The following is a 71,580-nucleotide window of genomic DNA, read 5'->3' as shown; positions in this document are numbered from 1 at the left end:
TTCCAAACTGCTCTATCAAAAGGAAGGTTCAAGTCTGTGAGTTGAACGCACTAATCACACAGAAGTTTGTGAGAATGCTTCTGTCCAGTTTTTAGGTGAAGATATTTCTTTTCCCAGAATATAACTTAAAGCGTTCCAAGTATCCAGTTGCAGATTCTACAAAAAGAGTGTTTCAAAACTGCTCTTTCAAAAGGATGGCTCAAGTCTGTGAGTTGAATGCACTCATCACAAAGAAGTTTCTGAGAATGCTTCTGTGTAGTTGTTATGTGAAGATACTTCCTTTTCCAGCACAGGCCTCAGTGCGCTCGAAATAAACACTTGCAGATCCTACGAAAGGAGTGTTTCAAAACTGTCCTATCAAAATAAACGTTCAAGTCTGTGAGTTGAATGCACTCATCAAACAGAAGTTTCTGAGAATGCTTCTGTGTAGTTTTTAGGTGAAGATATTTCATTTCCCAGCACAGGCCTCAGAGCGCTCCAAATATGCATTTGCAGATTCTACAAAAAGAGAACTTGAAAACTCTTCCACCCAAAAGAGGCTTCAACTCTATGAGTAGAATTCACTCATCACAAAGAAGTTTCTGAGAATGCTTCTGTCTAGTTTTTCTGTGAAGATATTTCTTTTTCCATCATAGGCGTCAAAGCGCTCCAAATAAACACTTGCAGATTCTACTAAAGGAGTGTTTCCAAACTGCTCTATCAAAAGCAATGTTCAAGTCTGTGAGTTGAATGCACTCATCACAGAGAAGTTTCTGAGAATGCTTCTGTGTAGTTTTTAGGTGAAGATATTTCCTTTTCCAGCATAGGCGTCAAAGCGATCCAAATAATTGCAGATTCTACAAAAGGAGTGCATCCAAACTGCTCTATCAGAGCGAATGTTCAAGTCTGTGAGTTGAATGCAGTAATCACACCGAAGTTTGTGAGAATGCTTCTGTCTAGTTTTTAGGTGAAGATATTTCCTTTTCCAGCATAGGCGTCAAAGCGCTCCAAATAAACACTTGCAGATTCTACAAAAGGAGTGTTTCCAATCTGCTCTATCAAAAGGAAGGTTCAAGTCTGTGAGTTGAATGCACTAATCACACAGAAGTTTGTGAGAATGCTTCTGTCCAGTTTTTAGGTGAAGATATTTCTTTTCCCAGAATATAACTTAAAGCGTTCCAAGTATCCAGTTGCAGATTCTACAAAAAGAGTGTTTCAAAACTGCTCTTTCAAAAGAAAGGCTCAAGTCTGTGAGTTGAATGCACTCATCAGAAAGAAGTTTCTGAGAATGCTTCTGTGTAGTTGTTATGTGAAGATACTTCCTTTTCCAGCATAGGCCTCAAAGCGCTCGAAATAAACACTTGCAGATTCTACAAAAGGTGTGTTTCAAAACTGTCCTATCAAAAGAAACGTTCAAGCCTGTGAGTTGAATGCACTCATCACACAGAAGTTTCTGAGAATGCTTCTGTGTAGTTTTTAGGTGAAGATATTTCCTTTTCCAGCATAGGCGTCAAAGCGCTCCAAATAAACACTTGCAGATTCTACAAAAGGAGTGTTTCCAAACTGCTCTATCAAAAGGAAGGTTCAAGTCTGTGAGTTGAACGCACTAATCACACAGAAGTTTGTGAGAATGCTTCTGTCCAGTTTTTAGGTGAAGATATTTCTTTTCCCAGAATATAACTTAAAGCGTTCCAAGTATCCAGTTGCAGATTCTACAAAAAGAGTGTTTCAAAACTGCTCTTTCAAAAGGATGGCTCAAGTCTGTGAGTTGAATGCACTCATCACAAAGAAGTTTCTGAGAATGCTTCTGTGTAGTTGTTATGTGAAGATACTTCCTTTTCCAGCACAGGCCTCAGTGCGCTCGAAATAAACACTTGCAGATCCTACGAAAGGAGTGTTTCAAAACTGTCCTATCAAAATAAACGTTCAAGTCTGTGAGTTGAATGCACTCATCAAACAGAAGTTTCTGAGAATGCTTCTGTGTAGTTTTTAGGTGAAGATATTTCATTTCCCAGCACAGGCCTCAGAGCGCTCCAAATATGCATTTGCAGATTCTACAAAAAGAGAACTTGAAAACTCTTCCACCCAAAAGAGGCTTCAACTCTATGAGTAGAATTCACTCATCACAAAGAAGTTTCTGAGAATGCTTCTGTCTAGTTTTTATGTGAAGATATTTCTTTTTCCATCATAGGCGTCAAAGCGCTCCAAATAAACACTTGCAGATTCTACTAAAGGAGTGTTTCCAAACTGCTCTATCAAAAGCAATGTTCAAGTCTGTGAGTTGAATGCACTCATCACAGAGAAGTTTCTGAGAATGCTTCTGTGTAGTTTTTAGGTGAAGATATTTCCTTTTCCAGCATAGGCGTCAAAGCGATCCAAATAATTGCAGATTCTACAAAAGGAGTGCATCCAAACTGCTCTATCAGAGCGAATGTTCAAGTCTGTGAGTTGAATGCAGTAATCACACCGAAGTTTGTGAGAATGCTTCTGTCTAGTTTTTAGGTGAAGATATTTCCTTTTCCAGCATAGGCGTCAAAGCGCTCCAAATAAACACTTGCAGATTCTACAAAAGGAGTGTTTCCAATCTGCTCTATCAAAAGGAAGGTTCAAGTCTGTGAGTTGAATGCACTAATCACACAGAAGTTTGTGAGAATGCTTCTGTCCAGTTTTTAGGTGAAGATATTTCTTTTCCCAGAATATAACTTAAAGCGTTCCAAGTATCCAGTTGCAGATTCTACAAAAAGAGTGTTTCAAAACTGCTCTTTCAAAAGAAAGGCTCAAGTCTGTGAGTTGAATGCACTCATCAGAAAGAAGTTTCTGAGAATGCTTCTGTGTAGTTGTTATGTGAAGATACTTCCTTTTCCAGCATAGGCCTCAAAGCGCTCGAAATAAACACTTGCAGATTCTACAAAAGGTGTGTTTCAAAACTGTCCTATCAAAAGAAACGTTCAAGCCTGTGAGTTGAATGCACTCATCACACAGAAGTTTCTGAGAATGCTTCTGTGTAGTTTTTAGGTGAAGATATTTCCTTTTCCAGCATAGGCGTCAAAGCGCTCCAAATAAACACTTGCAGATTCTACAAAAGGAGTGTTTCCAAACTGCTCTATCAAAAGGAAGGTTCAAGTCTGTGAGTTGAACGCACTAATCACACAGAAGTTTGTGAGAATGCTTCTGTCCAGTTTTTAGGTGAAGATATTTCTTTTCCCAGAATATAACTTAAAGCGTTCCAAGTATCCAGTTGCAGATTCTACAAAAAGAGTGTTTCAAAACTGCTCTTTCAAAAGGATGGCTCAAGTCTGTGAGTTGAATGCACTCATCACAAAGAAGTTTCTGAGAATGCTTCTGTGTAGTTGTTATGTGAAGATACTTCCTTTTCCAGCACAGGCCTCAGTGCGCTCGAAATAAACACTTGCAGATCCTACGAAAGGAGTGTTTCAAAACTGTCCTATCAAAATAAACGTTCAAGTCTGTGAGTTGAATGCACTCATCAAACAGAAGTTTCTGAGAATGCTTCTGTGTAGTTTTTAGGTGAAGATATTTCATTTCCCAGCACAGGCCTCAGAGCGCTCCAAATATGCATTTGCAGATTCTACAAAAAGAGAACTTGAAAACTCTTCCACCCAAAAGAGGCTTCAACTCTATGAGTAGAATTCACTCATCACAAAGAAGTTTCTGAGAATGCTTCTGTCTAGTTTTTCTGTGAAGATATTTCTTTTTCCATCATAGGCGTCAAAGCGCTCCAAATAAACACTTGCAGATTCTACTAAAGGAGTGTTTCCAAACTGCTCTATCAAAAGCAATGTTCAAGTCTGTGAGTTGAATGCACTCATCACAGAGAAGTTTCTGAGAATGCTTCTGTGTAGTTTTTAGGTGAAGATATTTCCTTTTCCAGCATAGGCGTCAAAGCGATCCAAATAATTGCAGATTCTACAAAAGGAGTGCATCCAAACTGCTCTATCAGAGCGAATGTTCAAGTCTGTGAGTTGAATGCAGTAATCACACCGAAGTTTGTGAGAATGCTTCTGTCTAGTTTTTAGGTGAAGATATTTCCTTTTCCAGCATAGGCGTCAAAGCGCTCCAAATAAACACTTGCAGATTCTACAAAAGGAGTGTTTCCAATCTGCTCTATCAAAAGGAAGGTTCAAGTCTGTGAGTTGAATGCACTAATCACACAGAAGTTTGTGAGAATGCTTCTGTCCAGTTTTTAGGTGAAGATATTTCTTTTCCCAGAATATAACTTAAAGCGTTCCAAGTATCCAGTTGCAGATTCTACAAAAAGAGTGTTTCAAAACTGCTCTTTCAAAAGAAAGGCTCAAGTCTGTGAGTTGAATGCACTCATCAGAAAGAAGTTTCTGAGAATGCTTCTGTGTAGTTGTTATGTGAAGATACTTCCTTTTCCAGCATAGGCCTCAAAGCGCTCGAAATAAACACTTGCAGATTCTACAAAAGGTGTGTTTCAAAACTGTCCTATCAAAAGAAACGTTCAAGCCTGTGAGTTGAATGCACTCATCACACAGAAGTTTCTGAGAATGCTTCTGTGTAGTTTTTAGGTGAAGATATTTCCTTTTCCAGCATAGGCGTCAAAGCGCTCCAAATAAACACTTGCAGATTCTACAAAAGGAGTGTTTCCAAACTGCTCTATCAAAAGGAAGGTTCAAGTCTGTGAGTTGAACGCACTAATCACACAGAAGTTTGTGAGAATGCTTCTGTCCAGTTTTTAGGTGAAGATATTTCTTTTCCCAGAATATAACTTAAAGCGTTCCAAGTATCCAGTTGCAGATTCTACAAAAAGAGTGTTTCAAAACTGCTCTTTCAAAAGGATGGCTCAAGTCTGTGAGTTGAATGCACTCATCACAAAGAAGTTTCTGAGAATGCTTCTGTGTAGTTGTTATGTGAAGATACTTCCTTTTCCAGCACAGGCCTCAGTGCGCTCGAAATAAACACTTGCAGATCCTACGAAAGGAGTGTTTCAAAACTGTCCTATCAAAATAAACGTTCAAGTCTGTGAGTTGAATGCACTCATCAAACAGAAGTTTCTGAGAATGCTTCTGTGTAGTTTTTAGGTGAAGATATTTCATTTCCCAGCACAGGCCTCAGAGCGCTCCAAATATGCATTTGCAGATTCTACAAAAAGAGAACTTGAAAACTCTTCCACCCAAAAGAGGCTTCAACTCTATGAGTAGAATTCACTCATCACAAAGAAGTTTCTGAGAATGCTTCTGTCTAGTTTTTATGTGAAGATATTTCTTTTTCCATCATAGGCGTCAAAGCGCTCCAAATAAACACTTGCAGATTCTACTAAAGGAGTGTTTCCAAACTGCTCTATCAAAAGCAATGTTCAAGTCTGTGAGTTGAATGCACTCATCACAGAGAAGTTTCTGAGAATGCTTCTGTGTAGTTTTTAGGTGAAGATATTTCCTTTTCCAGCATAGGCGTCAAAGCGATCCAAATAATTGCAGATTCTACAAAAGGAGTGCATCCAAACTGCTCTATCAGAGCGAATGTTCAAGTCTGTGAGTTGAATGCAGTAATCACACCGAAGTTTGTGAGAATGCTTCTGTCTAGTTTTTAGGTGAAGATATTTCCTTTTCCAGCATAGGCGTCAAAGCGCTCCAAATAAACACTTGCAGATTCTACAAAAGGAGTGTTTCCAATCTGCTCTATCAAAAGGAAGGTTCAAGTCTGTGAGTTGAATGCACTAATCACACAGAAGTTTGTGAGAATGCTTCTGTCCAGTTTTTAGGTGAAGATATTTCTTTTCCCAGAATATAACTTAAAGCGTTCCAAGTATCCAGTTGCAGATTCTACAAAAAGAGTGTTTCAAAACTGCTCTTTCAAAAGAAAGGCTCAAGTCTGTGAGTTGAATGCACTCATCAGAAAGAAGTTTCTGAGAATGCTTCTGTGTAGTTGTTATGTGAAGATACTTCCTTTTCCAGCATAGGCCTCAAAGCGCTCGAAATAAACACTTGCAGATTCTACAAAAGGTGTGTTTCAAAACTGTCCTATCAAAAGAAACGTTCAAGCCTGTGAGTTGAATGCACTCATCACACAGAAGTTTCTGAGAATGCTTCTGTGTAGTTTTTAGGTGAAGATATTTCCTTTTCCAGCATAGGCGTCAAAGCGCTCCAAATAAACACTTGCAGATTCTACAAAAGGAGTGTTTCCAAACTGCTCTATCAAAAGGAAGGTTCAAGTCTGTGAGTTGAACGCACTAATCACACAGAAGTTTGTGAGAATGCTTCTGTCCAGTTTTTAGGTGAAGATATTTCTTTTCCCAGAATATAACTTAAAGCGTTCCAAGTATCCAGTTGCAGATTCTACAAAAAGAGTGTTTCAAAACTGCTCTTTCAAAAGGATGGCTCAAGTCTGTGAGTTGAATGCACTCATCACAAAGAAGTTTCTGAGAATGCTTCTGTGTAGTTGTTATGTGAAGATACTTCCTTTTCCAGCACAGGCCTCAGTGCGCTCGAAATAAACACTTGCAGATCCTACGAAAGGAGTGTTTCAAAACTGTCCTATCAAAATAAACGTTCAAGTCTGTGAGTTGAATGCACTCATCAAACAGAAGTTTCTGAGAATGCTTCTGTGTAGTTTTTAGGTGAAGATATTTCATTTCCCAGCACAGGCCTCAGAGCGCTCCAAATATGCATTTGCAGATTCTACAAAAAGAGAACTTGAAAACTCTTCCACCCAAAAGAGGCTTCAACTCTATGAGTAGAATTCACTCATCACAAAGAAGTTTCTGAGAATGCTTCTGTCTAGTTTTTATGTGAAGATATTTCTTTTTCCATCATAGGCGTCAAAGCGCTCCAAATAAACACTTGCAGATTCTACTAAAGGAGTGTTTCCAAACTGCTCTATCAAAAGCAATGTTCAAGTCTGTGAGTTGAATGCACTCATCACAGAGAAGTTTCTGAGAATGCTTCTGTGTAGTTTTTAGGTGAAGATATTTCCTTTTCCAGCATAGGCGTCAAAGCGATCCAAATAATTGCAGATTCTACAAAAGGAGTGCATCCAAACTGCTCTATCAGAGCGAATGTTCAAGTCTGTGAGTTGAATGCAGTAATCACACCGAAGTTTGTGAGAATGCTTCTGTCTAGTTTTTAGGTGAAGATATTTCCTTTTCCAGCATAGGCGTCAAAGCGCTCCAAATAAACACTTGCAGATTCTACAAAAGGAGTGTTTCCAATCTGCTCTATCAAAAGGAAGGTTCAAGTCTGTGAGTTGAATGCACTAATCACACAGAAGTTTGTGAGAATGCTTCTGTCCAGTTTTTAGGTGAAGATATTTCTTTTCCCAGAATATAACTTAAAGCGTTCCAAGTATCCAGTTGCAGATTCTACAAAAAGAGTGTTTCAAAACTGCTCTTTCAAAAGAAAGGCTCAAGTCTGTGAGTTGAATGCACTCATCAGAAAGAAGTTTCTGAGAATGCTTCTGTGTAGTTGTTATGTGAAGATACTTCCTTTTCCAGCATAGGCCTCAAAGCGCTCGAAATAAACACTTGCAGATTCTACAAAAGGTGTGTTTCAAAACTGTCCTATCAAAAGAAACGTTCAAGCCTGTGAGTTGAATGCACTCATCACACAGAAGTTTCTGAGAATGCTTCTGTGTAGTTTTTAGGTGAAGATATTTCCTTTTCCAGCATAGGCGTCAAAGCGCTCCAAATAAACACTTGCAGATTCTACAAAAGGAGTGTTTCCAAACTGCTCTATCAAAAGGAAGGTTCAAGTCTGTGAGTTGAACGCACTAATCACACAGAAGTTTGTGAGAATGCTTCTGTCCAGTTTTTAGGTGAAGATATTTCTTTTCCCAGAATATAACTTAAAGCGTTCCAAGTATCCAGTTGCAGATTCTACAAAAAGAGTGTTTCAAAACTGCTCTTTCAAAAGGATGGCTCAAGTCTGTGAGTTGAATGCACTCATCACAAAGAAGTTTCTGAGAATGCTTCTGTGTAGTTGTTATGTGAAGATACTTCCTTTTCCAGCACAGGCCTCAGTGCGCTCGAAATAAACACTTGCAGATCCTACGAAAGGAGTGTTTCAAAACTGTCCTATCAAAATAAACGTTCAAGTCTGTGAGTTGAATGCACTCATCAAACAGAAGTTTCTGAGAATGCTTCTGTGTAGTTTTTAGGTGAAGATATTTCATTTCCCAGCACAGGCCTCAGAGCGCTCCAAATATGCATTTGCAGATTCTACAAAAAGAGAACTTGAAAACTCTTCCACCCAAAAGAGGCTTCAACTCTATGAGTAGAATTCACTCATCACAAAGAAGTTTCTGAGAATGCTTCTGTCTAGTTTTTATGTGAAGATATTTCTTTTTCCATCATAGGCGTCAAAGCGCTCCAAGTAAACACTTGCAGATTCTACTAAAGGAGTGTTTCCAAACTGCTCTATCAAAAGCAATGTTCAAGTCTGTGAGTTGAATGCACTCATCACAGAGAAGTTTCTGAGAATGCTTCTGTGTAGTTTTTAGGTGAAGATATTTCCTTTTCCAGCATAGGCGTCAAAGCGATCCAAATAATTGCAGATTCTACAAAAGGAGTGCATCCAAACTGCTCTATCAGAGCGAATGTTCAAGTCTGTGAGTTGAATGCAGTAATCACACCGAAGTTTGTGAGAATGCTTCTGTCTAGTTTTTAGGTGAAGATATTTCCTTTTCCAGCATAGGCGTCAAAGCGCTCCAAATAAACACTTGCAGATTCTACAAAAGGAGTGTTTCCAATCTGCTCTATCAAAAGGAAGGTTCAAGTCTGTGAGTTGAATGCACTAATCACACAGAAGTTTGTGAGAATGCTTCTGTCCAGTTTTTAGGTGAAGATATTTCTTTTCCCAGAATATAACTTAAAGCGTTCCAAGTATCCAGTTGCAGATTCTACAAAAAGAGTGTTTCAAAACTGCTCTTTCAAAAGAAAGGCTCAAGTCTGTGAGTTGAATGCACTCATCAGAAAGAAGTTTCTGAGAATGCTTCTGTGTAGTTGTTATGTGAAGATACTTCCTTTTCCAGCATAGGCCTCAAAGCGCTCGAAATAAACACTTGCAGATTCTACAAAAGGTGTGTTTCAAAACTGTCCTATCAAAAGAAACGTTCAAGCCTGTGAGTTGAACGCACTAATCACACAGAAGTTTGTGAGAATGCTTCTGTCCAGTTTTTAGGTGAAGATATTTCTTTTCCCAGAATATAACTTAAAGCGTTCCAAGTATCCAGTTGCAGATTCTACAAAAAGAGTGTTTCAAAACTGCTCTTTCAAAAGGATGGCTCAAGTCTGTGAGTTGAATGCACTCATCACAAAGAAGTTTCTGAGAATGCTTCTGTGTAGTTGTTATGTGAAGATACTTCCTTTTCCAGCACAGGCCTCAGTGCGCTCGAAATAAACACTTGCAGATCCTACGAAAGGAGTGTTTCAAAACTGTCCTATCAAAATAAACGTTCAAGTCTGTGAGTTGAATGCACTCATCAAACAGAAGTTTCTGAGAATGCTTCTGTGTAGTTTTTAGGTGAAGATATTTCATTTCCCAGCACAGGCCTCAGAGCGCTCCAAATATGCATTTGCAGATTCTACAAAAAGAGAACTTGAAAACTCTTCCACCCAAAAGAGGCTTCAACTCTATGAGTAGAATTCACTCATCACAAAGAAGTTTCTGAGAATGCTTCTGTCTAGTTTTTATGTGAAGATATTTCTTTTTCCATCATAGGCGTCAAAGCGCTCCAAATAAACACTTGCAGATTCTACTAAAGGAGTGTTTCCAAACTGCTCTATCAAAAGCAATGTTCAAGTCTGTGAGTTGAATGCACTCATCACAGAGAAGTTTCTGAGAATGCTTCTGTGTAGTTTTTAGGTGAAGATATTTCCTTTTCCAGCATAGGCGTCAAAGCGATCCAAATAATTGCAGATTCTACAAAAGGAGTGCATCCAAACTGCTCTATCAGAGCGAATGTTCAAGTCTGTGAGTTGAATGCAGTAATCACACCGAAGTTTGTGAGAATGCTTCTGTCTAGTTTTTAGGTGAAGATATTTCCTTTTCCAGCATAGGCGTCAAAGCGCTCCAAATAAACACTTGCAGATTCTACAAAAGGAGTGTTTCCAATCTGCTCTATCAAAAGGAAGGTTCAAGTCTGTGAGTTGAATGCACTAATCACACAGAAGTTTGTGAGAATGCTTCTGTCCAGTTTTTAGGTGAAGATATTTCTTTTCCCAGAATATAACTTAAAGCGTTCCAAGTATCCAGTTGCAGATTCTACAAAAAGAGTGTTTCAAAACTGCTCTTTCAAAAGAAAGGCTCAAGTCTGTGAGTTGAATGCACTCATCAGAAAGAAGTTTCTGAGAATGCTTCTGTGTAGTTGTTATGTGAAGATACTTCCTTTTCCAGCATAGGCCTCAAAGCGCTCGAAATAAACACTTGCAGATTCTACAAAAGGTGTGTTTCAAAACTGTCCTATCAAAAGAAACGTTCAAGCCTGTGAGTTGAATGCACTCATCACACAGAAGTTTCTGAGAATGCTTCTGTGTAGTTTTTAGGTGAAGATATTTCCTTTTCCAGCATAGGCGTCAAAGCGCTCCAAATAAACACTTGCAGATTCTACAAAAGGAGTGTTTCCAAACTGCTCTATCAAAAGGAAGGTTCAAGTCTGTGAGTTGAACGCACTAATCACACAGAAGTTTGTGAGAATGCTTCTGTCCAGTTTTTAGGTGAAGATATTTCTTTTCCCAGAATATAACTTAAAGCGTTCCAAGTATCCAGTTGCAGATTCTACAAAAAGAGTGTTTCAAAACTGCTCTTTCAAAAGGATGGCTCAAGTCTGTGAGTTGAATGCACTCATCACAAAGAAGTTTCTGAGAATGCTTCTGTGTAGTTGTTATGTGAAGATACTTCCTTTTCCAGCACAGGCCTCAGTGCGCTCGAAATAAACACTTGCAGATCCTACGAAAGGAGTGTTTCAAAACTGTCCTATCAAAATAAACGTTCAAGTCTGTGAGTTGAATGCACTCATCAAACAGAAGTTTCTGAGAATGCTTCTGTGTAGTTTTTAGGTGAAGATATTTCATTTCCCAGCACAGGCCTCAGAGCGCTCCAAATATGCATTTGCAGATTCTACAAAAAGAGAACTTGAAAACTCTTCCACCCAAAAGAGGCTTCAACTCTATGAGTAGAATTCACTCATCACAAAGAAGTTTCTGAGAATGCTTCTGTCTAGTTTTTATGTGAAGATATTTCTTTTTCCATCATAGGCGTCAAAGCGCTCCAAATAAACACTTGCAGATTCTACTAAAGGAGTGTTTCCAAACTGCTCTATCAAAAGCAATGTTCAAGTCTGTGAGTTGAATGCACTCATCACAGAGAAGTTTCTGAGAATGCTTCTGTGTAGTTTTTAGGTGAAGATATTTCCTTTTCCAGCATAGGCGTCAAAGCGATCCAAATAATTGCAGATTCTACAAAAGGAGTGCATCCAAACTGCTCTATCAGAGCGAATGTTCAAGTCTGTGAGTTGAATGCAGTAATCACACCGAAGTTTGTGAGAATGCTTCTGTCTAGTTTTTAGGTGAAGATATTTCCTTTTCCAGCATAGGCGTCAAAGCGCTCCAAATAAACACTTGCAGATTCTACAAAAGGAGTGTTTCCAATCTGCTCTATCAAAAGGAAGGTTCAAGTCTGTGAGTTGAATGCACTAATCACACAGAAGTTTGTGAGAATGCTTCTGTCCAGTTTTTAGGTGAAGATATTTCTTTTCCCAGAATATAACTTAAAGCGTTCCAAGTATCCAGTTGCAGATTCTACAAAAAGAGTGTTTCAAAACTGCTCTTTCAAAAGAAAGGCTCAAGTCTGTGAGTTGAATGCACTCATCAGAAAGAAGTTTCTGAGAATGCTTCTGTGTAGTTGTTATGTGAAGATACTTCCTTTTCCAGCATAGGCCTCAAAGCGCTCGAAATAAACACTTGCAGATTCTACAAAAGGTGTGTTTCAAAACTGTCCTATCAAAAGAAACGTTCAAGCCTGTGAGTTGAATGCACTCATCACACAGAAGTTTCTGAGAATGCTTCTGTGTAGTTTTTAGGTGAAGATATTTCCTTTTCCAGCATAGGCGTCAAAGCGCTCCAAATAAACACTTGCAGATTCTACAAAAGGAGTGTTTCCAAACTGCTCTATCAAAAGGAAGGTTCAAGTCTGTGAGTTGAACGCACTAATCACACAGAAGTTTGTGAGAATGCTTCTGTCCAGTTTTTAGGTGAAGATATTTCTTTTCCCAGAATATAACTTAAAGCGTTCCAAGTATCCAGTTGCAGATTCTACAAAAAGAGTGTTTCAAAACTGCTCTTTCAAAAGGATGGCTCAAGTCTGTGAGTTGAATGCACTCATCACAAAGAAGTTTCTGAGAATGCTTCTGTGTAGTTGTTATGTGAAGATACTTCCTTTTCCAGCACAGGCCTCAGTGCGCTCGAAATAAACACTTGCAGATCCTACGAAAGGAGTGTTTCAAAACTGTCCTATCAAAATAAACGTTCAAGTCTGTGAGTTGAATGCACTCATCAAACAGAAGTTTCTGAGAATGCTTCTGTGTAGTTTTTAGGTGAAGATATTTCATTTCCCAGCACAGGCCTCAGAGCGCTCCAAATATGCATTTGCAGATTCTACAAAAAGAGAACTTGAAAACTCTTCCACCCAAAAGAGGCTTCAACTCTATGAGTAGAATTCACTCATCACAAAGAAGTTTCTGAGAATGCTTCTGTCTAGTTTTTATGTGAAGATATTTCTTTTTCCATCATAGGCGTCAAAGCGCTCCAAATAAACACTTGCAGATTCTACTAAAGGAGTGTTTCCAAACTGCTCTATCAAAAGCAATGTTCAAGTCTGTGAGTTGAATGCACTCATCACAGAGAAGTTTCTGAGAATGCTTCTGTGTAGTTTTTAGGTGAAGATATTTCCTTTTCCAGCATAGGCGTCAAAGCGATCCAAATAATTGCAGATTCTACAAAAGGAGTGCATCCAAACTGCTCTATCAGAGCGAATGTTCAAGTCTGTGAGTTGAATGCAGTAATCACACCGAAGTTTGTGAGAATGCTTCTGTCTAGTTTTTAGGTGAAGATATTTCCTTTTCCAGCATAGGCGTCAAAGCGCTCCAAATAAACACTTGCAGATTCTACAAAAGGAGTGTTTCCAATCTGCTCTATCAAAAGGAAGGTTCAAGTCTGTGAGTTGAATGCACTAATCACACAGAAGTTTGTGAGAATGCTTCTGTCCAGTTTTTAGGTGAAGATATTTCTTTTCCCAGAATATAACTTAAAGCGTTCCAAGTATCCAGTTGCAGATTCTACAAAAAGAGTGTTTCAAAACTGCTCTTTCAAAAGAAAGGCTCAAGTCTGTGAGTTGAATGCACTCATCAGAAAGAAGTTTCTGAGAATGCTTCTGTGTAGTTGTTATGTGAAGATACTTCCTTTTCCAGCATAGGCCTCAAAGCGCTCGAAATAAACACTTGCAGATTCTACAAAAGGTGTGTTTCAAAACTGTCCTATCAAAAGAAACGTTCAAGCCTGTGAGTTGAATGCACTCATCACACAGAAGTTTCTGAGAATGCTTCTGTGTAGTTTTTAGGTGAAGATATTTCCTTTTCCAGCATAGGCGTCAAAGCGCTCCAAATAAACACTTGCAGATTCTACAAAAGGAGTGTTTCCAATCTGCTCTATCAAAAGGAAGGTTCAAGTCTGTGAGTTGAACGCACTAATCACACAGAAGTTTGTGAGAATGCTTCTGTCCAGTTTTTAGGTGAAGATATTTCTTTTCCCAGAATATAACTTAAAGCGTTCCAAGTATCCAGTTGCAGATTCTACAAAAAGAGTGTTTCAAAACTGCTCTTTCAAAAGGATGGCTCAAGTCTGTGAGTTGAATGCACTCATCACAAAGAAGTTTCTGAGAATGCTTCTGTGTAGTTGTTATGTGAAGATACTTCCTTTTCCAGCACAGGCCTCAGTGCGCTCGAAATAAACACTTGCAGATCCTACGAAAGGAGTGTTTCAAAACTGTCCTATCAAAATAAACGTTCAAGTCTGTGAGTTGAATGCACTCATCAAACAGAAGTTTCTGAGAATGCTTCTGTGTAGTTTTTAGGTGAAGATATTTCATTTCCCAGCACAGGCCTCAGAGCGCTCCAAATATGCATTTGCAGATTCTACAAAAAGAGAACTTGAAAACTCTTCCACCCAAAAGAGGCTTCAACTCTATGAGTAGAATTCACTCATCACAAAGAAGTTTCTGAGAATGCTTCTGTCTAGTTTTTATGTGAAGATATTTCTTTTTCCATCATAGGCGTCAAAGCGCTCCAAATAAACACTTGCAGATTCTACTAAAGGAGTGTTTCCAAACTGCTCTATCAAAAGCAATGTTCAAGTCTGTGAGTTGAATGCACTCATCACAGAGAAGTTTCTGAGAATGCTTCTGTGTAGTTTTTAGGTGAAGATATTTCCTTTTCCAGCATAGGCGTCAAAGCGATCCAAATAATTGCAGATTCTACAAAAGGAGTGCATCCAAACTGCTCTATCAGAGCGAATGTTCAAGTCTGTGAGTTGAATGCAGTAATCACACCGAAGTTTGTGAGAATGCTTCTGTCTAGTTTTTAGGTGAAGATATTTCCTTTTCCAGCATAGGCGTCAAAGCGCTCCAAATAAACACTTGCAGATTCTACAAAAGGAGTGTTTCCAATCTGCTCTATCAAAAGGAAGGTTCAAGTCTGTGAGTTGAATGCACTAATCACACAGAAGTTTGTGAGAATGCTTCTGTCCAGTTTTTAGGTGAAGATATTTCTTTTCCCAGAATATAACTTAAAGCGTTCCAAGTATCCAGTTGCAGATTCTACAAAAAGAGTGTTTCAAAACTGCTCTTTCAAAAGAAAGGCTCAAGTCTGTGAGTTGAATGCACTCATCAGAAAGAAGTTTCTGAGAATGCTTCTGTGTAGTTGTTATGTGAAGATACTTCCTTTTCCAGCATAGGCCTCAAAGCGCTCGAAATAAACACTTGCAGATTCTACAAAAGGTGTGTTTCAAAACTGTCCTATCAAAAGAAACGTTCAAGCCTGTGAGTTGAATGCACTCATCACACAGAAGTTTCTGAGAATGCTTCTGTGTAGTTTTTAGGTGAAGATATTTCCTTTTCCAGCATAGGCGTCAAAGCGCTCCAAATAAACACTTGCAGATTCTACAAAAGGAGTGTTTCCAAACTGCTCTATCAAAAGGAAGGTTCAAGTCTGTGAGTTGAACGCACTAATCACACAGAAGTTTGTGAGAATGCTTCTGTCCAGTTTTTAGGTGAAGATATTTCTTTTCCCAGAATATAACTTAAAGCGTTCCAAGTATCCAGTTGCAGATTCTACAAAAAGAGTGTTTCAAAACTGCTCTTTCAAAAGGATGGCTCAAGTCTGTGAGTTGAATGCACTCATCACAAAGAAGTTTCTGAGAATGCTTCTGTGTAGTTGTTATGTGAAGATACTTCCTTTTCCAGCACAGGCCTCAGTGCGCTCGAAATAAACACTTGCAGATCCTACGAAAGGAGTGTTTCAAAACTGTCCTATCAAAATAAACGTTCAAGTCTGTGAGTTGAATGCACTCATCAAACAGAAGTTTCTGAGAATGCTTCTGTGTAGTTTTTAGGTGAAGATATTTCATTTCCCAGCACAGGCCTCAGAGCGCTCCAAATATGCATTTGCAGATTCTACAAAAAGAGAACTTGAAAACTCTTCCACCCAAAAGAGGCTTCAACTCTATGAGTAGAATTCACTCATCACAAAGAAGTTTCTGAGAATGCTTCTGTCTAGTTTTTATGTGAAGATATTTCTTTTTCCATCATAGGCGTCAAAGCGCTCCAAATAAACACTTGCAGATTCTACTAAAGGAGTGTTTCCAAACTGCTCTATCAAAAGCAATGTTCAAGTCTGTGAGTTGAATGCACTCATCACAGAGAAGTTTCTGAGAATGCTTCTGTGTAGTTTTTAGGTGAAGATATTTCCTTTTCCAGCATAGGCGTCAAAGCGATCCAAATAATTGCAGATTCTACAAAAGGAGTGCATCCAAACTGCTCTATCAGAGCGAATGTTCAAGTCTGTGAGTTGAATGCAGTAATCACACCGAAGTTTGTGAGAATGCTTCTGTCTAGTTTTTAGGTGAAGATATTTCCTTTTCCAGCATAGGCGTCAAAGCGCTCCAAATAAACACTTGCAGATTCTACAAAAGGAGTGTTTCCAATCTGCTCTATCAAAAGGAAGGTTCAAGTCTGTGAGTTGAATGCACTAATCACACAGAAGTTTGTGAGAATGCTTCTGTCCAGTTTTTAGGTGAAGATATTTCTTTTCCCAGAATATAACTTAAAGCGTTCCAAGTATCCAGTTGCAGATTCTACAAAAAGAGTGTTTCAAAACTGCTCTTTCAAAAGAAAGGCTCAAGTCTGTGAGTTGAATGCACTCATCAGAAAGAAGTTTCTGAGAATGCTTCTGTGTAGTTGTTATGTGAAGATACTTCCTTTTCCAGCATAGGCCTCAAAGCGCTCGAAATAAACACTTGCAGATTCTACAAAAGGTGTGTTTCAAAACTGTCCTATCAAAAGAAACGTTCAAGCCTGTGAGTTGAATGCACTCATCACACAGAAGTTTCTGAGAATGCTTCTGTGTAGTTTTTAGGTGAAGATATTTCCTTTTCCAGCATAGGCGTCAAAGCGCTCCAAATAAACACTTGCAGATTCTACAAAAGGAGTGTTTCCAAACTGCTCTATCAAAAGGAAGGTTCAAGTCTGTGAGTTGAACGCACTAATCACACAGAAGTTTGTGAGAATGCTTCTGTCCAGTTTTTAGGTGAAGATATTTCTTTTCCCAGAATATAACTTAAAGCGTTCCAAGTATCCAGTTGCAGATTCTACAAAAAGAGTGTTTCAAAACTGCTCTTTCAAAAGGATGGCTCAAGTCTGTGAGTTGAATGCACTCATCACAAAGAAGTTTCTGAGAATGCTTCTGTGTAGTTGTTATGTGAAGATACTTCCTTTTCCAGCACAGGCCTCAGTGCGCTCGAAATAAACACTTGCAGATCCTACGAAAGGAGTGTTTCAAAACTGTCCTATCAAAATAAACGTTCAAGTCTGTGAGTTGAATGCACTCATCAAACAGAAGTTTCTGAGAATGCTTCTGTGTAGTTTTTAGGTGAAGATATTTCATTTCCCAGCACAGGCCTCAGAGCGCTCCAAATATGCATTTGCAGGTTCTACAAAAAGAGAACTTGAAAACTCTTCCACCCAAAAGAGGCTTCAACTCTATGAGTAGAATTCACTCATCACAAAGAAGTTTCTGAGAATGCTTCTGTCTAGTTTTTATGTGAAGATATTTCTTTTTCCATCATAGGCGTCAAAGCGCTCCAAATAAACACTTGCAGATTCTACTAAAGGAGTGTTTCCAAACTGCTCTATGAAAAGCAATGTTCAAGACTGTGAGTTGAATGCACTCATCACAGAGAAGTTTCTGAGAATGCTTCTGTGTAGTTTTTAGGTGAAGATATTTCCTTTTCCAGCATAGGCGTCAAAGCGATCCAAATAAACACTTGCAGATTCTACAAAAGGAGTGTTTCCAAACTGCTCTATCAGAGGGAACGTTCAAGTCTGTGAGTTGAATGCAGTAATCACACCGAAGTTTGTGAGAATGCTTCTGTCTAGTTTTTAGGTGAAGATATTTCATTTCCCAGGATAGGCCTTAAAGCGCTCCAAGTTTCCACTTGCAGATTCTATAAAAAGAGTGTTTCAAAACTGCACTTTCAAAAGGAAGGCTCAAGTCTGTGAGTTGAATGCACTCATCACAAAGAAGTTTCTGAGAATGCTTCTGTGTAGTTGTTATGTGAAGATACTTCCTTTTCCAACATAGGCCTCAAAGCGCTCGAAATAAACACTTGCAGATTCTACAAAAGGTGTGTTTCAAAACTGTCCTATCAAAAGAAACGTTCAAGCCTGTGAGTTGAATGCACTCATCACACAGAAGTTTCTGAGAATGCTTCTGTGTAGTTTTTAGGTGAAGATATTTCCTTTTCCAGCATAGGCGTCAAAGCGCTCCAAATAAACACTTGCAGATTCTACAAAAGGAGTGTTTCCAAACTGCTCTATCAAAAGGAAGGTTCAAGTCTGTGAGTTGAACGCACTAATCACACAGAAGTTTGTGAGAATGCTTCTGTCCAGTTTTTAGGTGAAGATATTTCTTTTCCCAGAATATAACTTAAAGCGTTCCAAGTATCCAGTTGCAGATTCTACAAAAAGAGTGTTTCAAAACTGCTCTTTCAAAAGGATGGCTCAAGTCTGTGAGTTGAATGCACTCATCACAAAGAAGTTTCTGAGAATGCTTCTGTGTAGTTGTTATGTGAAGATACTTCCTTTTCCAGCACAGGCCTCAGTGCGCTCGAAATAAACACTTGCAGATCCTACGAAAGGAGTGTTTCAAAACTGTCCTATCAAAATAAACGTTCAAGTCTGTGAGTTGAATGCACTCATCAAACAGAAGTTTCTGAGAATGCTTCTGTGTAGTTTTTAGGTGAAGATATTTCATTTCCCAGCACAGGCCTCAGAGCGCTCCAAATATGCATTTGCAGATTCTACAAAAAGAGAACTTGAAAACTCTTCCACCCAAAAGAGGCTTCAACTCTATGAGTAGAATTTACTCATCACAAAGAAGTTTCTGAGAATGCTTCTGTCTAGTTTTTATGTGAAGATATTTCTTTTTCCATCATAGGCGTCAAAGCGCTCCAAATAAACACTTGCAGATTCTACTAAAGGAGTGTTTCCAAACTGCTCTATCAAAAGCAATGTTCAAGCCTGTGAGTTGAATGCACTCATCACAGAGAAGTTTCTGAGAATGCTTCTGTGTAGTTTTTAGGTGAAGATATTTCCTTTTCCAGCATAGGCGTCAAAGCGATCCAAATAATTGCAGATTCTACAAAAGGAGTGCATCCAAACTGCTCTATCAGAGCGAATGTTCAAGTCTGTGAGTTGAATGCAGTAATCACACCGAAGTTTGTGAGAATGCTTCTGTCTAGTTTTTAGGTGAAGATATTTCCTTTTCCAGCATAGGCGTCAAAGCGCTCCAAATAAACACTTGCAGATTCTACAAAAGGAGTGTTTCCAATCTGCTCTATCAAAAGGAAGGTTCAAGTCTGTGAGTTGAATGCACTAATCACACAGAAGTTTGTGAGAATGCTTCTGTCCAGTTTTTAGGTGAAGATATTTCTTTTCCCAGAATATAACTTAAAGCGTTCCAAGTATCCAGTTGCAGATTCTACAAAAAGAGTGTTTCAAAACTGCTCTTTCAAAAGAAAGGCTCAAGTCTGTGAGTTGAATGCACTCATCAGAAAGAAGTTTCTGAGAATGCTTCTGTGTAGTTGTTATGTGAAGATACTTCCTTTTCCAGCATAGGCCTCAAAGCGCTCGAAATAAACACTTGCAGATTCTACAAAAGGTGTGTTTCAAAACTGTCCTATCAAAAGAAACGTTCAAGCCTGTGAGTTGAATGCACTCATCACACAGAAGTTTCTGAGAATGCTTCTGTGTAGTTTTTAGGTGAAGATATTTCCTTTTCCAGCATAGGCGTCAAAGCGCTCCAAATAAACACTTGCAGATTCTACAAAAGGAGTGTTTCCAAACTGCTCTATCAAAAGGAAGGTTCAAGTCTGTGAGTTGAACGCACTAATCACACAGAAGTTTGTGAGAATGCTTCTGTCCAGTTTTTAGGTGAAGATATTTCTTTTCCCAGAATATAACTTAAAGCGTTCCAAGTATCCAGTTGCAGATTCTACAAAAAGAGTGTTTCAAAACTGCTCTTTCAAAAGGATGGCTCAAGTCTGTGAGTTGAATGCACTCATCACAAAGAAGTTTCTGAGAATGCTTCTGTGTAGTTGTTATGTGAAGATACTTCCTTTTCCAGCACAGGCCTCAGTGCGCTCGAAATAAACACTTGCAGATCCTACGAAAGGAGTGTTTCAAAACTGTCCTATCAAAATAAACGTTCAAGTCTGTGAGTTGAATGCACTCATCAAACAGAAGTTTCTGAGAATGCTTCTGTGTAGTTTTTAGGTGAAGATATTTCATTTCCCAGCACAGGCCTCAGAGCGCTCCAAATATGCATTTGCAGGTTCTACAAAAAGAGAACTTGAAAACTCTTCCACCCAAAAGAGGCTTCAACTCTATGAGTAGAATTCACTCATCACAAAGAAGTTTCTGAGAATGCTTCTGTCTAGTTTTTATGTGAAGATATTTCTTTTTCCATCATAGGCGTCAAAGCGCTCCAAATAAACACTTGCAGATTCTACTAAAGGAGTGTTTCCAAACTGCTCTATCAAAAGCAATGTTCAAGTCTGTGAGTTGAATGCACTCATCACAGAGAAGTTTCTGAGAATGCTTCTGTGTAGTTTTTAGGTGAAGATATTTCCTTTTCCAGCATAGGCGTCAAAGCGATCCAAATAAACACTTGCAGATTCTACAAAAGGAGTGTTTCCAAACTGATCTATCAGAGGGAATGTTCAAGTCTGTGAGTTGAATGCAGTAATCACACAGAAGTTTGTGAGAATGCTTCTGTCTAGTTTTTAGGTGAAGATATTTCATTTCCCAGGATAGGCCTTAAAGCGCTCCAAGTTTCCACTTGCAGATTCTATAAAAAGAGTGTCTCAAAACTGCTCTTTCAAAAGGAAGGCTCAAGTCTGTGAGTTGAATGCACTCATCACAAAGAAGTTTCTGAGAATGCTTCTGTGTAGTTGTTATGTGAAGATACTTCCTTTTCCAACATAGGCCCCAAAGCGCTCGAAATAAACACTTGCAGATTCTACGAAAGGAGTGTTTCAAAACTGTCCTATCAAAAGAAACGTTCAAGTCTGTGAGTTGAATGCACTCATCACAGAGAAGTTTCTGAGAATGCTTCTGTGTAGTTTTTAGGTGAAGATATTTCCTTTTCCAGCATAGGCGTCAAAGCGATCCAAATAAACACTTGCAGATTCTACAAAAGGAGTGTTTCCAAACTGCTCTATCAAGAGGAATGTTCAAGCCTGTGAGTAGAATGCACTCACCACAAAGAAGTTTCTGAGAATGCTTCTGTCTAGTTTTTATGTGAAGATATTTCCTTTTCCAGGATAGGCGTCAAAGCGCTCCAAATAAACACTTGCAGATTCTAACAAAGGAGTGTATCCAAACTGCTCTATCAGAGGGAATTTTCAAGTCTGTGAGTTGAATGCACTAGTCAGACAGAAGTTTGTGAGAATGCTTCTGTGTAGTTTTTAGGTGAAGATATTTCCTTTTCCAGCATAGGCGTCAAAGCGATCCAAATAAACACTTGCAGATTCTACAAAAGGAGTGTTTCCAAACTGCTCTATCAAGAGGAATGTTCAAGCCTGTGAGTAGAATGCACTCACCACAAAGAAGTTTCTGAGAATGCTTCTGTCTAGTTTTTAGGTGAAGATATTTCCTTTTCCAGCATAGGCGTCAAAGCGCTCCAAATAAACACTTGCAGATTCTACAAAAGGAGTGTTTCCAAACTGCTTTATCAAAAGGAAGGTTCAAGTCTGTGAGTTGAATGCACTAATCACACAGAAGTTTGTGAGAATGCCTCTGTCTAGTTTTTAGGTGAAGATATTTCTTTTCCCAGAATAGGCCTTAAAGCACTTCAAATTTCCAATTGCAGATTCTACAAAAAGAGTGTTTCAAAACTGCTCTTTCAAAAGAAAGGCTCAAGTCTGTGAGTTGAATGCACTCATCACAAAGAAGTTTCTGAGAATGCTTCTGTGTAGTTTTTAGGTGAAGATATTTCATTTCCCAGCACAGGCCTCAGAGCGCTCCAAATATGCATTTGCAGATTCTACAAAAAGAGAGCTTGAAAACTCTTCCACCAAAAAGAGGCTTCAACTCTATGAGTAGAATTCACTCATCACAAAGAAGTTTCTGAGAATGCTTCTGTCTAGTTTTTATGTGAAGATATTTCTTTTTCCAGAATAGGCGTCAAAGCGCTCCAAATAAACAGTTGCAGATTCTACTAAAGGAGTGTTTCCTAACTGCTGTATCAAGAGGAACGTTCAAGTCTGTGAGTAGAATGCACTCACCACAAAGAAGTTTCTGGGAATGCTTCTGTCTAGTTTTTATGTGAAGATATTTGCTTTTCCCGCATAGGCGTCAAAGCGCTCCAAATAAACAATTGCAAATTCTACTAAAGGAGTGTTTCCAAAGTGCTCTATCAAAAGGAAGGTTCAAGTCTGTGAGTTGAATGCACTAATCACCCAGAAGTTTGTGAGAATGCTTCTGTCTAGCTTTTAGGTGAAGATATTTCTTTTCCCAGAATAGGCCTTAAAAGCTCCATATATCCACTTGCAGATTCTACAAAAAGAGTGTTTCAAAACTGCTCTTTCAAAAGAAAGGCGCAAGTCTGTGAGTTGAATGCACTCATCACAAAAAAGTTTCTGAGAATGCTTCTGTGTAGTTGTTATGTGAAGATACTTCCTTTTCGAACATAGGCCTCAAAGCGCTCGAAACAAACACTTGCAGATTCTACAAAAGGAGTGTTTCAAAACTGTCCTCTCAAAAGAAACGTTCAAGTCTGTGAGTTGAATGCACTCATCACAGAGAAGTTTCTGAGAATTCTTCTGTGTAGTTTTTAGGTGAAGATATTTCCTTTTCCAGCATAGGCGTCAAAGCGATCCAAATAAACACTTGCAGATTCTACAAAAGGAGTGTTTCCAAACTGCTCTATCAAGAGGAATGTTCAAGTCTGTGAGTAGAATGCACTCACCCCAAAGAAGTTTCTGAGAATGCTTCTGTCTAGTTTTTATGTGAAGATATTTCCTTTTCCAGCATAGGTGTCAAAGCGCTCCAAATAAACACTTGCAGATTCTACAAAAGGGGTGTTTCCAAACTGCTCTATCAGAGGGAATGTTCAAGTCTGTGAGTTGAATGCACTAGTCAGACAGAAGTTTGTGAGAATGCTTCTGTGTAGTTTTTATGTGAAGATATTTCCTTTTCCAGCATAGGTCTCAAAGTGATCCAAATAAACACTTGCAGATTCTACAAAAGGAGTGTTTCCAAACTGCTCTATCAGAGGGAATGTTCAAGTCTGTGAGTTGAATGCAGTAATCACACAGAAGTTTGTGAGAATGCTTCTGTCTAGTTTCAGGTGGAGATATTTCTTTTCCCAGCATAGGCCTCAAAGCCCTCCAAATATCCCCTTGCAGACTCTACAAAAAGAGTGTTTCAAAACTGCTCTTTCAAAAGAAAGGCTCAAGTCTGTGAGTTGAATGCACTCATCACAAAGAAGTTTCTGAGAATGCTTCTGTGTAGTTGTTATGTGAAGATACTTCCTTTTCCAGCACAGGCCTCAGTGCGCTCGAAATAAACACTTGCAGATCCTACGAAAGGAGTGTTTCAAAACTGTCCTATCAAAAGAAACGTTCAAGTCTGTGAGTTGAATGCACTCATCACAGAGAAATTTCTGAGAATGCTTCTGTGTAGTTTTTAGGTGAAGATATTTCCTTTTCCAGCATAGGCGTCAAAGCGATCCAAATAAACACTTGCAGATTCTACAAAAGGAGTGTTTCCAAACTGCTCTATCAGAGGGAATGTTCAAGTCTGTGAGTTGAATGCAGTAATCACACAGAAGTTTGTGAGAATGCTTCTGTCTAGTTTTTAGGTGAAGATATTTCTTTTCCCAGAATAGGCCTTAAAGCTCTCCAAATTTCCACTTGCAGATTCTACAAAAACAGTGTTTAAAACTGCTCTTTCAAAAGAAAAGCTCAAGTCTGTGAGTTGAATGCACTCATCACAAAGAAGTTTCTGAGAATGCTTCTGTGTAGTTGTTATGTGAAGATACTTCCTTTTCCAGCATAGCCTTCAAAGCGCTCGAAATAAACACTTGCAGATTCTACAAAAGGAGTGTTTCAAAACTGTCCTATCAAAAGAAACGTTCAAGTCTGTGAGTTGAATGCACTCATCATAGAGAAGTTTCTGAGAATGCTTCTATGTAGCTTTTAGGTGAAGATATTTCCTTTTCCAGCATAGGCGTCAAAGCGATCCAAATAAACACTTGCAGATTCTACAAAAGGAGTGTTTCCAAACTGCTATATCGAGAGGAACGTTCAAGTCTGTGAGTAGAATCCACTCACCAGAAAGAAGTTTCTGAGAATGCTTCCGTCTAGTTTTTATGTGAAGATATTTCCTTTTCCAGCATAGGCGTCAAAGCGCTCCAAATAAACACTTGCAGATTCTACAAAAGGAGTGTTTCCAAACTGCTCTATCAAAAGGAAGGTTCAAGTCTGTGAGTTGAATGCACTAATCACACAGAAGTTTGTGAGAATGCCTCTGTCTACTTTTTAGGTGAAGATATTACTTTTCCCAGAATAGGTCTTAAAGCGCTCCAAATTTCCACTTGCAGATTCTACAAAAAGAGTGTTTCAAAACTGCTCTATCAGAGGGAATGTTCAAGTCGGTGAGTTGAATGCAGTAATCACACAGAAGTTTGTGACAATGCTTCTTTCTAGTTTCAGGTGGAGATATTTCTTTTCCCAGCATAGGCCTCAAAGCCCTCCATATATCCACTTGCAGACTCTACAAAAAGAGTGTTTCAAAACTGCTCTTTCAAAAGGATGGCTCAAGTCTGTGAGTTGAATGCACTCATCACGAAGAAGTTTCTGAGAATGCTTCTGTGTAGTTGTTATGTGAAGATACTTCCTTTTCCAGCACAGGCCTCAGTGCCCTCGAAATAAACACTTGCAGATCCTACGAAAGGAGTGTTTCAAAACTGTCCTATCAAAATAAACGTTCAAGTCTGTGAGTTGAATGCACTCATCACACAGAAGTTTCTGAGAATGCTTCTGTGTAGTTTTTAGGTGAAGATATTTCATTTCCCAGCACAGGCCTCAGAGCTCTCCAAATATGCATTTGCAGAGTCTACAAAAAGAGAGCTTGAAAACTCTTCCACCAAAAAGAGGCTTCAACTCTATGAGTAGAATGCACTCATCACAAAGAAGTTTCTGAGATACTTCTGTCTAGTTTTTATGTGAAGATATTTCCTTTTCCAGCATAGGCGTCAAAGCGCTCCAAATAACCACTTGCAGATTCTACTAAAGGAGTGTTTCAAAACTGCTCTATCAAAAGCAATGTTCAAGTCTGTGAGTTGAATGCAGTAATCACACAGAAGTTTGTGAGAATTCTTCTGTCTAGTTTTTAGGTGAAGATATTTCTTTTCCCAGAATAGGCCTTAAAGCGCTCCAAATTTCCACTTGCAGATTCTACAAAAAGAGTGTTTCAAAACTGCTCTTTCAAAAGGAAGGCTCACGTCTGTGAGTTGAATGCACTCATCACAAAGAACTTTCTGAGAATGCTTCTGTTTAGTCGTTATGTGAAGATACTTCCTTTTCCAGCATAGGCCTCAAAGCGCTCGAAACAAACACTTGCAGATTCTACAAAAGGAGTGTTTCAAAACTGTCCTATCAAAAGAAACGTTGTAGTCTGTGAGTTGAATGCCCTCATCACAGAGAAGTTTCTGAGAATGCTTCTGTGTAGTTTTTAGGTGAAGATATTTCCTTTTCCAGCATAGGCGTCAAAGCGATCCAAATAAACACTTGCAGATTCTACAAAAGGAGTGTATCCAAACTGCTCTATCAGAGGGAATGTTCAAGTCTGTGAGTTGAATGCAGTAATCACACAGAAGTTTGTGAGAATGCTTCTGTCTAGTTTTTAGGTGAAGATATTTCATTTCCCAGAAAAGGCCTTAAAGCACTCCAAATTTCCACTTGCAGATTCTACAAACAGAGTGTTTCAAAACTGCTCTTTCAAAAGGAAGGCTCAAGTCTGTGAGTTGAATGCACTCACCCCAAAGAAGTTTCTGAGAATGCTTCTGTGTAGTTGTTATGTGAAGATACTTCCTTTTAAAGCTTAGGCCCCAAAGCGATCGAAATAAACACTTGCAGATTCTACGAAAGGAGTGTTTCAAAACTGTCCTATCAAAAGAAACGTTCAAGTCTGTGAGTTGAATGCACTCATCACAGAGAAATTTCTGAGAATGCTTCTGTGTAGTTTTTCGGTGAAGATATTTCCTTTTCCAGCATAGGCGTCAAAGCGATCCAAATAAACACTTGCAGATTCTACAAAAGGAGTGTTTCCAAACTGCTCTATCAGAGGGAATGTTCAAGTCTGTGAGTTGAATGCAGTAATCACACAGAAGTTTGTGAGAATGCTTCTGTCTAGTTTTTAGGTGAAGATATTTCTTTTCCCAGAATAGGCCTTAAGGCGCTCCAAATTTCCACTTGCAGATTCTACAAAAAGAGTGTTTCAAAACTGTTCTTTCAAAAGAAAGGCTCAAGTCTGTGAGTTGAATGCACTCATCACAAAGAAGTTTCTGAGAATGCTTCTGTGTAGTCGTTATATGAAGATACTTCCTTTTCCAGCATAGGCCTCAAAGCGCTCGAAACAAACACTTGCAGATTCTACAAAAGGAGTGTTTCAAAACTGTCCTATCAAAAGAAACGTTGTAGTCTGTGAGTTGAATGCCCTCATCACAGAGAAGTTTCTGAGAATGCTTCTGTGTAGTTTTTAGGTGAAGATATTTCCTTTTCCAGCATAGGCGTCAAAGCGATCCAAATAAACACTTGCAGATTCTACAAAAGGAGTGTATCCAAACTGCTCTATCAGGGGGAATGTTCAAGTCTGTGAGTTGAATGCAGTAATCACACAGAAGTTTGTGAGAATGCTTCTGTCTAGTTTTTAGGTGAAGATATTTCATTTCCCAGAATAGGCCTTAAAGCGCTCCAAATTTCCACTTGCAGATTCTACAAACAGAGTGTTTCAAAACTGCTCTTTCAAAAGGAAGGCTCAAGTCTGTGAGTTGAATGCACTCACCCCAAAGAAGTTTCTGAGAATGCTTCTGTGTAGTTGTTATGTGAAGATACTTCCTTTTAAAGCTTAGGCCCCAAAGCGCTCGAAATAAACACTTGCAGATTCTACGAAAGGAGTGTTTCAAAACTGTGCTATCAAAAGAAACGTTCAAGTCTGTGAGTTGAATGCACTCATCACGGAGAAATTTCTGAGAATGCTTCTGTGTAGTTTTTAGGTGAAGATATTTCCTTTTCCAGCATAGGCGTCAAACCAATCCAAATAAACACTTGCAGATTCTACAAAAGGAGTGTTTCCAAACTGCTCTATCAGAGGGAATGTTCAAGTCTGTGAGTTGAATGCAGTAATCACACAGAAGTTTGTGAGAATGCTTCTGTCTAGTTTTTAGGTGAAGATATTTCTTTTCCCAGAATAGGCCTTAAAGCGCTCCAAATTTCCACTTGCAGATTCTACAAAAAGAGTGTTTCAAAACTGTTCTTTCAAAAGAAAGGCTCAAGTCTGTGAGTTGAATGCACTCATCACAAAGAAGTTTCTGAGAATGCTTCTATGTAGTTGTTATGTGAAGATACTTCCTTTTCCAGCATAGGCCTCAAAGCGCTCGAAATAAACACTTGCAGATTCTACGAAAGGAGTGTTTCAAAACTGTCCTATCAAAAGAAACGTTCAAGTCTGTGAGTTGAATGCACTCATCACAGAGAAGTTTCTGAGAATGCTTCTGTGTAGTTTTTAGGTGAAGATATTTCCTTTTCCAGCATAGGCGTCAAAGCGATCCAAATAAACACTTGCAGATTCTACAAAATTAGTGTTTCCAAACTGCTCTATCAAGAGGAATGTTCAAGTCTGTGAGTAGAATCCACTTACCACACAGAAGTTTCTGAGAATGCTTCTGTCTAGTTTTTAGGTGAAGATATTTCCTTTTCCAGCATAGGCGTCAAAGCGCCCCAAATAAACACTTGCAGATTCTACAAAAGGAGTGTTTCCAAACTGCTCTATCAAAAGGAAGGTTCAAGTCTGTGAGTTGAATGCACTAATCACACAGAAGTTTGTGAGAATGCTTCTGTCCAGTTTTTAGGTGAAGATATTTCATTTCCCAGAATAGGCCTTAAAGCGCTCCAAATTTCCACTTGCAGATTCTACAAAAAGAGTGTTTCAAAACTGCTCTTTCAAAAGGAAGGCTCAAGTCTGTGAGTTGAATGCACTCATCACAAAGAAGTTTCTGAGAATGCTTCTGTGTAGTTGTTATGTGAAGATACTTCCTTTTCCAGCATAGGCCCCAAAGCGCTCGAAATAAACACTTGCAGATTCTACGAAAGGAGTGTTTCAAAACTGTCCTATCAAAAGAAACGTTCAAGTCTGTGAGTTGAATGCACTCATCACAGAGAAGTTTCTGAGAATGCTTCTGTGTAGTTTTTAGGTGAAGATATTTCCTTTTCCAGCATAGGCGTCAAAGCGATCCAAATAAACACTTGCAGATTCTATAAAAGGAGTGTTTCCAAACTGCTCTATCAAGAGGAATGTTCAAGTCTGTGAGTAGAATGCACTCACCACAAAGAAGTTTCTGAGAATGCTTCTGTCTAGTTTTTATGTGAAGATATTTCCTTTTCCAGCATAGGCGTCAAAGCGATCCAAATAAACACTTGCAGATTCTACAAAAGGAGTGTTTCCAAACTGCTCTATCAGAGGAAATGTTCAAGTCTGTGAGTTGAATGCACTAGTCAGACAGAAGTTTGTGAGAATGCTTCTGTGTAGTTTTTAGGTGAAGATATTTCCTTTTCCAGCATAGGTCTCAAAGTGATCCAAATAAACACTTTCAGATTCTACAAAAGGAGTGTTTCCAAACTGCTCTATCAGAGGGAATGTTCAAGTCTGTGAGTTGAATGCAGTAATCACACAGAAGTTTGTGAGAATGCTTCTTTCTAGTTTCAAGTGGAGATATTTCTTTTCCCAGCATAGGCCTCAAAGCCCTCCATATATCCACTTGCAGAATCTACAAAAAGAGTGTTTCAAAACTGCTCTTTCAAAAGGATGGCTCAAGTCTGTGAGTTGAATGCACTCATCACGAAGAAGTTTCTGAGAATGCTTCTGTGTAGTTGTTATGTGAAGATACTTCCTTTTCCAGCACAGGCCTCAGTGCGCTCGAAATAAACACTTGCAGATCCTACGAAAGGAGTGTTTCAAAACTGTCCTATCAAAATAAACGTTCAAGTCTGTGAGTTGAATGCACTCAGCACACAGAAGTTTCTGAGAATGCTTCTGTGTAGTTTTTAGGTGAAGATATTTCATTTCCCAGCACAGGCCTCGGAGCGCTCCAAATATGCATTTGCAGAGTCTACAAAAAGAGAGCTTGAAAACTCTTCCACCAAAAAGAGGCTTCAACTCTATGAGTAGAATGCACTCATCACAAAGAAGTTTCTGAGAATGCTTCTGTCTAGTTTTTATGTGAAGATATTTCCTTTTCCAGCATAGGCGTCAAAGCGCTCCAAATAAACACTTGCAGATTCTACTAAAGGAGTGTTTCAAAACTGCTCTATCAAAAGCAACGTTCAAGTCTGTGAGTTGAATGCACTCATCACAGAGAAGTTTCTGAGAATGCTTCTGTGTAGTTTTTAGGTGAAGATATTTCCTTTTCCAGCATAGGCGTCAAAGCGATCCAAATAAACACTTGCAGATTCTACAAAAGGAGTGTATCCAAACTGCTCTATCAGAGGGAATGTTCAAGTCTGTGAGTTGAATGCAGTAATCACACAGAAGTTTTTGAGAATGCTTCTGTCTAGTTTTTAGGTGAAGATATTTCTTTTCCCAGAATAGGCCTTAAAGCGCTCCAAATTTCCACTTGCAGATTCTACAATAAGAGTGTTTCAAAACTGCTCTTTCAAAAGGAAGGCTCAAGTCTGTGAGTTGAATGCACTCATCACAAAGAAGTTTCTGAGAATGCTTCTGTGTAGTTGTTATGTGAAGATACTTCCTTTTCCAGCATAGGCCTCAAAGCGCTCGAAATAAACACTTGCAGATTCTACGAAAGGAGTGTTTCAAAACTGTCCTGTCAAAAGAAACTTTCAAGTCTGTGAGTTGAATGTAGTAATCACACAGAAGTTTCTGAGAATGCTTCTGTGTAGTTTTTAGGTGAAGATATTTCCTTTTCCAGCATAGGCGTCAAACCGATCCAAATAAACACTTGCAGATTCTACAAAAGGAGTGTTTCCAAACTGCTCTATCAAAGGGAAGGTTCAAGTCTGTGAGTTGAATGCACTAATCACACAGAAGTTTGTGAGAATGCTTCTGTCCAGTTTTTAGGTGAAGATATTTCTTTTCCCAGAATAGGCCTTAAAGCGCTCCAAATATCCACTTGCCGATTCTATAAAAAGAGTGTTTCAAAACTGCTCTTTCAAAAGAAAGGCTCAAGTCTGTGAGTTGAATGCACTCATCACAAAGAAGTTTCTGAGAATGCTTCTGTGTAGTTGTTATGTGAAGATACTTCCTTTTCCAGCATAGGCGTCAAAGCGCTCCAAATAAACACTTGCAGATTCTACAAAAGGAGTGTTTCAAAACTGTCCTATCAAAAGAAACGTTCAAGTCTGTGAGTTGAATGCACTCATCACAGAGAAGTTTCTGAGAATGCTTCTGTGTAGTTTTTGGGTGAAGATATTTCCTTTTCCAGCATAGGTGTCAAAGCGATCCAAATAAACACTTGCAGATTCTACAAAAGGAGTGTATCCAAACTGCTCTATCAGAGCGAATGTTCAAGTCTGTTAGTTGAATGCAGTAATCACACAGAAGTTTGTGAGAATGCTTCTGTCTCGTTTTTAGGTGAAGATATTTCCTTTTCCAGCATCGGCGTCAAAGCGCTCCAAATAAACACTTGCAGATTCTACAAAAGAAGTGTTTCCAAACTGCTCTATCAAAAGGAAGGTTGAAGTCTGTAAGTTGAATGCACTAATCACACAGAAGTTTGTGAGAATACTTCTGTCCAGTTTTTAGGTGAAGATATTTCTTTTCCCAGAATAGAACTTAAAGCGTTACAAACATCCACTTGCAGATTCTACAAAAAGAGTGTTTCAAAACTGTTCTTTCAAAAGAAAGGCTCAAGTCTGTGAGTTGAATGCACTCATCACAAAGAAGTTTCTGAGAATGCTTCTGTGTAGTTGTTATGTGAAGATACTTCCTTTTCCAGCATAGGCCTCAAAGCCCTAGAAACAAACACTTGCAGATTCTACAAAACGAGTGTTTCAAAACTGTCCTATCAAAAGAAACGTTCAAGTCTGTGAGTTGAATGCACTCATCACAGAGAGGTTTCTGAGAATGCTTCTGTGTAGTTTTTAGGTGAAGATAATTCCTTTTCCAGCATAGGCGTCAAAGCGATCCAAATAAACACTTGCAGATTCTACAAAAGGAGGTATCCAAACTGCTCTATCAGAGGGAATGTTCAAGTCTGTGAGTTGAATGCAGTAATCACACAGAAGTTTGTGAGAATGTTTCTGTCTAGTTTTTAGGTGAAGATATTTCATTTCCCAGAATAGGCCTTAAAGCGCTCCAAATTTCCACTTGCAGATTCTACAAAAAGAGTGTTTCAAAACTACTCTTTCAAAAGGAAGGCTCAAGTCTGTGAGTTGAATGCACTCATCACAAAGAAGTTTCTGAGAATGCTTCTGTGTAGTTGTTATGTGAAGATACTTCCTTTTCCAGCATAGGCCCCAAAGCGCTCGAAATAAACACTTGCAGATTCTACGAAAGGAGTGTTTCAAAACTGTCCTATCAAAAGAAACGTTCAAGTCTGTGAGTTGAATGCACTCATCACAGAGAAGTTTCTGAGAATGGTTCTGTGTAGTTTTTAGGTGAAGATATTTCCTTTTCCAGCGTAGGCGTCAAAGCGATCCAAATAAACACTTGCAGATTCTACAAAAGGAGTGTTTCCAAACTGCTCTATCAGAGGGAATGTTCAAGTCTGTGAGTTGAATGCAGTAATCACACAGAAGTTTGTGAGAATGCTTCTGTCTAGTTTCAGGTGGAGATATTTCTTTTCCCAGCATAGGCCTCAAAGCCCTCCAAATATCCCCTTGCAGACTCTACAAAAAGAGTGTTTCAAAACTGCTCTTTCAAAAGGATGGCTCAAGTCTATGAGTTGAATGCACTCATCACAAAGAAGTTTCTGAGAATGCTTCTGTGTAGTTGTTATGTGAAGATATTTCCTTTTCCAGCATAGGTCTCAAAGTGATCCAAATAAACACTTGCAGATTCTGCAAAAGGCGTGTATACAAACTGCTCTATCAGAGGGAATGTTCAAGTCTGTGAGTTGAATGCAGTAATCACACAGAAGTTTGTGAGAATGCTTCTATCTAGTTTTTAGGTGAAGATAATTCTTTTCCCAGAATAGGCCTTAAAGCGCTCCAAATTTCCATTTGCAGATTCTACAAAAAGAGTGTTTCAAAACTGCTCTTTCAAAAGGAAGGCTCAAGTCTGTGAGTTGAATGCACTCATCACAAAGAAGTTTCTGAGAATGCTTCTGTGTAGTTTTTATGTGAAGATACTTCCTTTTCCAGCATAGGCCTCAAAGCGCTCGAAATAAACACTTGCAGATTCTACGAAAGGAGTGTTTCAAAACTGTCCTATCAAAAGAAACGTTCAAGTCTGTGAGTTGAATGCACTCATCACAGAGAAGTTTCTGAGAATGCTTCCGTGTAGTTTTTAGGTGAAGATATTTCCTTTTCCAGCATAGGCGTCAATCCGATCCAAATAAACACTTGCAGATTCTACAAAAGGAGTGTTTCCAAACTGCTGTATCAAGAGGAACGTTCAAGTCTGTGAGTAGAATCCACTTACCACACAGAAGTTTGTGAGAATGCTTCTGTCTAGTTTTTAGGTGAAGATATTTCCTTTTCCAGCATAGGCGTCAAAGCGCTCCAAATAAACACTTGCAGATTCTACAAAAGGAGTGTTTCCAAACTGCTCTATCAAAAGGAAGGTTCAAGTCTGTGAGTTGAATGCACTAATCACACAGAAGTTTGTGAGAATGCTTCTGTCTAGTTTCAGGTGGAGATATTTCTTTTCCCAACATAGGCCTCAAAGCCCTCCAAATATCCACTTGCAGACTCTACAAAAAGAGTGTTTCAAAACTGCTCTTTCAAAAGGATGGCTCAAGTCTGTGAGTTGAAAGCACTCATCACAAAGAAGTTTCTGAGAATGCTTCTGTGTAGTTGTTATGTGAAGATACTTCCTTTTCCAGCACAGGCCTCAGTGCGCTCGAAATAAACACTTGCAGATCCTACGAAAGGAGTCTTTCAAAACTGTCCTATCAAAATAAACGTTCAAGTCTGTGAGTTGAATGCACTCATCACACAGAAGTTTCTGAGAATGCTTCTGTGTAGTTTTTAGGTGAAGATATTTCCTTTTCCAACATAGGCGTCAAACCGATCCAAATAAACACTTGCAGATTCTACAAAAGGAGTGTTTCCAAACTGCTCTATCAAAAGGAAGGTTCAAGTCTGTGAGTTGAATGCAGTAATCACACAGAAGTTTGTGAGAATGCCTCTGTCTAGTTTTTAGGTGAAGATATTTCTTTTCCCAGAATAGGCCTTAAAGCGCTCCAAATTTCCACTTGCAGATTCTACAAAAAGAGTGTTTCCAATCTGCTCTTTCAAAAGAAAGGCTCAAGTCGGTGAGTTGAATGCACTCATCACAAAGAAGTTTCTGAGAATACTTCTGTGTAGTTGTTATGTGAAGATACTTCCTTTTCCAGCATAGGCCTCAAAGCACTCGAAATAAACACTTGCAGATTCTACAAAAGGAGTGTTTCCAAACAGCTGTATCAAGAGGAACGTTCAAGTCTGTGAGTAGAATCCAATCACCACAAAGAAGTTTCCGAGAATGCTTCTGTCTAGTTTTTATGTGAAGATATTTCCTTTTCCAGCATAGGCGTCAAAGCGCTCCAAATAAACACTTGCAGATTCTACAAAAGGAGTGTTTCCAAACTGCTCTATCAAACGGAAGGTTCAAGTCTGTGAGTTGAATGCACTAATCACACAGAAGTTTGTGAGAATGCTTCTGTCCAGTTTTTAGGTGAAGATATTTCTTTTCCCAGAATAGGCCTTAAAGCGCTCCAAATATCCACTTGCAGATTCTATAAAAAGAGTGTTTCAAAACTGCTCTTTCAGAAGAAAGGCTCAAGTCTGTGAGTTGAATGCAGTCATCACAAAGAAGTTTCTGAGAATGCTTCTGTGTAGTTGTTATGTGAAGATACTTCCTTTTCCAGCATAGGCCTCAAAGCGCTCGAAATAAACACTTGCAGATTCTACAAAAGGAGTGTTTCAAAACTATCCTATGAAAAGAAACGTTCAAGTCTGTGAGTTGAATGCACTCATCACAGAGAAGTTTCTGAGAATGCTTCTGTGTAGTTTTTAGGTGAAGATATTTCCTTTTCCAGCATAGGCGTCAAAGCGATCCAAATAAACACTTGCAGATTCTACAAAAGGAGTGTTTCCAAACTGCTGTATCAAGAGGAACGTTCAAGTATGTGAGTAGAATGCACTCACCACAAAGAAGTTTCTGAGAATGCTTCTGTCTAGTTTTTATGTGAAGATATTTCCTTTTCCCGCATAGGCGTCAAATCGCTCCAAATAAACAATTGCAGATTCTACTAAAGGAGTGTTTCCAAACTGCTCTATCAAAAGGAAGGTTCAAGTCTGTGAGTTGAATGCACTAATCACACAGAAGTTTGTGAGAATGCTTCTGTCTAGTTTCAGGTGGAGATATTTCTTTTCCCAACATAGGCCTCAAAGCCCTCCAAATATCCACTTGCAGACTCTACAAAAAGAGTGTTTCAAAACTGCTCTTTCAAAAGGATGGCTCAAGTCTGTGAGTTGAATGCACTCATCACAAAGAAGTTTCTGAGAATGCTTCTGTGTAGTTGTTATGTGAAGATACTTCCTTTTCCAGCACAGGCCTCAGTGCGCTCGAAATAAACACTTGCAGATCCTACGAAAGGAGTCTTTCAAAACTGTCCTATACAAATAAACGTTCATGTCTGTGAGTTGAATGCACTCATCACACAGAAGTTTCTGAGAATGCTTCTGTGTAGTTTTTAGGTGAAGATATTTCCTTTTCCAAAATAGGCGTCAAACCGATCCAAATAAACACTTGCAGATTCTACAAAAGGAGTGTTTCCAAACTGCTCTATCAAAAGGAAGGTTCAAGTCTGTGAGTTGAATGCACTAATCACACAGAAGTTTGTGAGAATGCCTCTGTCTAGTTTTTAGTTGAAGATATTTCTTTTCCCAGAATAGGCCTTAAAGCGCTCCAAATTTCCACTTGCAGATTCTACAAAAAGAGTGTTTCCAATCTGCTCTTTCAAAAGAAAGGCTCAAGTCTGTGAGTTGAATGCACTCATCACAAAGAAGTTTCTGAGAATACTTCTGTGTAGTTGTTATGTGAAGATACTTCCTTTTCCAGCATAGGCCTCAAAGCACTCGAAATAAACAGTTGCAGATTCTACAAAAGGAGTGTTTCAAAACTGTCCTGTCAAAAGAAACGTTCAAGTCTGTGAGTTGAATGTAGTAATCACACAGAAGTTTCTGAGAATACTTCTGTGTAGTTTTTAGGTGAAGATATTTCCTTTTCCAACATAGGCGTCAAACCGATCCAAATAAACACTTGCAGATTCTACAAAAGGAGTGTTTCCAAACATCTGTATCAAGAGGAACGTTCAAGTCTGTGAGTAGAATCCAATCACCACAAAGAAGTTTCCGAGAATTCTTCTATCTAGTTTTTATGTGAAGATATTTCCTTTTCCAGCATAGGCGTCAAAGCGCTCCAAATAAACACTTGCAGATTCTACAAAAGGAGTGTTTCCAAACTGCTCTATCAAACGGAAGGTTCAAGTCTGTGAGTTGAATGCACTAATCACACAGAAGTTTGTGAGAATGCTTCTGTCCAGTTTTTAGGTGAAGATATTTCTTTTCCCAGAATAGGCCTTAAAGCGCTCCAAATATCCACTTGCAGATTCTATAAAAAGAGTGTTTCAAAACTGCTCTTTCAAAAGAAAGGCTCAAGTCTGTGAGTTGAATGCAGTCATCACAAAGAAGTTTCTGAGAATGCTTCTGTGTAGTTGTTATGTGAAGATACTTCCTTTTCCAGCATAGGCCTCAAAGCGCTCGAAATAAACACTTGCAGATTCTACAAAAGGAGTGTTTCAAAACTATCCTATGAAAAGAAACGTTCAAGTCTGTGAGTTGAATGCACTCATCACAGAGAAGTTTCTGAGAATGCTTCTGTGTAGTTTTTAGGTGAAGATATTTCCTTTTCCAGCATAGGCGTCAAAGCGATCCAAATAAACACTTGCAGATTCTACAAAAGGAGTGTTTCCAAACTGCTGTATCAAGACGAACGTTCAAGTATGTGAGTAGAATGCACTCACCACAAAGAAGTTTCTGAGAATGCTTCTGTCTAGTTTTTATGTGAAGATATTTCCTTTTCCCGCATAGGCGTCAAATCGCTCCAAATAAACAATTGCAGATTCTACTAAAGGAGTGTTTCCAAACTGCTCTATCAAAAGGAAGGTTCAAGTCTGTGAGTTGAATGCACTAATCACACAGAAGTTTGTGAGAATGCTTCTGTCTAGTTTCAGGTGGAGATATTTCTTTTCCCAACATAGGCCTCAAAGCCCTCCAAATATCCACTTGCAGACTCTACAAAAAGAGTGTTTCAAAACTGCTCTTTCAAAAGGATGGCTCAAGTCTGTGAGTTGAATGCACTCATCACAAAGAAGTTTCTGAGAATGCTTCTGTGTAGTTGTTATGTGAAGATACTTCCTTTTCCAGCACAGGCCTCAGTGCGCTCGAAATAAACACTTGCAGATCCTACGAAAGGAGTCTTTCAAAACTGTCCTATCCAAATAAACGTTCAAGTCTGTGAGTTGAATGCACTCATCACACAGAAGTTTCTGAGAATGCTTCTGTGTAGTTTTTAGGTGAAGATATTTCCTTTTCCAACATAGGCGTCAAACCGATCCAAATAAACACTTGCAGATTCTACAAAAGGAGTGTTTCCAAACTGCTCTATCAAAACGAAGGTTCAAGTCTGTGAGTTCAATGCACTAATCACACAGAAGTTTGTGAGAATGCCTCTGTCTAGTTTTTAGGTGAAGATATTTCTTTTCCCAGAATAGGCCTCAAAGCGCTCCAAATTTCCACTTGCAGATTCTACAAAAAGAGTGTTTCCAATCTGCTCTTTCAAAAGAAAGGCTCAAGTCTGTGAGTTGAATGCACTCATCACAAAGAAGTTTCTGAGAATACTTCTGTGTAGTTGTTATGTGAAGATACTTCCTTTTCCAGCATAGGCCTCAAAGCACTCGAAATAAACACTTGCAGATTCTACAAAAGGAGTGTTTCAAAACTGTCCTGTCAAAAGAAACGTTCAAGTCTGTGAGTTGAATGAAGTAATCACACAGAAGTTTCTGAGAATACTTCTGTGTAGTTTTTAGGTGAAGATATTTCCTTTTCCAACATAGGCGTCAAACCGATCCAAATAAACACTTGCAGATTCTACAAAAGGAGTGTTTCCAAACAGCTGTATCAAGAGGAACGTTCAAGTCTGTGAGTAGAATCCAATCACCACAAAGAAGTTTCCGAGAATGCTTCTGTCTAGTTTTTATGTGAAGATATTTCCTTTTCCAGCATAGGCGTCAAAGCGCTCCAAATAAACACTTGCAGATTCTACAAAAGGAGTGTTTCCAAACTGCTCTATCAAACGGAAGGTTCAAGTCTGTGAGTTGAATGCACTAATCACACAGAAGTTTGTGAGAATGCTTCTGTCCAGTTTTTAGGTGAAGATATTTCTTTTCCCAGAATAGGCCTTAAAGCGCTCCAAATATCCACTTGCAGATTCTATAAAAAGAGTGTTTCAAAACTGCTCTTTCAAAAGAAAGGCTCAAGTCTGTGAGTTGAATGCAGTCATCACAAAGAAGTTTCTGAGAATGCTTCTGTGTAGTTGTTATGTGAAGATACTTCCTTTTCCAGCATAGGTCTCAAAGCGCTCGAAATAAACACTTGCAGATTCTACAAAAGGAGTGTTTCAAAACTATCCTATGAAAAGAAACGTTCAAGTCTGTGAGTTGAATGCACTCATCACAGAGAAGTTTCTGAGAATGCTTCTGTGTAGTTTTTAGGTGAAGATATTTCCTTTTCCAGCATAGGCGTCAAAGCGATCCAAATAAACACTTGCAGATTCTACAAAAGGAGTGTTTCCAAACTGCTGTATCAAGAGGAACGTTCAAGTATGTGAGTAGAATGCACTCACCACAAAGAAGTTTCTGAGAATGCTTCTGTCTAGTTTTTATGTGAAGATATTTCCTTTTCCCGCATAGGCGTCAAATCGCTCCAAATAAACAATTGCAGATTCTACTAAAGGAGTGTTTCAAAACTGCTCTATCAAAAGGAAGGTTCAAGTCTGTGAGATGAATGCACTAATCACACAGAAGTTTGTGAGAATGCTTCTGTCTAGTTTCAGGTGGAGATATTTCTTTTCCCAACATAGGCCTCAAAGCCCTCCAAATATCCACTTGCAGACTCTACAAAAAGAGTGTTTCAAAACTGCTCTTTCAAAAGGATGGCTCAAGTCTGTGAGTTGAATGCACTCATCACAAAGAAGTTTCTGAGAATGCTTCTGTGTAGTTGTTATGTGAAGATACTTCCTTTTCCAGCACAGGCATCAGGTGCGCTCGAAATAAACACTTGCAGATCCTACGAAAGGAGTCTTTCAAAACTGTCCTATCAAAATAAACGTTCAAGTCTGTGAGTTGAATGCACTCATCACACAGAAGTTTCTGAGAATGCTTCTGTGTAGTTTTTAGGTGAAGATATTTCATTTCCCAGCACAGGCCTCAGAGCGCTCCAAATATGCACTTGCAGATTCTACAAAAAGAGAGCTTGAAAACTCTTCCACCAAAAAGAGGCTTCAACTCTATGAGTAGAATGCACTCATCACAAAGAAGTTTCTGAGAATGCTTCTGTGTAGTTGTTATGTGAAGATACTTCCTTTTCCAGCATAGGCGTCAAAGCGATCCAAATAAACACTTGCAGATTCTACAAAAGGTGTGTATACAAACTGCTCTATCAGAGGGAATGTTCAAGTCTGTGAGTTGAATGCAGTAATCACACAGAAGTTTGTGAGAATGCTTCTGTCTCGTTTTTAGGTGAAGATATTACATTCCCCAGAATAGGCCTTAAAGCGCTCCAAATTTCCACTTGCAGATTCTACAAAAAGAGTGTTTCAAAACTGCTGTTTCAAAAGGAAGGCTCAAGTCTGTGAGTTGAATGCACTCATCACAAAGAAGTTTCTGAGAATGCTTCTGTGTAGTTGTTATGTGAAGATACTTCCTTTTCCAGCATAGGCTTCAAAGCGCTCGAAATAAACACTTGCAGATTCTACAAAAGGAGTGTTTCAAAACTGTCCTGTCAAAAGAAACGTTCCAGTCTGTGAGTTGAATGCACTCATCACGGAGAAGTTTCTGAGAATGCTTCTGTGTAGTTTTTAGGTGAAGATATTTCCTTTTCCAGCATAGGCGTCAAACCGATCCAAATAAACACTTGCAGATTCTACAAAAGGAGTGTTTCCAAACTGCTGTATCAAGAGGAACGTTCAAGTCTGTGAGTAGAATGCACTCACCACAAAGAAGTTTCTGAGAATGCTTCTGTCTAGTTTTTAGGTGAAGATATTTCCTTTTCCAGCATAGGCGTCAAAGCGCTCCAAATAAACACCTGCAGATTCTACAAAAGGAGTGTTTCCAAACTGCTGTATCAAGAGGAACGTTCAAGTCTGTGAGTAGAATCCACTTTCCACACAGAGATTTGTGAGAATGCTTCTGTGTAGTTTTTAGGTGAAGATATTTCCTTTTCCAGCATAGGCGTCAAAGCGCTCCAAATAAACACTTGCAGATTCTACAAAAGGAGTGTTTCCAAACTGCTCTATCAAAAGGAAGGTTCAAGTCTGTGAGTTGAATGCACTAATCACACAGAAGTTTGTGAGAATGCTTCTGTCCAGTTTTTAGGTGAAGATATTTCATTTCCCAGAATAGGCCTTAAAGCGCTCCAAATTTCCACTTGCAGATTCTACAAAAAGAGTGTTTCAAAACTGCTCTTTCAAAAGGAAGGCTCAAGTCTGTGAGTTGAATGCACTCATCACAAAGAAGTTTCTGAGAATGCTTCTGTGTAGTTGTTATGTGAAGATACTTCCTTTTCCAGCATAGGCCCCAAAGCGCTCGAAATAAACACTTGCAGATTCTACGAAAGGAGTGTTTCAAAACTGTCCTATCAAAAGAAACGTTCAAGTCTGTGAGTTGAATGCACTCATCACAGAGAAGTTTCTGAGAATGCTTCTGTGTAGTTTTTAGGTGAAGATATTTCCTTTTCCAGCATAGGCGTCAAAGCGATCCAAATAAACACTTGCAGATTCTATAAAAGGAGTGTTTCCAAACTGCTCTATCAAGAGGAATGTTCAAGTCTGTGAGTAGAATGCACTCACCACAAAGAAGTTTCTGAGAATGCTTCTGTCTAGTTTTTATGTGAAGATATTTCCTTTTCCAGCATAGGCGTCAAAGCGATCCAAATAAACACTTGCAGATTCTACAAAAGGAGTGTTTCCAAACTGCTCTATCAGAGGAAATGTTCAAGTCTGTGAGTTGAATGCACTAGTCAGACAGAAGTTTGTGAGAATGCTTCTGTGTAGTTTTTAGGTGAAGATATTTCCTTTTCCAGCATAGGTCTCAAAGTGATCCAAATAAACACTTGCAGATTCTACAAAAGGAGTGTTTCCAAACTGCTCTATCAGAGGGAATGTTCAAGTCTGTGAGTTGAATGCAGTAATCACACAGAAGTTTGTGAGAATGCTTCTTTCTAGTTTCAAGTGGAGATATTTCTTTTCCCAGCATAGGCCTCAAAGCCCTCCATATATCCACTTGCAGAATCTACAAAAAGAGTGTTTCAAAACTGCTCTTTCAAAAGGATGGCTCAAGTCTGTCAGTTGAATGCACTCATCACGAAGAAGTTTCTGAGAATGCTTCTGTGTAGTTGTTATGTGAAGATACTTCCTTTTCCAGCACAGGCCTCAGTGCGCTCGAAATAAACACTTGCAGATCCTACGAAAGGAGTGTTTCAAAACTGTCCTATCAAAATAAACGTTCAAGTCTGTGAGTTGAATGCACTCATCACACAGAAGTTTCTGAGAATGCTTCTGTGTAGTTTTTAGGTGAAGATATTTCATTTCCCAGCACAGGCCTCGGAGCGCTCCAAATATGCATTTGCAGAGTCTACAAAAAGAGAGCTTGAAAACTCTTCCACCAAAAAGAGGCTTCAACTCTATGAGTAGAATGCACTCATCACAAAGAAGTTTCTGAGAATGCTTCTGTCTAGTTTTTATGTGAAGATATTTCCTTTTCCAGCATAGGCGTCAAAGCGCTCCAAATAAACACTTGCAGATTCTACTAAAGGAGTGTTTCAAAACTGCTCTATCAAAAGCAATGTTCAAGTCTGTGAGTTGAATGCACTCATCACAGAGAAGTTTCTGAGAATGCTTCTGTGTAGTTTTTAGGTGAAGATATTTCCTTTTCCAGCATAGGCGTCAAAGCGATCCAAATAAACACTTGCAGATTCTACAAAAGGAGTGTATACAAACTGCTCTATCAGAGGGAATGTTCAAGTCTGTGAGTTGAATGCAGTAATCACACAGAAGTTTGTGAGAATGCTTCTGTCTAGTTTTTAGGTGAAGATATTTCTTTTCCCAGAGTAGGCCTTAAAGCGCTCCAAATTTCCACTTGCAGATTCTACAAAAAGAGTGTTTCCAAACTGCTCTATCAAAAGGAAGGTTCAAGTCTGTGAGTTGAATGCACTAATCACACAGAAGTTTGGGAGAATGCTTCTGTCCAGTTTTTAGGTGAAGATATTTCTTTCCCAGAATAGAACTTAAAGCGCTCCAAATTTCCACTTGCAGATTCTACAAAAAGAGTGTTTCAAAACTGCTCTTTCAAAAGGAAGGCTCAAGTCTGTGAGTTGAATGCACTCATCACAAAGAAGTTTCTGAGAATGCTTCTGTGTAGTTGTTATGTGAAGATACTTCCTTTTCCAGCATAGGCCCCAAAGCGCTCGAAATAAACACTTGCAGATTCTACGAAAGGAGTGTTTCAAAACTGTCCTATCAAAAGAAACGTTCAAGTCTGTGAGTTGAATGCACTCATCACAGAGAAGTTTCTGAGAATGCTTCTGTGTAGTTTTTAGGTGAAGATATTTCCTTTTCCAGCATAGGCGTCAAAGCGATCCAAATAAACACTTGCAGATTCTATAAAAGGAGTGTTTCCAAACTGCTCTATCAAGAGGAATGTTCAAGTCTGTGAGTAGAATGCACTCACCACAAAGAAGTTTCTGAGAATGCTTCTGTCTAGTTTTTATGTGAAGATATTTCCTTTTCCAGCATAGGCGTCAAAGCGATCCAAATAAACACTTGCAGATTCTACAAAAGGAGTGTTTCCAAACTGCTCTATCAGAGGAAATGTTCAAGTCTGTGAGTTGAATGCACTAGTCAGACAGAAGTTTGTGAGAATGCTTCTGTGTAGTTTTTAGGTGAAGATATTTCCTTTTCCAGCATAGGTCTCAAAGTGATCCAAATAAACACTTGCAGATTCTACAAAAGGAGTGTTTCCAAACTGCTCTATCAGAGGGAATGTTCAAGTCTGTGAGTCGAATGCAGTAATCACACAGAAGTTTGTGAGAATGCTTCTTTCTAGTTTCAAGTGGAGATATTTCTTTTCCCAGCATAGGCCTCAAAGCCCTCCATATATCCACTTGCAGAATCTACAAAAAGAGTGTTTCAAAACTGCTCTTTCAAAAGGATGGCTCAAGTCTGTGAGTTGAATGCACTCATCACGAAGAAGTTTCTGAGAATGCTTCTGTGTAGTTGTTATGTGAAGATACTTCCTTTTCCAGCACAGGCCTCAGTGCGCTCGAAATAAACACTTGCAGATCCTACGAAAGGAGTGTTTCAAAACTGTCCTATCAAAATAAACGTTCAAGTCTGTGAGTTGAATGCACTCATCACACAGAAGTTTCTGAGAATGCCTCTGTGTAGTTTTTAGGTGAAGATATTTCATTTCCCAGCACAGGCCTCGGAGCGCTCCAAATATGCATTTGCAGAGTCTACAAAAAGAGAGCTTGAAAACTCTTCCACCAAAAAGAGGCTTCAACTCTATGAGCAGAATGCACTCATCACAAAGAAGTTTCTGAGAATGCTTCTGTCTAGTTTTTATGTGAAGATATTTCCTTTTCCATCATAGGCGTCAAAGCGCTCCAAATAAACACTTGCAGATTCTACTAAAGGAGTGTTTCAAAACTGCTCTATCAAAAGCAATGTTCAAGTCTGTGAGTTGAATGCACTCATCACAGAGAAGTTTCTGAGAATGCTTCTGTGTAGTTGTTATGTGAAGACACTTCCTTTTCCAGCATAGGCGTCAAAGCGATCCAAATAAACACTTGCAGATTCTACAAAAGGAGTGTATCCAAACTGCTCTATCAGAGGGAATGTTCAAGTCTGTGAGTTGAATGCAGTAATCACACAGAAGTTTGTGAGAATGCTTCTGTCTCGTTTTTAGGTGAAGATATTTCATTTCCCAGAATAGGCCTTAAAGCGCTCCAAATTTCCACTTGCAGATTCTACAAAAAGAGTGTTTCAAAACTACACTTTCAAAAGGAAGGCTCAAGTCTGTGACTTGAATGCACTCATCACAAAGAAGTTTCTGAGAATGCTTCTGTGTAGTTGTTATGTGAAGATACTTCCTTTTCCAGCATAGGCCCCAAAGCGCTCGAAATAAACACTTGCAGATTCTACGAAAGGAGTGTTTCAAAACTGTCCTATCAAAAGTAACGTTCAAGTCTGTGAGTTTAATGCACTCATCACAGAGAAGTTTCTGAGAATGCTTCTGTGTAGTTTTTAGGTGAAGATATTTCCTTTTCCAGCGTAGGCGTCAAAGCGATCCAAATAAACACTTGCAGATTCTACAAAAGGAGTGTTTCCAAACTGCTCTATCAGAGGGAATGTTCAAGTCTGTGAGTTGAATGCAGTAATCACACAGAAGTTTGTGAGAATGCTTCTGTCTAGTTTTTAGGTGAAGATATTTCTTTTCCCAGAGTAGGCCTTAAAGCGCTCCAAATTTCCACTTGCAGATTCTACAAAAAGAGTGTTTCCAAACTGCTCTATCAAAAGGAAGGTTCAAGTCTGTGAGTTGAATGCACTAATCACACAGAAGTTTGGGAGAATGCTTCTGTCCAGTTTTTAGGTGAAGATATTTCTTTCCCAGAATAGAACTTAAAGCGTTCCAAATATCAAATTGCAGATCCTACAAAAAGAGTGTTCCAAAACTGTTCTTTCAAAAGAAAGGCTCAAGTCTGTGAGTTGAATGCACTCATCACAAAGAAGTTTCTGAGAATGCTTCTGTGTAGTTGTTATGTGAAGATACTTACTTTTCCAGCATAGGCCCGAAAGCGCTCGAAATAAACACTTGCAGATTCTACAAAAGGAGTGTTTCCTAACTGCTGTATCAAGAGGAACGTTCAAGTCTGTGAGTAGAATGCACTCACCACAAAGAAGTTTCTGAGAATGCTTCTGTCTAGTTTTTATGTGAAGATATTTCCTTTTCCCGCATAGGCGTCAAAGCGCTCCAAATAAACAATTGCACATTCTACTAAAGGAGTGTTTCCAAACTGCTCTATCAAAAGGAAGTTTCAAGTCTGTGAGTTGAATGCACTAATCACACAGAAGTTTGTGAGAATGCTTCTGTCTAGCTTTTAGGTGAAGATATTTCTTTTCCCAGAATAGGCCTTAAAGCGCTCCATATATCCACTTGCAGATTCTACAAAAAGAGTGTTTCAAAACTGCTCTTTCAAAAGAAAGGCTCAAGTCTGTGAGTTGAATGCACTCATCACAAAAAAGTTTCTGAGAATGCTTCTGTGTAGTTGTTATGTGAAGGTACTTCCTTTTCGAACATAGGCCTCAAAGCGCTCGAAACAAACCCTTGCAGATTCTACAAAAGGAGTGTTTCAAAACTGTCCTATCAAAAGAAACGTTCAAGTCTGTGAGTTGAATGCACTCATCACAGAGAAGTTTCTGAGAATTCTTCTGTGTAGTTTTTAGGTGAAGATATTTCCTTTTCCAGCATAGGCGTCAAAGCGATCCAAATAAACACTTGCAGATTCTAAAAAAGGAGTGTTTCCAAACTGCTCTATCAAGAGGAATGTTCAAGTCTGTGAGTAGAATGCACTCACCACAAAGAAGTTTCTGAGAATGCTTCTGTCTAGTTTTTATGTGAAGATATTTCCTTTTCCAGCATAGGCCCAAAAGCGCTCCAAATAAACACTTGCAGATTCTACAAAAGGGGTGATTCCAAACTGCTCTATCAGAGGGAATGTTCAAGTCTGTGAGTTGAATGCACTAGTCAGACAGAAGTTTGTGAGAATGCTTCTGTGTAGTTTTTATGTGAAGATATTTCCTTTTCCAGCATAGGTCTCAAAGTGATCCAAATAAACACTTGCAGATTCTACAGAAGGAGTGTTTCCAAACTGCTCTATCAGAGGGAATGTTCAAGTCTGTGAGTTGAATGCAGTAATCACACAGAAGTTTGTGAGAATGCTTCTGTCTAGTTTCAGGTGGAGATAATTTTTTTCCCAGCATAGGCCTCAAAGCCCTCCAAATATCCACTTGCAGACTCTACAAAAAGAGTGTTTCAAAACTGCTCTTTCAAAAGGATGGCTCAAGTCTGTGAGTTGAATGCACTCATCACAAAGAAGTTTCTGAGAATGCTTCTGTGTAGTTGTTATGTGAAGATACTTCCTTTTCCAGCACAGGCCTCAGTGCGCTCGAAATAAACACTTGCAGATCCTACGAAAGGAGTGTTTCAAAACTGTCCTATCAAAATAAACGTTCAAGTCTGTGAGTTGAATGCACTCAGCACACAGAAGTTTCTGAGAATGCTTCTGTGTAGTTTTTAGGTGAAGATATTTCATTTCCCAGCACAGGCCTCAGAGCGCTCCAAATATGCATTTGCAGATTCTACAAAAAGAGAGCTTGAAAACTCTTCCACCAAAAAGAGGCTTCAACTCTATGAGTAGAATGCACTCATCACAAAGAAGTTTCTGAGAATGCTTCTGTCTAGTTTTTATGTGAAGATATTTCCTTTTCCAGCATAGGCGTCAAAGCGCTCCAAATAAACACTTGCAGATTCTACTAAAGGAGTGTTTCCAAACTGCTCTATCAAAAGCAACGTTCAAGTCTGTGAGTTGAATGCACTCATCACAGAGAAGTTTCTGAGAATGCTTCTGTGTAGTTTTTAGGTGAAGATATTTCCTTTTCCAGCATAGGCGTCAAAGCGATCCAAATAAACACTTGCAGATTCTACAAAAGGAGTGTATCCAAACTGCTCTATCAGAGGGAATGTTCAAGTCTGTGAGCTGAATGCAGTAATCACACAGAAGTTTTTGAGAATGCTTCTGTCTAGTTTTTAGGTGAAGATATTTCTTTTCCCAGAATAGGCCTTAAAGCGCTCCAAATTTCCACTTGCAGATTCTACAATAAGAGTGTTTCAAAACTGCTCTTTCAAAAGGAAGGCTCAAGTCTGTGAGCTGAATGCACTCATCACAAAGAAGTTTCTGAGAATGCTTCTGTGTAGTTGTTATGTGAAGATACTTCCTTTTCCAGCATAGGCCTCAAAGCGCTCGAAATAAACACTTGCAGATTCTACAAAAGGAGTGTTTCAAAACTGTCCTGTCAAAAGAAACTTTCAAGTCTGTGAGTTGAATGTAGTAATCACACAGAAGTTTCTGAGAATGCTTCTGTGTAGTTTTTAGGTGAAGATATTTCCTTTTCCAGCATAGGCGTCAAACCGATCCAAATAAACACTTGCAGATTCTACAAAAGGAGTGTTTCCAAACTGCTCTATCAAAGGGAAGGTTCAAGTCTGTGAGTTGAATGCACTAATCACGCAGAAGTTTGTGAGAATGCTTCTGTCCAGTTTTTAGGTGAAGATATTTCTTTTCCCAGAATAGGCCTTAAAGCGCTCCAAATATCCACTTGCCGATTCTATAAAAAGAGTGTTTCAAAACTGCTCTTTCAAAAGAAAGGCTCAAGTCTGTGAGCTGAATGCACTCATCACAAAGAAGTTTCTGAGAATGCTTCTGTGTAGTTGTTATGTGAAGATACTTCCTTTTCCAGCATAGGCGTCAAAGCGCTCCAAATAAACACTTGCAGATTCTACAAAAGGAGTGTTTCAAAACTGTCCTATCAAAAGAAACGTTCAAGTCTGTGAGTTGAATGCACTCATCACAGAGAAGTTTCTGAGAATGCTTCTGTGTAGTTTTTATGTGAAGATATTTCCTTTTCCAGCATAGGCGTCAAAGCGATCCAAATAAACACTTGCAGATTCTACAAAAGGAGTGTATCCAAACTGCTCTATCAGAGCGAATGTTCAAGTCTGTTAGTTGAATGCAGTAATCACACAGAAGTTTGTGAGAATGCTTCTGTCTCGTTTTTAGGTGAAGATATTTCCTTTTCCAGCATAGGCGTCAAAGCGCTCCAAATAAACACTTGCAGATTCTACAAAAGAAGTGTTTCCAAACTGCTCTATCAAAAGGAAGGTTGAAGTCTGTAAGTTGAATGCACTAATCACACAGAAGTTTGTGAGAATACTTCTGTCCAGTTTTTAGGTGAAGATATTTCTTTTCCCAGAATAGAACTTAAAGCGTTACAAACATCCACTTGCAGATTCTACAAAAAGAGTGTTTCAAAACTGTTCTTTCAAAAGAAAGGCTCAAGTCTGTGAGTTGAATGCACTCATCACAAAGAAGTTTCTGAGAATGCTTCTGTGTAGTTGTTATGTGAAGATACTTCCTTTTCCAGCATAGGCCTCAAAGCCCTAGAAACAAACACTTGCAGATTCTACAAAAGGAGTGTTTCAAAACTGTCCTATCAAAAGAAACGTTCAAGTCTGTGAGTTGAATGCACTCATCACAGAGAGGTTTCTGAGAATGCTTCTGTGTAGTTTTTAGGTGAAGATAATTCCTTTTCCAGCATAGGCGTCAAAGCGATCCAAATAAACACTTGCAGATTCTACAAAAGGAGGTATCCAAACTGCTCTATCAGAGGGAATGTTCAAGTCTGTGAGTTGAATGCAGTAATCACACAGAAGTTTGTGAGAATGTTTCTGTCTAGTTTTTAGGTGAAGATATTTCATTTCCCAGAATAGGCCTTAAAGCGCTCCAAATTTCCACTTGCAGATTCTACAAAAAGAGTGTTTCAAAACTACTCTTTCAAAAGGAAGGCTCAAGTCTGTGAGTTGAATGCACTCATCACAAAGAAGTTTCTGAGAATGCTTCTGTGTAGTTGTTATGTGAAGATAGTTCCTTTTCCAGCATAGGCCCCAAAGCGCTCGAAATAAACACTTGCAGATTCTACGAAAGGAGTGTTTCAAAACTGTCCTATCAAAAGAAACGTTCAAGTCTGTGAGTTGAATGCACTCATCACAGAGAAGTTTCTGAGAATGGTTCTGTGTAGTTCTTAGGTGAAGATATTTCCTTTTCCAGCGTAGGCGTCAAAGCGATCCAAATAAACACTTGCAGATTCTACAAAAGGAGTGTTTCCAAACTGCTCTATCAGAGGGAATGTTCAAGTCTGTGAGTTGAATGCAGTAATCACACAGAAGTTTGTGAGAATGCTTCTGTCTAGTTTCAGGTGGAGATATTTCTTTTCCCAGCATAGGCCTCAAAGCCCTCCAAATATCCCCTTGCAGACTCTACAAAAAGAGTGTTTCAAAACTGCTCTTTCAAAAGGATGGCTCAAGTCTATGAGTTGAATGCACTCATCACAAAGAAGTTTCTGAGAATGCTTCTGTGTAGTTGTTATGTGAAGATATTTCCTTTTCCAGCATAGGTCTCAAAGTGATCCAAATAAACACTTGCAGATTCTACAAAAGGAGTGTATACAAACTGCTCTATCAGAGGGAATGTTCAAGTCTGTGAGTTGAATGCAGTAATCACACAGAAGTTTGTGAGAATGCTTCTATCTAGTTTTTAGGTGAAGATAATTCTTTTCCCAGAATAGGCCTTAAAGCGCTCCAAATTTCCACTTGCAGATTCTACAAAAAGAGTGTTTCAAAACTGCTCTTTCAAAAGGAAGGCTCAAGTCTGTGAGTTGAATGCACTCATCACAAAGAAGTTTCTGAGAATGCTTCTGTGTAGTTTTTATGTGAAGATACTTCCTTTTCCAGCATAGGCCTCAAAGCGCTCGAAATAAACACTTGCAGATTCTACGAAAGGAGTGTTTCAAAACTGTCCTATCAAAAGAAACGTTCAAGTCTGTGAGTTGAATGTACTCATCACAGAGAAGTTTCTGAGAATGCTTCCGTGTAGTTTTTAGGTGAAGATATTTCCTTTTCCAGCATAGGCGTCAATCCGATCCAAATAAACACTTGCAGATTCTACAAAAGGAGTGTTTCCAAACTGCTGTATCAAGAGGAACGTTCAAGTCTGTGAGTAGAATCCACTTACCACACAGAAGTTTGTGAGAATGCTTCTGTCTAGTTTTTAGGTGAAGATATTTCCTTTTCCAGCATAGGCGTCAAAGCGCTCCAAATAAACACTTGCAGATTCTACAAAAGGAGTGTTTCCAAACTGCTCTATCAAAAGGAAGGTTCAAGTCTGTGAGTTGAATGCACTAATCACACAGAAGTTTGTGAGAATGCTTCTGTCTAGTTTCAGGTGGAGATAATTCTTTTCCCAACATAGGCCTCAAAGCCCTCCAAATATCCACTTGCAGACTCTACAAAAAGAGTGTTTCAAAACTGCTCTTTCAAAAGGATGGCTCAAGTCTGTGAGTTGAATGCACTCATCACAAAGAAGTTTCTGAGAATGCTTCTGTGTAGTTGTTATGTGAAGATACTTCCTTTTCCAGCACAGGCCTCAGTGCACTCGAAATAAACACTTGCAGATCCTACGAAAGGAGTCTTTCAAAACTGTCCTATCAAAATAAACGTTCAAGTCTGTGAGTTGAATGCACTCATCACACAGAAGTTTCTGAGAATGCTTCTGTGTAGTTTTTAGGTGAAGATATTTCCTTTTCCAACATAGGCGTCAAACCGATCCAAATAAACACTTGCAGATTCTACAAAAGGAGTGTTTCCAAACTGCTCTATCAAAAGGAAGGTTCAAGTCTGTGAGTTGAATGCACTAATCACACAGAAGTTTGTGAGAATGCCTCTGTCTAGTTTTTAGGTGAAGATATTTCTTTTCCCAGAATAGGCCTTAAAGCGCTCCAAATTTCCACTTGCAGATTCTACAAAAAGAGTGTTTCCAATCTGCTCTTTCAAAAGAAAGGCTCAAGTCTGCGAGTTGAATGCACTCATCACAAAGAAGTTTCTGAGAATACTTCTGTGTAGTTGTTATGTGAAGATACTTCCTTTTCCAGCATAGGCCTCAAAGCACTCGAAATAAACACTTGCAGATTCTACAAAAGGAGTGTTTCAAAACTGTCCTGTCAAAAGAAACGTTCAAGTCTGTGAGTTGAATGTAGTAATCACACAGAAGTTTCTGAGAATACTTCTGTGTAGTTTTTAGGTGAAGATATTTCCTTTTCCAACATAGGCGTCAAACCGATCCAAATAAACACTTGCAGATTCTGCAAAAGGAGTGTTTCCAAACAGCTGTATCAAGAGGAACGTTCAAGTCTGTGAGTAGAATCCAATCACCACAAAGAAGTTTCCGAGAATGCTTCTGTCTAGTTTTTATGTGAAGATATTTCCTTTTCCAGCATAGGCGTCAAAGCGCTCCAAATAAACACTTGCAGATTCTACAAAAGGAGTGTTTCCAAACTGCTCTATCAAACGGAAGGTTCAAGTCTGTGAGTTGAATGCACTAATCACACAGAAGTTTGTGAGAATGCTTCTGTCCAGTTTTTAGGTGAAGATATTTCTTTTCCCAGAATAGGCCTTAAAGCGCTCCAAATATCCACTTGCAGATTCTATAAAAAGAGTGTTTCAAAACTCCTCTTTCAGAAGAAAGGCTCAAGTCTGTGAGTTGAATGCAGTCATCACAAAGAAGTTTCTGAGAATGCTTCTGTGTAGTTGTTATGTGAAGATACTTCCTTTTCCAGCATAGGCCTCAAAGCGCTCGAAATAAACACTTGCAGATTCTACAAAAGGAGTGTTTCAAAACTATCCTATGAAAAGAAACGTTCAAGTCTGTGAGTTGAATGCACTCATCACAGAGAAGTTTCTGAGAATGCTTCTGTGTAGTTTTTAGGTGAAGATATTTCCTTTTCCAGCATAGGCGTCAAAGCGATCCAAATAAACACTTGCAGATTCTACAAAAGGAGTGTTTCCAAACTGCTGTATCAAGAGGAACGTTCAAGTATGTGAGTAGAATGCACTCACCACAAAGAAGTTTCTGAGAATGCTTCTGTCTAGTTTTTATGTGAAGATATTTCCTTTTCCCGCATAGGCGTCAAAGCGCTCCAAATAAACAATTGCAGATTCTACTAAAGGAGTGTTTCCAAACTGCTCTATCAAAAGGAAGGTTCAAGTCTGTGAGTTGAATGCACTAATCACACAGAAGTTTGTGAGAATGCTTCTGTCTAGTTTCAGGTGGAGATATTTCTTTTCCCAACATAGGCCTCAAAGCCCTCCAAATATCCACTTGCAGACTCTACAAAAAGAGTGTTTCAAAACTGCTCTTTCAAAAGGATGGCTCAAGTCTGTGAGTTGAATGCACTCATCACAAAGAAGTTTCTGAGAATGCTTCTGTGTAGTTGTTATGTGAAGATACTTCCTTTTCCAGCACAGGCCTCAGTGCGCTCGAAATAAACACTTGCAGATCCTACGAAAGGAGTCTTTCAAAACTGTCCTATACAAATAAACGTTCATGTCTGTGAGTTGAATGCACTCATCACACAGAAGTTTCTGAGAATGCTTCTGTGTAGTTTTTAGGTGAAGATATTTCCTTTTCCAAAATAGGCGTCAAACCCATCCAAATAAACACTTGCAGATTCTACAAAAGGAGTGTTTCCAAACTGCTCTATCAAAAGGAAGGTTCAAGTCTGTGAGTTGAATGCACTAATCACACAGAAGTTTGTGAGAATGCCTCTGTCTAGTTTTTAGTTGAAGATATTTCTTTTCCCAGAATAGGCCTTAAAGCGCTCCAAATTTCCACTTGCAGATTCTACAAAAAGAGTGTTTCCAATCTGCTCTTTCAAAAGAAAGGCTCAAGTCTGTGAGTTGAATGCACTCATCACAAAGAAGTTTCTGAGAATACTTCTGTGTAGTTGTTATGTGAAGATACTTCCTTTTCCAGCATAGGCCTCAAAGCACTCGAAATAAACAGTTGCAGATTCTACAAAAGGAGTGTTTCAAAACTGTCCTGTCAAAAGAAACGTTCAAGTCTGTGAGTTGAATGTAGTAATCACACAGAAGTTTCTGAGAATACTTCTGTGTAGTTTTTAGGTGAAGATATTTCCTTTTCCAACATAGGCGTCAAACCGATCCAAATAAACACTTGCAGATTCTACAAAAGGAGTGTTTCCAAACATCTGTATCAAGAGGAACGTTCAAGTCTGTGAGTAGAATCCAATCACCACAAAGAAGTTTCCGAGAATGCTTCTGTCTAGTTTTTATGTGAAGATATTTCCTTTTCCAGCATAGGCGTCAAAGCGCTCCAAATAAACACTTGCAGATTCTACAAAAGGAGTGTTTCCAAACTGCTCTATCAAACGGAAGGTTCAAGTCTGTGAGTTGAATGCACTAATCACACAGAAGTTTGTGAGAATGCTTCTGTCCAGTTTTTAGGTGAAGATATTTCTTTTCCCAGAATAGGCCTTAAAGCGCTCCAAATATCCACTTGCAGATTCTATAAAAAGAGTGTTTCAAAACTGCTCTTTCAAAAGAAAGGCTCAAGTCTGTGAGTTGAATGCAGTCATCACAAAGAAGTTTCTGAGAATGCTTCTGTGTAGTTGTTATGTGAAGATACTTCCTTTTCCAGCATAGGCCTCAAAGCGCTCGAAATAAACACTTGCAGATTCTACAAAAGGAGTGTTTCAAAACTATCCTATGAAAAGAAACGTTCAAGTCTGTGAGTTGAATGCACTCATCACAGAGAAGTTTCTGAGAATGCTTCTGTGTAGTTTTTACGTGAAGATATTTCCTTTTCCAGCATAGGCGTCAAAGCGATCCAAATAAACACTTGCAGATTCTACAAAAGGAGTGTTTCCAAACTGCTGTATAAAGAGGAACGTTCAAGTATGTGAGTAGAATGCACTCACCACAAAGAAGTTTCTGAGAATGCTTCTGTCTAGTTTTTATGTGAAGATATTTCCTTTTCCCGCATAGGCGTCAAATCGCTCCAAATAAACAATTGCAGATTCTACTAAAGGAGTGTTTCCAAACTGCTCTATCAAAAGGAAGGTTCAAGTCTGTGAGTTGAATGCACTAATCACACAGAAGTTTGTGAGAATGCTTCTGTCTAGTTTCAGGTGGAGATATTTCTTTTCCCAACATAGGCCTCAAAGCCCTCCAAATATCCACTTGCAGACTCTACAAAAAGAGTGTTTCAAAACTTCTCTTTCAAAAGGATGGCTCAAGTCTGTGAGTTGAATGCACTCATCACAAAGAAGTTTCTGAGAATGCTTCTGTGTAGTTGTTATGTGAAGATACTTCCTTTTCCAGCACAGGCCTCAGTGCGCTCGAAATAAACACTTGCAGATCCTACGAAAGGAGTCTTTCAAAACTGTCCTATCCAAATAAACGTTCAAGTCTGTGAGTTGAATGCACTCATCACACAGAAGTTTCTGAGAATGCTTCTGTGTAGTTTTTAGGTGAAGATATTTCCTTTTCCAACATAGGCGTCAAACCGATCCAAATAAACACTTGCAGATTCTACAAAAGGAGTGTTTCCAAACTGCTCTATCAAAACGAAGGTTGAAGTCTGTGAGTTCAATGCACTAATCACACAGAAGTTTGTGAGAATGCCTCTGTCTAGTTTTTAGGTGAAGATATTTCTTTTCCCAGAATAGGCCTCAAAGCGCTCCAAATTTCCACTTGCAGATTCTACAAAAAGAGTGTTTCCAATCTGCTCTTTCAAAAGAAAGGCTCAAGTCTGTGAGTTGAATGCACTCATCACAAAGAAGTTTCTGAGAATACTTCTGTGTAGTTGTTATGTGAAGATACTTCCTTTTCCAGCATAGGCCTCAAAGCACTCGAAATAAACACTTGCAGATTCTACAAAAGGAGTGTTTCAAAACTGTCCTGTCAAAAGAAACGTTCAAGTCTGTGAGTTGAATGTAGTAATCACACAGAAGTTTCTGAGAATACTTCTGTGTAGTTTTTAGGTGAAGATATTTCCTTTTCCAACATAGGCGTCAAACCGATCCAAATAAACACTTGCAGATTCTACAAAAGGAGTGTTTCCAAACAGCTGTATCAAGAGGAACGTTCAAGTCTGTGAGTAGAATCCAATCACCACAAAGAAGTTTCCGAGAATGCTTCTGTCTAGTTTTTATGTGAAGATATTTCCTTTTCCAGCATAGGCGTCAAAGCGCTCCAAATAAACACTTGCAGATTCTACAAAAGGAGTGTTTCCAAACTGCTCTATCAAACGGAAGGTTCAAGTCTGTGAGTTGAATGCACTAATCACACAGAAGTTTGTGAGAATGCTTCTGTCCAGTTTTTAGGTGAAGATATTTCTTTTCCCAGAATAGGCCTTAAAGCGCTCCAAATATCCACTTGCAGATTCTATAAAAAGAGTGTTTCAAAACTGCTCTTTCATAAGAAAGGCTCAAGTCTGTGAGTTGAATGCAGTCATCACAAAGAAGTTTCTGAGAATGCTTCTGTGTAGTTGTTATGTGAAGATACTTCCTTTTCCAGCATAGGCCTCAAAGCGCTCGAAATAAACACTTGCAGATTCTACAAAAGGAGTGTTTCAAAACTATCCTATGAAAAGAAACGTTCAAGTCTGTGAGTTGAATGCACTCATCACAGAGAAGTTTCTGAGAATGCTTCTGTGTAGTTTTTAGGTGAAGATATTTCCTTTTCCAGCATAGGCGTCAAAGCGATCCAAATAAACACTTGCAGATTCTACAAAAGGAGTGTTTCCAAACTGCTGTATCAAGAGGAACGTTCAAGTATGTGAGTAGAATGCACTCAAAACAAAGAAGTTTCTGAGAATGCTTCTGTCTAGTTTTTATGTGAAGATATTTCCTTTTCCCGCATAGGCGTCAAATCGCTCCAAATAAACAATTGCAGATTCTACTAAAGGAGTGTTTCCAAACTGCTCTATCAAAAGGAAGGTTCAAGTCTGTGAGATGAATGCACTAATCACACAGAAGTTTGTGAGAATGCTTCTGTCTAGTTTCAGGTGGAGATATTTCTTTTCCCAACATAGGCCTCAAAGCCCTCCAAATATCCACTTGCAGACTCTACAAAAAGAGTGTTTCAAAACTGCTCTTTCAAAAGGATGGCTCAAGTCTGTGAGTTGAATGCACTCATCACAAAGAAGTTTCTGAGAATGCTTCTGTGTAGTTGTTATGTGAAGATACTTCCTTTTCCAGCACAGGCATCAGGTGCGCTCGAAATAAACACTTGCAGATCCTACGAAAGGAGTCTTTCAAAACTGTCCTATCAAAATAAACGTTCAAGTCTGTGAGTTGAATGCACTCATCACACAGAAGTTTCTGAGAATGCTTCTGTGTAGTTTTTAGGTGAAGATATTTCATTTCCCAGCACAGGCCTCAGAGCGCTCCAAATATGCACTTGCAGATTCTACAAAAAGAGAGCTTGAAAACTCTTCCACCAAAAAGAGGCTTCAACTCTATGAGTAGAATGCACTCATCACAAAGAAGTTTCTGAGAATGCTTCTGTGTAGTTGCTATGTGAAGATACTTCCTTTTCCAGCATAGGCGTGAAAGCGATCCAAATAAACACTTGCAGATTCTACAAAAGGTGTGTATACAAACTGCTCTATCAGAGGGAATGTTCAAGTCTGTGAGTTGAATGCAGTAATCACACAGAAGTTTGTGAGAATGCTTCTGTCTCGTTTTTAGGTGAAGATATTACATTCCCCAGAATAGGCCTTAAAGCGCTCCAAATTTCCACTTGCAGATCCTACAAAAAGAGTGTTTCAAAACTACTCTTTCAAAAGGAAGGCTCAAGTCTGTGAGTTGAATGCACTCATCACAAAGAAGTTTCTGAGAATGCTTCTGTGTAGTTGTTATGTGAAGATACTTCCTTTTCCAGCATAGGCTTCAAAGCGCTCGAAATAAACACTTGCGGATTCTACAAAAGGAGTGTTTCAAAACTGTCCTGTCAAAAGAAACGTTCCAGTCTGTGAGTTGAATGCACTCATCACGGAGAAGTTTCTGAGAATGCTTCTGTGTAGTTTTTAGGTGAAGATATTTCCTTTTCCAGCATAGGCGTCAAACCGATCCAAATAAACACTTGCAGATTCTACAAAAGGAGTGTTTCCAAACTGCTGTATCAAGAGGAACGTTCAAGTCTGTGAGTAGAATGCACTCACCACAAAGAAGTTTCTGAGAATGCTTCTGTCTAGTTTTTAGGTGAAGATATTTCCTTTTCCAGCATAGGCGTCAAAGCGCTCCAAATAAACACCTGCAGATTCTACAAAAGGAGTGTTTCCAAACTGCTCTATCAAAAGGAAGGTTCAAGTCTGTGAGTTGAATGCAGTAATCACACAGAAGTTTGTGAGAATGCTTCTGTCTAGCTTTTAGGTGAAGATATTTCTTTTCCCAGAATAGGCCTTAAAGGGCTCCAAATATCCACTTGCAGATTCTACAAAAAGAGTGTTTCAAAACTGCTCTTTCAAAAGAAAGGCGCAAGTCTGTGAGTTGAATGCACTCATCACAAAAAAGTTTCTGAGAATGCTTCTGTGTAGTGGTTATGTGAAGATACTTCCTATTCGAACATAGGCCTCAAAGCGCTCGAAACAAACACTTGCAGATTCTACAAAAGGAGTGTTTCAAAACTGTCCTATCAAAAGAAACGTTCAAGTCAGTGAGTTGAATGCACTCATCACAGAGAAGTTTCTGAGAATGCTTCTGTGTAGTTTTTAGGTGAAGATATTTCCTTTTACAGAATAGGCGTCAAAGCGATCCAAATAAACACTTGCAGATTCTACAAAAGGAGTGTTTCCAAACTGCTCTATCAAGAGGAATGTTCAAGTCTGTGAGTAGAATGCACTCACCACAAAGAAGTTTCTGAGAATGCTTCTGTCTAGTTTTTATGTGAAGATATTTCCTTTTCCAGCATAGGCGTCAAAGCGCTCCAAATAAACACTTGCAGATTCTACAAAAGGGGTGTTTCCAAACTGCTCTATCAGAGGGAATGTTCAATTCTGTGAGTTGAATGCACTAGTCAGACAGAAGTTTGTGAGAATGCTTCTGTGTAGTTTTTATGTGTAGATATTTCCTTTTCCAGCATAGGTCTCAAAGTGATCCAAATAAACACTTGCAGATTCTACAAAAGGAGTGTTTCCAAACTGCTCTATCAGAGGGAATGTTCAACTCTGTGAGTTGAATGCAGTAATCACACAGAAGTTTGTGAAAATGCTTCTGTCTAGTTTCAGGTGGAGATATTTCTTGTCCCAGCATAGGCCTCAAAGCCCTCCAAATATCCACTTGCAGACTCTACAAAAAGAGTGTTTCAAAACCGCTCTTTCAAAAGGATGGCTCAAGTCTGTGAGTTGAATGCACTCATCACAAAGAAGTTTCTGAGAATGCTTCTGTGTAGTTGTTATGTGAAGATACTTCCTTTTCCAGCGCAGGCCTCAGTGCGCTCGAAATAAACACTTGCAGATACTACGAAAGGAGTCTTTCAAAACTGTCCTATCAAAATAAACGTTCAAGTCTGTGAGTTGAATGCACTCATCACACAGAAGTTTCTGAGAATGCTTCTGTGTAGTTTTTAGGTGAAGATATTTCATTTCCCAGCACAGGCCTCAGAGCGCTCCAAATATGCATTTGCAGATTCTACAAAAAGAGAGCTTGAAAACTCTTCCACCAAAAAGAGGCTTCAACTCTATGAGTAGAATGCACTCATCACAAAGAAGTTTCTGAGAATGCTTCTGTGTAGTTTTTATGTGAAGACACTTCCTTTTCCAGCATAGGCGTCAAAGCGATCCAAATAAACACTTGCAGATTCTACAAAAGGTGTGTATCCAAACTGCTCTATCAGAGGGAATGTTCAAGTCTGTGAGTTGAATGCAGTAATCACACAGAAGTTTGTGAGAATGCTTCTGTCTCGTTTTTAGGTGAAGATATTACATTTCCCAGAATAGGCCTTAAAGCGCTCCAAATTTCCACTTGCAGATTCTACAAAAAGAGTGTTTCAAAACTTCTCTTTCAAAAGGAAGGCTCAAGTCTGTGAGTTGAATGCACTCATCACAAAGAAGTTTCTGAGAATGCTTCTGTGTAGTTGTTATGTGAAGATACTTCCTTTTCCAGCATAGGCCCCAAAGCGCTCGAAATAAACACTTGCAGATTCTACGAAAGGAGTGTTTCAAAACTGTCCTATCAAAAGAAACGTTCAAGTCTGTGAGTTGAATGCACTCATCACAGAGAAGTTTCTGAGAATGCTTCTGTGTAGTTTTTAGGTGAAGATAATTCCTTTTCCAGCATAGGCGTCAAAGCGATCCAAATAAACACTTGCAGATTCTACAAAAGGAGTGTTTCTAAACTGCCCTATCAGAGGGAATGTTCAAGTCTGTGAGTTGAATGCAGTAATCACAGAGAAGTTTGTGAGAATGCTTCTGTCTAGTTTTTAGGTGAAGATATTTCTTTTCCCAGAATAGGCCTTAAAGCGCTCCAAATTTCCACTTGCAGATTCTACAAAAAGAGTGTTTCAAAACTGCTCTTTCAAAAGGATGGCACAAGTCTGTGAGTTGAACTCATCACAAAGAAGTTTCTGAGAACGCTTCTGTGTAGTTGTTATGTGAAGATACTTCCTTTTCCAGCATAGGCTTCAAAGCGCTCGAAATAAACACTTGCAGATTCTACAAAAGGAGTGTTTCAAAACTGTCCTGTCAAAAGAAACGTTCAAGTCTGTGAGTTGAATGCAATAATCACAGAGAGGTTTCTGAGAATGCTTCTGTGTAGTTTTTAGGTGAAGATATTTCCTTTTCCAGCATAGGCGTCAAAGCGATCCAAATAAACACTTGCAGATTCTACAAAAGGAGTGTTTCCAAACTGCTGTATCAAGAGGAACGTTCAAGTCTGTGAGTAGAATCCACTCACCACAAAGAAGTTTCTGAGAATGCTTCTGTCTAGTTTTTATGTGAAGATATTTCCTTTTCCAGCATAGGCGTCAAAGCGCTACAAATAAACACTTGCAGATTCTACAAAAGGAGTGTTTCCAAACTGCTCTATCAAAAGGAAGGTTCAAGCCTGTGAGTTGAATGCACTCATCACACAGAAGTTTCTGAGAATGCTTCTGTGTAGTTTTTAGGTGAAGATATTTCCTTTTCCAGCATAGGCGTCAAAGCGATCCAATTAAACGCTTGCAGATTCTACAAAAGGAGTGTTTCCAAACTGCTCTATCAGAGGGAATGTTCAAGTCTGTGAGTTGAATGCAGTAATCACACAGAAGTTTGTGAGAATGCTTCTGTCTTGTTTCAGGTGAAGATCTTTCTTTTCCCAGCATAGGCCTCAAAGCCCTCCAAATATCCACTTGCATACTCTACAAAAAGAGTGTTTCAAAACTGCTCTTTCAAAAGGAAGGCTCAATTCTGTGAGTTGAATGCACTCATCACAAAGAAGTTTCTGAGAATGCTTCTGTGTAGTTGTTATGTGAAGATACTTCCTTTTCCAGCATAGGCGCAATGCCCTCGAAATAAACACTTGCAGATCCCATGAAAGCAGTGTTTCAAAACTGTCCTATCAAAATAAACGATCAAGTCTGTGAGTTGAATGCACTCATCACACAGAAGTTTCTGAGAATGCTTCTGTGTAGTTTTTAGGTGAAGATATTTCATTTCCCAGCACAGGCCTCGGAGCGCTCCAAATATGCACTTGCAGATTCTACAAAAAGAGAGCCTGAAAACTCTTCCACCAAAAAGAGGTTTCAACTCTATGAGTAGAATGCACTCATCACAAAGAAGTTTCTGAGAATGCTTCTGTGTAGTTGTTATGTGAAGATACTTCCTTTTCCAGCACAGGCCTCAGTGCGCTCGAAATAAACACTTGCAGATCCTACGAAAGGAGTGTTTCAAAACTGTCCTATCAAAACAAACGTTCAAGTCTGTGAGTTGAATGCACTCATCACACAGAAGTTTCTGAGAATGCTTCTGTGTAGTTTTTAGGTGAAGATATTTCATTTCCCAGCACAGGCCTCAGAGCGCTCCAAATATGCATTTGCAGATTCTACAAAAAGAGAGCTTGAAAACTCTTCCACCAAAAAGAGGCTTCAACTCTATGAGTAGAATGCACTCATCACAAAGAAGTTTCTGAGAATGCTTCTGTCTAGTTTTTATGTGAAGATATTTCCTTTTCCAGCATAGGCGTCAAAGCGCTCCAAATAAACACTTGCAGATTCTACTAAAGGAGTGTTTCCAAACTGCTCTATCAAAAGCAATATTCAAGTCTGTGACTTGAATGCACTCATCACAGAGAAGTTTCTGAGAATGCTTCTGTGTAGTTTTTAGGTGAAGATATTTCCTTTTCCAGCATAGGCGTCAAAGCGATCCAAATAAACACTTGCAGATTTTACAAAAGGAGTGTATCCAAACTGCTCTATCAGAGGGAATGTTCAAGTCTGTGAGTTGAATGCAGTAATCACACAGAAGTTTGTGAGAATGCTTCTGTCTAGTTTTTTGGTGAAGATATTTCTTTTCCCAGAGTAGGCCTTAAAGCGCTCCAAATTTCCACTTGCAGATACTACAAAAAGAGTGTTTCAAAACTGCTCTTTCAAAAGGAAGGCTCAAGTCTGTGAGTTGAATGCAGTCATCACAAAGAAGTTTCTGAGAATGCTTCTGTGTAGTTGTTATGTGAAGATACTTCCTTTTCCAGCGTAGGCCTCAAAGCGCTCGAAACAAACACTTGCAGATTCTACAAAAGGAGTGTTTCAAAACTGTCCTATGAAAAGAAACGTTCAAGTCTGTGAGTTGAATGCACTCATCACACAGAAATTTCGGAGAATGCTTCTGTCTAGTTTTTATGTGAAGATATTTCCTTTTCCAGCATAGGCGTCAAAGCGCTCCAAATAAACACTTGCAGATTCTACTAAAGGAGTGTTTCCAAACTGCTCTATCAAAAGCAATGTTCAAGTCTGTGAGTTCAATGCACTCATCACAGAGAAGTTTCTGAGAATTCTTCTGTCTAGTTTTTAGGTGAAGATATTTCCTTTTCCAGCATAGGCGTCAAAGCGATCCAAATAAACACTTGCAGATTCTACAAAAGGAGTGTATCCAAACTGCTCTATCAGAGGGAATGTTCAAGTCTGTCAGTTAAATGCAGTAATCACACAGAAGTTTGTGAGAATGCTTCTGTCTAGTTTTTAGGTGAAGATATTTCTTTTCCCAGAATAGGCCATAAATCGCTCCAAGTTTCCACTTGCAGATTCTACAAAAAGAGTGTTTCAAAACTGCTCTTTCAAAAGGAAGGCTCAAGTCTGTGAGTTGAATGCACTCATCACAAAGAAGTTTCTGAGAATGCTTCTGTGTAGTTGTTATGTGAAGATACTTCCTTTTCCAGCATAGGCCTCAAAGCGCTCGAAACAAACACTTGCAGATTCTACAAAAGGAGTGTTTCAAAACTGTCCTATCAAAAGAAACGTTCAAGTCTGTGAGTTGAATGCACTCATCACAGAGAAGTTTCTGAGAATGCTTCTGTGTAGTTTTTAGGTGAAGATATTTCCTTTTCCAGCATAGGCGTCAAACGATCCAAATAAACAATTGCAGATTCTACAAAAGGAGTGCATCCAAACTGCTCTATCAGAGGGAATGTTCAAGTCTGTGAGTTGAATGCAGTAATCACACAGAAGTTTGTGAGAATGCTTCTGTCTAGTTTTTAGGTGAAGATATTTCCTTTTCCAGCATAGGCGTCAAAGCGCTCCAAATAAACACTTGCAGATTCTACAAAAGGAGTGTTTCCAAACTGCTCTATCAAAAGGAAGGTTCAAGTCTGTGAGTTGAATGCACTAATCACACAGAAGTTTGTGAGAATGCTTCTGTCTTGTTTCAGGTGAAGATCTTTCTTTTCCCAGCATAGGCCTCAAAGCCCTCCAAATATCCACTTGCATACTCTACAAAAAGAGTGTTTCAAAACTGCTCTTTCAAAAGGAGGGCTCAATTCTGTGAGTTGAATGCACTCATCACAAAGAAGTTTCTGAGAATGCTTCTGTGTAGTTGTTATGTGAAGATATTTCATTTCCCAGCACAGGCCTCAGAGCGATCCAAATATGCATTTGCAGATTCTACAAAAAGAGAGCTTGAAAACTCTTCCACCAAAAAGAGGCTTCAACTCTATGAGTAGAATGCACTCATCACAAAGAAGTTTCTGAGAATGCTTCTGTGTAGTTGTTATGTGAAGATACTTCCTTTTCCAGCTTAGGCGTCAAAGCGATCCAAATAAACACTTGCAGATTCTACAAAAGGTGTGTATCCAAACTGCTCTATCAGAGGGAATGTTCAAGTCTGTGAGTTGAATGCAGTAGTCACACAGAAGTTTGTGAGAATGCTTCTGTCTCGTTTTTAGGTGAAGATATTACATTTCCCAGAATAGGCCTTAAAGCGCTTCAAATTTCCACTTGCAGATTCTACAAAAAGAGTGTTTCAAAACTACTCTTTCAAAAGGAAGGCTCAAGTCTGTGAGTTGAATGCACTCATCACAAAGAAGTTTCTGAGAATGCTTCTGTGTAGTTGTTATGTGAAGATACTTCCTTTTCCAGCATAGGCTTCAAAGCGCTCGAAATAAACACTTGCAGATTCTACAAAAGGAGTGTTTCAAAACTGTCCTGTCAAAAGAAACGTTCAAGTCTGTGAGTTGAATGCGCTCATCGAAGAGAAGTTTCTGAGAATGCTTCTGTGTAGTTTTTAGGTGAAGATAGTTCCTTTTCCAGCATAGGCGTCAAACCGATCCAAATAAACACTTGCAGATTCTACAAAAGGAGTGTTTCCAAACTGCTGTATCAAGAGGAACGTTCAAATCTGTGAGTAGAATCCACTCACCACAAAGAAGTTTCCGAGAATGCTTCTGTCTAGTTTTTATGTGAAGATATTTCCTTTTCCAGCATAGGCGTAAAAGCGCTCCAAATAAACACTTGCAGATTCTACAAAAGGAGTGTTTCCAAACTGCTCTATCAAAGGGAAGGTTCAAGTCTGTGAGTTGAATGCACTAATCACACAGAAGTTTGTGAGAATGCTTCTGTCCAGTTTTCAGGTGAAGATATTTCTTTTCCCAGAATAGTCCTTAAAGCGCTCCAAATATCCACTTGCAGATTCTATAAAAAGAGTGTTTCAAAACTGCTCTTTCAAAAGAAAGGCTCAAGTCTGTGAGTTGAATGCACTCATCACAAAGAAGTATCTGAGAATGCTTCTGTGTAGTTGTTATGTGAAGATACTTCCTTTTCCAGCATAGGCCTCAAAACGCTCGAAATAAACACTTGCAGATTCTACAAAAGGAGTGTTTCAAAACTGTCCTATCAAAAGAAACGTTCAAGTCTGTGAGTTGAATGCACTCATCAAAGAGAATTTTCTGAGAATGCTTCTGTGTAGTTTTTAGGTGAAGATATTTCCTTTTCCAACATAGGCGTCAAAGCGATCCAAATAAACACTTGCAGATTCTACAAAAGGAGTGTATCCAAACTGCTCTAACAGAGGGAATGTTCAAGACTGTGAGTTGAATGCAGTAATCACACAGAAGTTTGTGAGAATGCTTCTGTCTAGATTTTAGGTGAAGATATTTCCTTTTCCAGCCTAGGCGTCAAAGCGCTCCAAATAAAGACTTGCAGATTCTACAAAAGGAGTGTTTCCAAACTGCTCTATCAAAAGGAAGGTTCAAGTCTGTGAGTTGAATGCACTAATCACACAGAAGTTTGTGAGAATGCTTCTGTCCAGTTTTTAGGTGAAGATATTTCTTTTCCCAGAATAGAACTTAAAGCGTTCCAAATATCCACTTGCAGATTCTACAAAAAGAGTGTTTCAAAACTGTTCTTTCAAAAGAAAGGCTCAAGTCTGTGAGTTGAATGCACTCATCACAAAGAAGTTTCTGAGAATGCTTCTGTGTAGTTGTTATGTGAAGATACTTCCTTTTCCAGCATAGGCCCCAAAGCGCTCGAAATAAACACTTGCAGATTCTACAAAAGGAGTGTTTCCAAAGTGCTGTATCAAGAGGAACGTTCAAGTCTGTGAGTAGAATGCACTCACCACAAAGAAGTTTCTGAGAATGCTTCTGTCTAGTTTTTATGTGAAGATATTTCCTTTTCCCGCATAGGCGTCAAAGCGCTCCAAATAAACAAATGCAGATTCTACTAAAGGAGTGTTTCCAAACTGCTCTATCAAAAGCAATGTTCAAGTCTGTGAGTTGAATGCACTCATCACAGAGAAGTTTCTGAGAATTCTTCTGTGTAGTTTTTAGGTGAAGATATTTCCTTTTCCAGCATAGGCGTCAAAGCGATCCAAATAAACACTTGCAGATTCTACAAAAGGAGTGTATCCAAACTGCTCTATCAGAGGGAATGTTCAAGTCTGTGAGTTAAATGCAGTAATCACACAGAAGTTTGTGAGAATGCTTCTGTCTCGTTTTTAGGTGAAGATATTTCTTTTCCCAGAATAGGCCTTAAAGCGCTCCAAGTTTCCTGTTGCAGATTCTACAAAAAGAGTGTTTCAAAACTGCTCTTTCAAAAGGAAGGCTCAAGTCTGTGAGTTGAATGCACTCATCACAAAGAAGTTTCTGAGAATGCTTCTGTGTAGTTGTTATGTGAAGATACTTCCTTTTCCAGCATAGGCCTCCAAGCGCTCGAAATAAACACGTGCAGATTCTACTAAAGGAGTGTTTCAAAACTGTCCTATCAAAAGAAACGTTCAAGTCTGTGAGTTGAATGCACTCATCACAGAGAAGTTTCTGAGAATGCTTCTGTGTAGTTTTTAGGTGAAGATATTTCCTTTTCCAGCATAGGCGTCAAAGCGATCCAAATAAACACCTGCAGATTCTACAAAAGGAGTGTTTCCAAACTGCTCTATCAGAGGGAATGTTCTAGTCTGTGAGTTGAATGCAGTAATCACACAGAAGTTTGTGAGAATACTTCTGTCTAGTTTTTAGGTGAAGATATTTCTTTTCCCAGAATAGGCCTTAAAGCGCTCCAAATTTCCACTTGCAGATTCTACAAAAAGAGTGTTTCAAAACTGCTCTTTCAAAAGAAAGGCTCAAGTCTGTGAGTTGAATGCAGTCATCACAAAGAAGTTTCTGAGAATGCTTCTGTGTAGTTGTTATGTGAAGATACTACCTTTTCCAGCATAGGCCTCAAAGCGCTCGAAATAAACACTTGCAGATTCTACAAAAGGAGTGTTTCAAAACTATCCTATGAAAAGAAACGTTCAAGTCTGTGAGTTGAATGCACTCATCACAGAGAAGTTTCTGAGAATGCTTCTGTGTAGTTTTTAGGTGAAGATATTTCCTTTTCCAGCATAGGCGTCAAAGCGATCCAAATAAACACTTGCAGATTCTACAAAAGGAGTGTTTCCAAACTGCTGTATCAAGAGGAACGTTCAAGTATGTGAGTAGAATGCACTCACCACAAAGAAGTTTCTGAGAATGCTTCTGTCTAGTTTTTATGTGAAGATATTTCCTTTTCCCGCATAGGCGTCAAAGCGCTCCAAATAAACAATTGCAGATTCTACTAAAGGAGTGTTTCCAAACTACTCTATCAAAAGGAAGGTTCAAGTCTGTGAGTTGAATGCACTAATCACACAGAAGTTTGTGAGAATGCTTCTGTCTAGTTTCAGGTGGAGATATTTCTTTTCCCAACATAGGCCTCAAAGCCCTCCAAATATCCACTTGCAGACTCTACAAAAAGAGTGTTTCAAAACTGCTCTTTCAAAAGGATGGCTCAAGTCTGTGAGTTGAATGCACTCATCACAAAGAAGTTTCTGAGAATGCTTCTGTGTAGTTGTTATGTGAAGATACTTCCTTTTCCAGCACAGGCCTCAGTGCGCTCGAAATAAACACTTGCAGATCCTACGAAAGGAGTCTTTCAAAACTGTCCTATACAAATAAACGTTCATGTCTGTGAGTTGAATGCACTCATCACACAGAAGTTTCTGAGAATGCTTCTGTGTAGTTTTTAGGTGAAGATATTTCCTTTTCCAAAATAGGCGTCAAACCGATCCAAATAAACACTTGCAGATTCTACAAAAGGAGTGTTTCCAAACTGCTCTATCAAAAGGAAGGTTCAAGTCTGTGAGTTGAATGCACTAATCACACAGAAGTTTGTGAGAATGCCTCTGTCTAGTTTTTAGTTGAAGATATTTCTTTTCCCAGAATAGGCCTTAAAGCGCTCCAAATTTCCACTTGCAGATTCTACAAAAAGAGTGTTTCCAATCTGCTCTTTCAAAAGAAAGGCTCAAGTCTGTGAGTTGAATGCACTCATCACAAAGAAGTTTCTGAGAATACTTCTGTGTAGTTGTTATGTGAAGATACTTCCTTTTCCAGCATAGGCCTCAAAGCACTCGAAATAAACAGTTGCAGATTCTACAAAAGGAGTGTTTCAAAACTGTCCTGTCAAAAGAAATGTTCAAGTCTGTGAGTTGAATGTAGTAATCACACAGAAGTTTCTGAGAATACTTCTGTGTAGTTTTTAGGTGAAGATATTTCCTTTTCCAACATAGGCGTCAAACCGATCCAAATAAACACTTGCAGATTCTACAAAAGGAGTGTTTCCAAACATCTGTATCAAGAGGAACGTTCAAGTCTGTGAGTAGAATCCAATCACCACAAAGAAGTTTCCGAGAATGCTTCTGTCTAGTTTTTATGTGAAGATATTTCCTTTTCCAGCATAGGCGTCAAAGCGCTCCAAATAAACACTTGCAGATTCTACAAAAGGAGTGTTTCCAAACTGCTCTATCAAACGGAAGGTTCAAGTCTGTGAGTTGAATGCACTAATCACACAGAAGTTTGTGAGAATGCTTCTGTCCAGTTTTTAGGTGAAGATATTTCTTTTCCCAGAATAGGCCTTAAAGCGCTCCAAATATCCACTTGCAGATTCTATAAAAAGAGTGTTTCAAAACTGCTCTTTCAAAAGAAAGGCTCAAGTCTGTGAGTTGAATGCAGTCATCACAAAGAAGTTTCTGAGAATGCTTCTGTGTAGTTGTTATGTGAAGATACTTCCTTTTCCAGCATAGGCCTCAAAGCGCTCGAAATAAACACTTGCAGATTCTACAAAAGGAGTGTTTCAAAACTATCCTATGAAAAGAAACGTTCAAGTCTGTGAGTTGAATGCACTCATCACAGAGAAGTTTCTGAGAATGCTTCTGTGTAGTTTTTAGGTGAAGATATTTCCTTTTCCAGCATAGGCGTCAAAGCGATCCAAATAAACACTTGCAGATTCTACAAAAGGAGTGTTTCCAAACTGCTGTATCAAGAGGAACGTTCAAGTATGTGAGTAGAATGCACTCACCACAAAGAAGTTTCTGAGAATGCTTCTGTCTAGTTTTTATGTGAAGATATTTCCTTTTCCCGCATAGGCGTCAAATCGCTCCAAATAAACAATTGCAGATTCTACTAAAGGAGTGTTTCCAAACTGCTCTATCAAAAGGAAGGTTCAAGTCTGTGAGTTGAATGCACTAATCACACAGAAGTTTGTGAGAATGCTTCTGTCTAGTTTCAGGTGGAGATATTTCTTTTCCCAACATAGGCCTCAAAGCCCTCCAAATATCCACTTGCAGACTCTACAAAAAGAGTGTTTCAAAACTGCTCTTTCAAAAGGATGGCTCAAGTCTGTGAGTTGAATGCACTCATCACAAAGAAGTTTCTGAGAATGCTTCTGTGTAGTTGTTATGTGAAGATACTTCCTTTTCCAGCACAGGCCTCAGTGCGCTCGAAATAAACACTTGCAGATCCTACGAAAGGAGTCTTTCAAAACTGTCCTATCCAAATAAACGTTCAAGTCTGTGAGTTGAATGCACTCATCACACAGAAGTTTCTGAGAATGCTTCTGTGTAGTTTTTAGGTGAAGATATTTCCTTTTCCAACATAGGCGTCAAACCGATCCAAATAAACACTTGCAGATTCTACAAAAGGAGTGTTTCCAAACTGCTCTATCAAAACGAAGGTTCAAGTCTGTGAGTTCAATGCACTAATCACACAGAAGTTTGTGAGAATGCCTCTGTCTAGTTTTTAGGTGAAGATATTTCTTTTCCCAGAATAGGCCTCAAAGCGCTCCAAATTTCCACTTGCAGATTCTACAAAAAGAGTGTTTCCAATCTGCTCTTTCAAAAGAAAGGCTCAAGTCTGTGAGTTGAATGCACTCATCACAAAGAAGTTTCTGAGAATACTTCTGTGTAGTTGTTATGTGAAGATACTTCCTTTTCCAGCATAGGCCTCAAAGCACTCGAAATAAACACTTGCAGATTCTACAAAAGGAGTGTTTCAAAACTGTCCTGTCAAAAGAAACGTTCAAGTCTGTGAGTTGAATGTAGTAATCACACAGAAGTTTCTGAGAATACTTCTGTGTAGTTTTTAGGTGAAGATATTTCCTTTTCCAACATAGGCGTCAAACCGATCCAAATAAACACTTGCAGATTCTACAAAAGGAGTGTTTCCAAACAGCTGTATCAAGAGGAACGTTCAAGTCTGTGAGTAGAATCCAATCACCACAAAGAAGTTTCCGAGAATGCTTCTGTCTAGTTTTTATGTGAAGATATTTCCTTTTCCAGCATAGGCGTCAAAGCGCTCCAAATAAACACTTGCAGATTCTACAAAAGGAGTGTTTCCAAACTGCTCTATCAAACGGAAGGTTCAAGTCTGTGAGTTGAATGCACTAATCACACAGAAGTTTGTGAGAATGCTTCTGTCCAGTTTTTAGGTGAAGATATTTCTTTTCCCAGAATAGGCCTTAAAGCGCTCCAAATATCCACTTGCAGATTCTATAAAAAGAGTGTTTCAAAACTGCTCTTTCAAAAGAAAGGCTCAAGTCTGTGAGTTGAATGCAGTCATCACAAAGAAGTTTCTGAGAATGCTTCTGTGTAGTTGTTATGTGAAGATACTTCCTTTTCCAGCATAGGCCTCAAAGCGCTCGAAATAAACACTTGCAGATTCTACAAAAGGAGTGTTTCAAAACTATCCTATGAAAAGAAACGTTCAAGTCTGTGAGTTGAATGCACTCATCACAGAGAAGTTTCTGAGAATGCTTCTGTGTAGTTTTTAGGTGAAGATATTTCCTTTTCCAGCATAGGCGTCAAAGCGATCCAAATAAACACTTGCAGATTCTACAAAAGGAGTGTTTCCAAACTGCTGTATCAAGAGGAACGTTCAAGTATGTGAGTAGAATGCACTCAAAACAAAGAAGTTTCTGAGAATGCTTCTGTCTAGTTTTTATGTGAAGATATTTCCTTTTCCCGCATAGGCGTCAAATCGCTCCAAATAAACAATTGCAGATTCTACTAAAGGAGTGTTTCCAAACTGCTCTATCAAAAGGAAGGTTCAAGTCTGTGAGATGAATGCACTAATCACACAGAAGTTTGTGAGAATGCTTCTGTCTAGTTTCAGGTGGAGATATTTCTTTTCCCAACATAGGCCTCAAAGCCCTCCAAATATCCACTTGCAGACTCTACAAAAAGAGTGTTTCAAAACTGCTCTTTCAAAAGGATGGCTCAAGTCTGTGAGTTGAATGCACTCATCACAAAGAAGTTTCTGAGAATGCTTCTGTGTAGTTGTTATGTGAAGATACTTCCTTTTCCAGCACAGGCATCAGGTGCGCTCGAAATAAACACTTGCAGATCCTACGAAAGGAGTCTTTCAAAACTGTCCTATCAAAATAAACGTTCAAGTCTGTGAGTTGAATGCACTCATCACACAGAAGTTTCTGAGAATGCTTCTGTGTAGTTTTTAGGTGAAGATATTTCATTTCCCAGCACAGGCCTCAGAGCGCTCCAAATATGCACTTGCAGATTCTACAAAAAGAGAGCTTGAAAACTCTTCCACCAAAAAGAGGCTTCAACTCTATGAGTAGAATGCACTCATCACAAAGAAGTTTCTGAGAATGCTTCTGTGTAGTTGCTATGTGAAGATACTTCCTTTTCCAGCATAGGCGTGAAAGCGATCCAAATAAACACTTGCAGATTCTACAAAAGGTGTGTATACAAACTGCTCTATCAGAGGGAATGTTCAAGTCTGTGAGTTGAATGCAGTAATCACACAGAAGTTTGTGAGAATGCTTCTGTCTCGTTTTTAGGTGAAGATATTACATTCCCCAGAATAGGCCTTAAAGCGCTCCAAATTTCCACTTGCAGATCCTACAAAAAGAGTGTTTCAAAACTACTCTTTCAAAAGGAAGGCTCAAGTCTGTGAGTTGAATGCACTCATCACAAAGAAGTTTCTGAGAATGCTTCTGTGTAGTTGTTATGTGAAGATACTTCCTTTTCCAGCATAGGCTTCAAAGCGCTCGAAATAAACACTTGCAGATTCTACAAAAGGAGTGTTTCAAAACTGTCCTGTCAAAAGAAACGTTCCAGTCTGTGAGTTGAATGCACTCATCACGGAGAAGTTTCTGAGAATGCTTCTGTGTAGTTTTTAGGTGAAGATATTTCCTTTTCCAGCATAGGCGTCAAACCGATCCAAATAAACACTTGCAGATTCTACAAAAGGAGTGTTTCCAAACTGCTGTATCAAGAGGAACGTTCAAGTCTGTGAGTAGAATGCACTCACCACAAAGAAGTTTCTGAGAATGCTTCTGTCTAGTTTTTAGGTGAAGATATTTCCTTTTCCAGCATAGGCGTCAAAGCGCTCCAAATAAACACCTGCAGATTCTACAAAAGGAGTGTTTCCAAACTGCTCTATCAAAAGGAAGGTTCAAGTCTGTGAGTTGAATGCAGTAATCACACAGAAGTTTGTGAGAATGCTTCTGTCTAGCTTTTAGGTGAAGATATTTCTTTTCCCAGAATAGGCCTTAAAGGGCTCCAAATATCCACTTGCAGATTCTACAAAAAGAGTGTTTCAAAACTGCTCTTTCAAAAGAAAGGCGCAAGTCTGTGAGTTGAATGCACTCATCACAAAAAAGTTTCTGAGAATGCTTCTGTGTAGTGGTTATGTGAAGATACTTCCTATTCGAACATAGGCCTCAAAGCGCTCGAAACAAACACTTGCAGATTCTACAAAAGGAGTGTTTCAAAACTGTCCTATCAAAAGAAACGTTCAAGTCAGTGAGTTGAATGCACTCATCACAGAGAAGTTTCTGAGAATGCTTCTGTGTAGTTTTTAGGTGAAGATATTTCCTTTTACAGAATAGGCGTCAAAGCGATCCAAATAAACACTTGCAGATTCTACAAAAGGAGTGTTTCCAAACTGCTCTATCAAGAGGAATGTTCAAGTCTGTGAGTAGAATGCACTCACCACAAAGAAGTTTCTGAGAATGCTTCTGTCTAGTTTTTATGTGAAGATATTTCCTTTTCCAGCATAGGCGTCAAAGCGCTCCAAATAAACACTTGCAGATTCTACAAAAGGGGTGTTTCCAAACTGC

The sequence above is a fragment of the Pongo abelii genome, chromosome 8 (genome assembly GCF_028885655.2).
Source record: "Pongo abelii isolate AG06213 chromosome 8, NHGRI_mPonAbe1-v2.0_pri, whole genome shotgun sequence".
NCBI lineage: Eukaryota > Metazoa > Chordata > Mammalia > Primates > Hominidae > Pongo > Pongo abelii.
This window is presented reverse-complemented; position numbering follows the sequence as displayed.